The following is a 60507-nucleotide window of genomic DNA, read 5'->3' as shown; positions in this document are numbered from 1 at the left end:
TATAAGAGAGCCCCAGCCCAAGGGCCTGAGCCCAGCAGAGGGTGAGATTAATTTACTTCTCCCAAGAGCCTGGGGGGAGGAGAGCAAGTCAGAGGGTCATCTTTGGAATTAAATCTAGACTTGGAAAGTCTTAGAGGAGACATAGGAGGTCATTCAGTCCACCTTGGCTCCTACCAGGATTTTCTATCCAAGTACACGGTGATTTTAAAATTAAAACAAAAAGTGGAGGTCTGAAGAAAACTGTGAAAGAAGAGGCTGTGGAAAGGGGACAGGAGAAGAGGAATTCAGCTTTGAGGTGCTGAGTGCTGGCGGAAGGATCAGTTCCAAATGGAGAGTTGAAGGCTGGGAAATGGATGAGATCAGGAAGGGAGAGTGTGTCTGGAGAGAGGAGGGAAGAAAACAGAAACCGGGGGAACACCCACGTTCCAGGAGGTGGGAGGAGAAAGAGGAGTCAGAAAAGGAGTGGCCAGAGAGAGGTGAGGGGGGAAAAACAAAGCAGAATACCTTGTCACAAAGTTTCTAGAAGAGGAGTGGCAGGGTGGGAGGCCCCAAGGGAACAGAAGAGGGGAAACTGCAGCAATAGGGATTGAGGTTAGACGTGAGGTTGCCAAGGACAATGAATGAAAGAAAGCTTTTCCAGAGACTCTACAAGTAAGCTGGATTCCCTGTGTCTGGTACATTTTAAGATGGAGCTCTCCCGGAGGCCAGAGGAACAGGGCTGTGAGCTGTGATCTCCAAAGATCTGGCGTTCACTTCTATAACCATCTCTACTAACCCGAACCAGTCCCTCCAGAAACTGAAAAGCTGAAGAACTGTACTTGAGAGAGATTTCACATCTGCCTCTCCCGCCCAGCCCGATGAAGTCCCGTTTCATCACGTAGCTCTAATGACTCTGCGGGTTGTCACTCTCGTCTGGTATTGCCAACTATCTGACTAAACCCTTTTGCAAAAGTTTGCAGCATTCGTCCAGGGCTGACTACAGCTCCCAGAGTTCCCGGGCGTTTCCCTGTGCCGATTGGCTGAGGCATTGGCTCCTGAGGGAGGTGTCACCCCCGCCTCTCCGAGAAACAGGCATCTGATTGGCTGCGGCCCAGGGCTTTTGTGTCTCCGCCCTCCCCCGGGGACCGCAGCGGGCTGAGCGGTGCAGCTGGTGTCAGAGCCGGGCGAGCACTGACAGTTCCGCGGCGGGGATGCTGAGGAGCGCTGGGTTCGCGAGTAGCCCTGACCACTGCGGACTTCCGAGGCGCTTCAAGCTGTGAAAACCTCTGTGCCGCGCCCAATCCCAGGTTCCTGAGGCTATTCACCCCTCCTGAAGCCGGACAAGGGGAGAGTCCAGCGCAGCGGCTGTTGTTCCCGGATCCTGGGCTTGCGGAGCGTTCTAGAACCCCAGGAGACACCCCGCGACTCTAGAACCTCCCCAGGGGCCTCCAGTCCCGGCTTCCTGCGCGCGTCCGTCCTAAAACCCCTTGGGTTCACCAGCGGTCGGCGAGCCGCGGCTGGGTCCTGGCGCACACCATGATCGTTGCGGACTCCGAGTGCCGCGCCGAGCTTAAGGGCTACCTGCCCGGGGCCGGAGAGGTAAGCAGCGGCCGAGCGACGCTACTCTTCCCTTGAACCCGGAGCCACGTCCGAGCTTCTGGCTGTCCCGAGCCGAGTCTTTGAGCGCTCCCCTCCCCGGGCTCGGGGAAGGAGGAGTGGAGTGCGTAACCCGGGAGTGGGGTTGCATTGGGGTTGCATCAACTGGCAGTCTTGGCCCCCTCCACCTCCTCCCCCTCCCTCCGGGGCTTTAGAGCCCTCCACAAGGCTCGCTCGGACTCGCGGCCAATGAGAGGGGAGCCTTCTCGACGTTATCTGGGTTTGGGCTCTAGTCGAGGGAGTCTTCAAGTCCAGGCAAATCCCGGCCGCTGCTGCCGGACCACTCCTCCTCCCCGCCCCCTTCCACAGATGCCTTCCTCTAGGCTCGGGCTGGCGGGCAGAGGGACTGTTTCTAGGTAGGGTATGTCCCTGCTCCAATGTCCCCAAGCGGGGATTGGAGCACTTGAGGCTGGCCGACGAAGGTCGACCCATCCCCCGCCACCACCTGCACCCCCGATTTGGATTGGGGGCGCCGGCGCAGTGGGACCTTGGCGGCTGCCGGGTTCGCGGCGTCCAAAGCTCGGGGGGAGGGAAGGGAACCCAGCCCGCGGCTCCTGAAGCCCAGCAACGGTTTGGCTGCACCCTATTAAGTGATCTGACGTCCCAGAAGTTTGTTTCGCAGGGACTCTCTTTGTAGTGAGGCCAGGAATCTGGCTGGTCTCAGTCTGACACCCTCTCCCTCATCACATCTTATTTATTACGCACCTATTAGATGCTAAGGAAGGGGAAACGTCGGCTGTGGCCACATTCTAACAAGAGCGACTGTGTTTGATGCAGGACGTTGTACCTGTGCTCCAGACATGGTATGCTGGCCTTTGCTTGTATTCTTAGTTAATTCTCCCAACAATCCCTGGAGATCTGACAAAATCCTCACAGGAGGAAGTCACTGATCAGAGAGGTGGTCACTTTGCCAAGGTCACACAGCAAGTGAGTGAGAGGCCTGGGACAGAAACTTGGAGCATGCTGGCTCTAGCGCCCAGGTGCTCTCAATAAATAAAATTATTTCCATTTTTCACGAAGAAGGAAACAGACTCAGAGTAAGGTGACTAGGTCAAAGTCATACAGCTGAGAAGTGGCAGGAGCAGTGTTCGGTCCTCCTCTTGGGGCTCCTAAACCAAGGTGGGGGAGGTTTACAAGCGAACAGAAAACCTGGTCAGCCAGAAACCATGCTGCTTAAAGTAGGGCAGCATCTCCCAGGGTCACAGTGTCTCCCAGGGTCACAGTTTAGGACTAGCACTGGTCTGATTCCCAACCCCAGTAAGACACTTGCACCACACTCCAGGCCTGGAAACTGAAGAAACAAGCAAAACTCCCTGCTGTGCCAAGCACTCTTAGAAATCCTAGACATTCAGGCCAAAGAATGAGCTACTCTGTAGGGTTAGTGAAGGAAGCCAATTCATAGCCCCTCCTGGGCCTCAGTTTTCTCACCCTGTAAATTGGGTCTAATAGTATAGCTTATATCTTGGTTTGGTCCTGTCTCACACAGCAGACATTTCCCCTTTCCAGTGTCTCACAAGGCAGATGCCTGATCCTGTCCATCCTGCCTGAGCTGAGAGTTGGTCCAGCCCTCTAGGGAACAGTGTTTGAGAAGTGGACTGGGGAGAGGAGAGTGCCCCAGGTTGTCTAGGCAGGCTCAGAGGGCGTGGCCTTGAAATGGAAGCCAGCTGTCAACTGCAGGAGGTGGCAGGGGGAAGCTGGTGATGTCTGAACCCTTTTTCCATATTCTCTCTCAAGAAAAGAGGGCCTTGGAAAGATGTCTGCCTTAAACAGAATCATTGAAAGACAGCAGGGTGCTGAACTTACACAGCAGAGTGCCCAAGGGAAGTCAGACAAGCATGTGCAAGGAATGCACAGTCCACTCAGCTCCCATCACTTCACCATACGCCCTAAACCTTTCATGGGGTCAAGGCCTTCAGACGCCTCTCTCTAGTACTGGTGGTATGTTCTCAGAGCCCTCTTGGGCTCTAGAATCACTTCCTCAAACATCACTTCCTCAGGGAAGGCTTTTCTCCGCCGTCAGATAAGTCCTTTCTGCATACCTGCTTCCTGTCCCCCTTCTCCGTTGCAGGAGCTGTTATCCCAATTATAGTGTCACAGGTGTGTAATCAGGTGTTTCTTGTCTGTCTCCCTTGCTAGACCAGAAACACTCTGTAGGTCCCATCCCCAGCACTGTTCTTAACACCTAATAAATGCTCATAACTATTTGCCCCTTGTTGGCTTAGCTGATCCTTGTGAACTGTGCAGGCTTTGAAGTCAGATCTGAGCTCTTCCTGTCTGGAACAGGACTCAGAAAAGCCTCAATGAGCTGTCTCTGAAAAAGGGATAATAAGACCTGTTTCCTTCCCTCCAGGTGGTTGTGAGAAATCAGCCAGATCAAGTGTAAAGCTCCCAGCCTAGTGCCCAGCCCCTGGTAGGCACATGAGTTTATGGCACCACTCACACCCCTCCCCGCAAGGCTGGAGGTCAGACGCTGCTTGAGCTTCGTCTCCCTCTCAGGTGTAAACTCAGCAAACTATCTGAGTCCAGCAGCCCACAGGGAAGGGTCTCTGCCCCTTCCCAGCTGGCAGAGTGACTTCAAAGGTGTCTGCAGCTGAGTCCTGGGGGCTGCAGGCTCTGGATAGGATACCAGGAATAAAGGCTGGGGCTGCTCCAAGAGGCTGATCTGGGTGGTGGACAGAACCCTTGCAAGGCAGACTGAGCTGAATTCAAATCTCAGATTGGCCACTTTTCAGTTGATGCTTAACCTTTGGAACCTTAATCTTTCCTTGTGTGCAGAATAGACACCCTCCCAACCCCCACCCCCAAACTGATGAAGATTAGATGGAACCAGTGTGCAAGCGCCTTCGCTAATAGGAAAAGTGACTTTCAGTGAGCGCTCCAGTCTAGAGCCAGGCACTGAGCTCTGAGGTGATTATCCTCTTTTTACCAGTTCCCTGAAGCCCTCTCTGTTAAGTGGCCACCCAGATGGCTGTCTGACCTCAGTGTTCCTGCTGCCCTGTGTGGTCCCCTCAGTCAGAGCTCATTGGTTTTCCCTCTGCCCCATAGTAGCTGTGTTACCTTAGGTAGGTCACCTGCCCTCTCTGGGTTCCCTTTCTTCATCCATATAGTGAAGATGGGAATCTTGCCTTTATCAAGTGTCCTGAACCTGCACTGTCCAGGGTGGTAGCCCTTAGCCACATGTGGCTATTTAAATTTAGATACATTAGATTTTTTAAATTAAAAATTCAGTTTTTTAATTTGATTGCTTGAAATATCGTCAGTTTACAATGTTGTGTTAATTTCTGGTGTACAGCATAGTGATTCAGTTGTACATATATATTCCTTTTCATATTCTTTTTCATTATAGGCCATTATAAGGTATTAAATATAGTTCCCTGTGTTGTACAGTAGGACCTTGTTGTTTACCTATTTTATATACAGTAGTTAGTATCTGCAAATCCTGAACTCCCAATTTATCCCTCCCCACCCCCATTCTCCCCTGGTAATCATAAGTTTGTTTTCTATGTCTCTGAGTCTGTTTCTATTTTGGAATATGTTCATTTGTGTCATTTTTTTTAGATTCCACATATAAGTGATATAGTATGGTATTTTTCTTTCTCTTTCTGACTTACTTCATTTAGTATGTCAGTCTCCAGGTCCATCCATGTTGCTGCAGATGGAAATATTTCATTCTTTTTTATGGCTGAGTAGTATTTCATTGTTTAGATACACGCCACAACTTCTTTAGTCAATTATCTGTCAATGGACATTTAGTTTGCTTCCATGTCTTGGCTATTGTAGATAATGCTGCTATGAACATTGGCATGCATGTATCTTAAAAATTCAGATTTTTAGTTGCACTAGTCACACATCAAATGCTTAGCCACTGTGGCTAGAGGATACCATCTTCACTGGACAGTGCAGATGTAGAATATTTTATCATTGTAGAAAGTTCTATTGGACTTGCTGTGCTAGACACTGGGGTAACAACAGGGAATCAGATTCAGTGTGTGCTCTCAAGGCAAGAAACAACACAGTATGACAAGGGCTATGACTGGGGCAGTGGATCCCCTGGGGCTGTGGACAGGGAGAAGGAAGTTTCCCACTCCTGGTGAACATCACATGCAGAACCTTGGGGCTATTGAGACCTTGAGAAGTTTAGAGAATGGAAATCATTTCTGCAGTTGTGGAAACCTGATTCGTATCCTAACTCTGCCACCTCCTTCCTGACTGAGTGACCCAGAAGTGACTTGACCTCTCTGGGCCCTATTTTCCATAGAAGCTCTGGTAATAGACATTCCTCCCTTATAGTGTGTAAATGCTTAGCCAGTGGTAATCAGTGTTGTTGCCTACCACTATTATTATTGACTTCTTACCCCAGGGAAGAGGGAGGGCTGATTTGGAGGTGTCATCTCTTGGTGGTGGGACCCTGCCCTGTCTGCCTCCTCTCAAGTTTTGGGTGTTCCTCTCAAGTTTTAGGTTGCGGAAGCATTCAGGGTATTGGAGCTCTGGATTAGAATCTACTTGGTCTTGCCTTCAGGGCTTTGCACTTTTTGTTACCTCTGACTGGAATGCTGGTTCTCTAGATCTTTATAGGCCCACCAACTAATTTAGATATTTAATATTTAGATATCATCTCAAAGCTTCTGTCCTCAGTCAGAGAGAGGTTTTTCCTGTCTACTCTGACTAAAATATTGCACTCCCCTCCACCCCATCATATACTCTCTTATTGCCCTCTATCGCATTTACTGTATATAATCTCTGATTTGAAATCCTATTGGTTACTTGTCTTTCTCCTATAGATGTTAAATTCTGTGAAGGCCAAGACTTTGTCTTTTCACTCCTGAACTATTTCTGCCTGCAGTGTAGTCATCAGAAATATTTGTCGAATGAACAGATTAATTCTGGTTCCACCTGGAAAGCACTTAGCAGTGCCTTATTCTTAAGAAAGGGGTCAAGGTGGGGGTATAGCTCAAGCAGCAGAGTATATGCTTAGCATGCACAAGGTCCTGGGTTCAATCCTCAGTACCTCCTCTAAAAATAGATAAACCAACCTAATTACCTCCCTGCCAAAAATTAAAATAAAAAAGAAAATATTAAAAAAAGAAAGAAAGAAAGGGGTCAATAAGTGGTGTGAAACAATGGCCATCCAGTCCCCAACCCCGCCATAAATTATGCTGGGCCCCACCCAATTAAGTTAGAATTGCTGGAGGTGGGGCCTTGGCATTGGGTATTTTTCAAAAAGCTTCTCAAAAGAATGGAGAAGCCCTTGTTTGAAATAACGATGAGGTTAATTATTGCTGACTTATTTAGAGGTAGGGGCCTTGCAGGCATTAGTCCTTGTGACTACAGAGTGAAAGTAGGTACTATTACCCCATTATTTGGTGAGGAAACTGAGGCTCATGTAGCTAGCAGATAATAGGTGGTGGAGGTGTCATTTGAGCCCAGGCAATTTGTGTCAAGAGTCCCTGTCTTTTAACTGTACTCTGCTTAATCAGAACCATCACCATCATCATCATCATTACCAGAGCTGATAATGTTGGTAGGTCCAGACCTGTCACTTGAAGACCCACAGGCATCTGGTTCTTCCGTTGACAGCTCCTGGGGCAGCTTCTCGAGTGAGGAGGGATTTCCAAGGCTGTTCCCCGTCCCTGCCGAGAACCCTGGAGGGCCCTCCCTGTCCCATTCCCCCCACCCCCTATTCCTCCCCACCCTTCCCTACCCCACCTGGCTGTGGTTTTCTCTCTGTCCTCAGGTCCCCTGAGGGGGAGGCCCAGTTTGTGGAGTCAGCAATCCTTATCTCCCAGACAGAGCTGTTAAGCTTTTTCTCTTTGGTGAGGGAGGAGGGAAGCTGAAATGGGAGTGCTTGGAGTTTGTGCTGGTTTCTGTGCTGGACTTGGACCAGCTTGGCCTGGTGGATCCCAGAAGTGCAAGCTGAAAGGGGCTGAACAGTCAGCCAAACTACCTTTGTCCAAGACTAAGGCCCAGAGAGTCTAGGTCACTTTCTCAAAGTCACACAGCAAGTTAGTGACAAGAGAATGGGTACTCATACCTGGGACTTCTACATACCACTGTTCTTTCCTCTGTGGTCTTTCACAGCCCCAGACCTCTGCCTCCCTCAGGGGGCTTTTGGCTATCTGAAAAGGAAGTTTCAATTATAATCTTAATCCCTGGACACTTAGGGTTTAGGACTAAGTCTGGATTTGAATGAGGAGGGGAGAGTTAGGGGGATACTGTCTCTGTCCAGTGAGGGTATGACTCTGATTTGGATGAACTATTTCTGAAGCCAGTGCTGAGAGCCCCTTCTCAGTTATCAAGACAAATGAATAAATAAAACTAGTGGTTTCCACTGAGGCGCTAATATGCTCATACTTCAGAATAGCTGCTGAGATCAGCGATCAGCATTGTATGCCCTGCCCTCCACGCCTCTCTGTTTTCTCTCCACAAAATGTGATCTGGCCGTAGGGAGACCTAAATCAGACAATTAGAAGGCAATGTTTTCAGAAGCAAAAGCACTGGGAATTGTGGGGTCACAGGTGAGGTTCAGAAGAAGGTTCCCAGAGCCTGGAAAGCTGTGACTTAACTCTCCAAAAGGTGTGACCGAGCAGGAGGGCAGTGAGCCTGAGCCACTAATTCATCCGGAAGCCTATGGGAGGCGGAGGCAGAGTTTAAAGCTACTGGATCAGATTTGCACTTGAGAAAGTTTACCCTGGCTGCAGCAAATTTGCCCTCTTTAGAAACCACCAGGGTCATGTACTCCCTAAATCTGCTCCTAGTCCTAGAGGAAGGTTCAGGGAAGATGTTTTATTTATTCATCTGTTTAGTTAACTTGGTAGAGAATGTGTAGGAGAGGGCAGGGCTGTGGAGGCAGGGAGACCATGGGTGAGGCTGGCAGTGGTGGGCCAGACAAGAGATGGCCACACTCCGTAAGGTGGTGACGGCGCAAGGGATGAAATGACAGTTTGAGAGAGACTGAAGCTGCATCATAGGAATGTAGGGGACCTGGTAACGTGGCTTCAGGAAACAAACCAGGGGAGCTCTTCTACAGGTTCTCCAGGGCTGCCAGGAAGGTAGCCTCCTGGAGACGTGCAGCATGGTGGCTGTATATTTCCCTTGCCCAGACCCCTCCAACCCAATAGTGCAATAGTGGGGCTCCTGAGTCCCTTCCCAGTTCCTGAAGGACTCACCCTATGGGGCAAGCCCTCTTGCTTATTTCTCCTTTCTCCTTTCTCCACCCCTGGAACGGGTGTGAATCTCTACCTGACTCCTCTATGCAGGGTGCACCAGAAAGGTGATTTTAAAAGCTCAGTGTGCCTCCTCAGATAGGAGAAAACAGGAGAGAGCACTGTCTTCTTAGTCCTCCCTTTTACATCCTATCATCATGATGTTTCCTTCTAGGAGCCAAGGGAGAGCCGGACTCGGCGAGGCCCTCGAGGGCCCAGCGCCTTCATCCCAGTGGAGGAGGTAAGCTTGGAAGGGGTTAGGAATGGTTGGTCCCTGGGAAGAAAGGACATGGGGCATTGGGTGGGTGGGGGGCTTTTCCTGTCTCTTGAATTTGCAACTTTGAAACTGCCCCTTCAGGTTCCTGACTCATTTAATCCATAAAACAGCTCTGTGAAGCAGGCATATCAACCCCATTTTGCAGAGAAGAAACCGGTTCAGAGATAAAGTGATTAAAAACACAGCTAGGTAATAAATAAACTTTTGATTCTCAGAACAAGATTTGTTTTCCCTTAAGAGGCTAGAACTATCTATGTTTATCTTCTCATCCTTGACTGTGCATGTATTGAAGCTTTTTTGGACCTCAAAACTAATACATGTTCACTATTTTAAAATTTCCAGCGTTTCAGAAAGATTTAGTCTCTCTTTTTTTTTTTTTAGTAAAGGTAGATTTATTTAGAGAGATACATACTTCATAGACTGTAGGCTGTTTCAGAAGGCAAGAGAAAGGCCACGAGGTGTGGGAGTCGGGTGCTTAGTTTAAAGTAAAGATACACACTCCATAGACAGAGTGCGGTCCAGAAGGGAGAATGGCCACTTTAATCTGTTATAATTACACTGCCGAAGAGATCATCATTAACAATTTGCCACTGTTTTCTACACTTTTTTTATACAGAGCCAAGGTCATAGTTTATAACATGATTTTGTTGTTGTTGTTTGGTTGTGGGGGGAGTTGGTGGTTGTTAGGTTTTGTTTTTTCACTTAATACAACAGTTATCTTTCACCTACTGGGTCAGATCATCCATTCATTTATTTAACAGATATCTATTGAATGATTAACCTGTGCCGGGAACTGTTCTAGGTGCCGGGGATACAGTGGAGATGACAGACAAAAATCCTTGCCATCGTGGGACTAACATTGCAGCGTGGGGTTGGAGGGGGGGCCTTCAAAACACATGTACAGAAAAATTATAAAATAATAGTTTCTTTCTTTTGCTTTGGCCTTCAATGAGCAAAGACAAATGTTTCCTTGTCCTCTACGCTCTCCTGAATGTGTGGGCCATGTAGTTAATGAGCTGTTAACAAATGTCTAAACCCTCCAGTTCCCTCCCCCCTTTGTAAAACGAAAGCAAACAACCACTTGCTGATTATTTATGTCTGCAGCCAGAATTTTAAGCTCACATAGTGTTCTTATATTTTATTTATTCACTTAAAAATACCTACTCCTCTTTTGTAATAAAGGGGAAAAAAATAGGCTTTGAGGTTAATCTGGATTTGAGTCCTGGTTCTGTCATTTAGTACATCTGTAACCTTGAGCAAGGAATGAAACCTCTCCAGGCCTTATTTCCTCAGGTGTCAGTTGGGGAAAATAGTGTTTACCTCACAGGATAATTGGAAAGATTCAAGGAGATAATGCAGAGAAAGCTCCAAACTCAGACCTGGCGTGGAGAAAGCACTCGGGAAATGTGAACTATTTTGCATCCCCCTCCAGGGACTTGGTGAATTTGCGCTGTTAGAATAGAAGCTCCATGAAAGCAGGAGAAGCTGTGCTTTGATCTCTGTGCCTGAGTTTTCCTACCTAAAATTGGAGAACACAGATCTCTAATTCCATCGTTGTGAGGATCAAATGAGTTAATATATATAAAGTGTTTGCACAGTGCCTGGTACATAGTAAGCATTATATAAATATTGGCTATTATTTTTTAAAGTGTCTAATAAGTATTTGTTTAATCACTTAATGAAGTATCTTTCCCTCCCCTATTCTCCTTTTTTTGGACATAGCAGTTGTCTTCAGTTCCTTGCTAGTAAAATCCCACTGCAGTGAATACGTCAGTCTCTCTGGTGGGGATGGCAGGCGGGGAACCCATCCTTTCCTCACCTTTGCTTGACAGGTCCTTCGGGAGGGAGCTGAGAGCCTGGAGCAGCACCTGGGGCTGGAGGCGCTGATGTCCTCGGGGCGGGTGGACAACCTGGCGGTGGTGATGGGCCTGCATCCCGACTACTTTACCAGCTTTTGGCGCCTGCACTACCTGCTGCTGCACACAGATGGGCCCTTGGCCAATTCCTGGCGCCACTACATCGCCATCATGGTGAGCCTCTCTGAGCCTCTCATCAGGGTGGCCACAAGGGAGGGTTCCATCCTCAGATCTCTGCTGGGGGCTTGATTCCACAAACAAGGAGAGGCAGCACAGAGCTTTATCTGACCATCCACTGAATTTTAGATTTTGAAGAGAGCATGTTTAGTGCCCACTTTACAGATTGGGACACTGAGGCACAAAGGAGTCAGGTGACCTGCCCAAGGTAGGACAGCAAACCAGTGGCAGAGCTGGGCTTAGAACCTTAATCTCCTGCCTCTCAGGCAGCAGCGAGGTGCGTGATGTCTCCCTCCATGGGGAGCCCACCCCCAGCAGGGCACAGAAGGAAGAGGGTGAACTGGGCTCTGTCCACCACCTCCACAGGCTGCCGCCCGCCACCAGTGTTCCTATCTGGTGGGCTCCCACATGGCTGAGTTTCTGCAGACTGGCGGTGACCCTGAGTGGCTGCTCGGCCTCCACCGTGCCCCTGAGAAGCTGCGCAAACTCAGTGAGGTTAACAAGCTGCTGGCACATCGGCCATGGCTCATCACCAAAGAGCACATCCAGGTACGGTGGGCAGAGGCGGATCCCCCAGGGAGCACGGGGCCCCGGAGGGTCATGGCAGGTGGCCCAGGGCAGGCACTGAGCATGTCTGACCTTTCCCTTCTTCTCCAGACCTTGCTGAAGACAGGCGAGCACAGCTGGTCCCTGGCCGAGCTCATCCAGGCCCTGGTCCTGCTCACCCACTGCCACTCGCTGGCCTCCTTTGTGTTCGGCTGCGGCATCCTCCCCGAGGGGGACCCAGAGGGCAGCCCTGCCCCCCAGGCCCCTTCACCGCCCAGTGAGCAGAGCACTCCCCCAAGCGGGGACCCACTGAACCACTCTGGGGTAAGTCAGGGCCTGGGTCTTGGTGGGAGAGGAGGCTGGCATGGCCCCTGGTCCAAGACAGTGCCTCCCTATCTGAAGCTGCCTCCCTGTCGCACACTGAGAGGCCTTAGAAAAGTTATTTGGCTTTGAAGCTCAGTTTCCTCATCTGTGAAATGAGGATACAAACTCTTACTTCATAAAGGGTTGTGAGATTACATGAAATGACCATGTGACTGACTGGCCTCTGAGCATGGAGCCCCGCAGGCTTAAAATCTCCTGGTTTTTAGCACTTTAAAAATACAAAGTTTGCCTGTTATTCTGTAAGGTGGCCTTGTTTGATTTAATACAAAAATATAGATACTTTATAAAGCCCTTTCCTGTGAGGGAAGCTGACCTTCAGAGAAGATAGATCTATCCTATAGCTCCTTAAACCTCACTTCGGGAAGCACAGACCACGTGAGCTGTCCAGCGCAGTGGCTGGTGCAGAGGAGGCACCATGATCGCCAGGAAGGCCTGGCATGTGGGAAAGACGCGTGGACTGCCCTGGGGCTGAGGGAGGAGGAGTGGATGGTCATCACCGGGTCCCTCCTGCAGGGCTTTGAGGCCGCCCGCGACGTGGAAGCTCTGATGGAGCGCATGAGGCAGCTGCAGGAGAGCCTGCTGCGGGACGAGGGAGCATCCCAGGAGGAGATGGAGAGCCGCTTTGAGCTGGAGAAGTCAGAGAGCCTGCTGGTGACCCCCTCAGGTACAGGGTCATGGGCATCCAGGTTCAGAGGCTGCCCCTTCCTTACACCTTCTCCACTGGGAAGCAGGTACCTCCATGCACTGCACCCACATTTTGCATGTTGGAGGCTACGGCTCAGCCACCCTTCTAAGAGGTTCTAAGCATGGGCTTTGGGGTCAGACCTGGGCTGTTAGCCTTTTTGGCAGTGAGACCACTGATAAGTCACTTACTGTCTCAGGGTCCCTGTCTCCTCCCATGTGCAAGGTTGGTGGGTAGGGTAAGTGAGATAACAGAAGCAAAGCTCTTAGCACAGCCTGGCCCAGGGTAAGCAGCTCCGTAAATAACTACTACTGTTATGATTGCTATTATTATTACTGGAGGCCTTAACCCCTGGACCATGGACCTGATATACCACTTCCCCCAGGCCTGGCTCCAGCCGAAGTCCTGGTTCCACTCACTGTATTGAGGGCCTTTCTCTGCCCCGCTACTCTATGGTCCCCACCCCCCATTGATAATTAATCAGGAGTGGAGGCCTCTGTGCTTCATGCCTTGGCCTCACTGTAACCTCTTTCTGATGTCCTCAGCTGACATCCTGGAGCCTTCTCCAAACCCAGACATGCTGTGCTTTGTGGAAGACCCCACTTTTGGATATGAGGACTTCACCCGGCGAGGGACTCAGGCGCCCCCCACCTTCCGTGCCCAGGTAGGCTCTCCCCACTGGTCTTGGCATTGCTCCGGATTTACAAACAAGCAGGGGTGGATGGTTTGTGTGGTTAGAGAGTTGGGCCCCTTCTCTCCCTGAAGATTCCATGAGGGAAGTGGGAGACGCAGGATACAAAGGAACCCATCTGTACCCTCAGCTCAGGGATCCCAATCACAGGGAGAAAGTTACCACCAAACTGCATCCTCCCTCGTTTCTCAGGTCCAGAAGCTGTGGGGTGGAGGGGGGCTTTATGGAGATCCAAGCTGTGCTCCAGAAGATGGCGTCTCTCTGGCCAGCCCTGGGTCCCAAAGATTCTACTCACTGACCCCTCCCCACGTTTCTCAGGATTATACTTGGGAAGACCACGGCTATTCGCTGATCCAGCGGCTCTACCCCGAGGGAGGGCAGCTGCTGGATGAGAAGTTCCAGGCAGCCTATAGCCTCACCTACAACACCATCGCCATGCACAGTGGCGTAGACACCTCCATGCTCCGCAGGGCCATCTGGAATTACATCCACTGCGTCTTTGGCATCAGGTGAGCGCAAGTGCCCTCATCCAGGGCGTGGGTATACTACAAGCCCACAATCTGAGCTCACAGTTGTTTCCTTTTCCTCTTCGTTTTATCTTTTCTTTTCTTCCTGCCTATACTGTTTTCAAAGCAAGTATATTTCTTTCACGGTTATAAAAAATAACAGCCATGCTCGCTGTTAGAAACGCTTTAATCCCACCCCCAGAGATAATTATGGAGAGATGTGTGTGTGTGTGTGTGTGTGTGTGTGTGTGTGTAGAGAGAGAGACAGAGACAGAGAGAGAGTTAGGTTTATATTTCCACTCCAAGTAGTAGTTCTCTCATAATAAAAACAGCATATATGCCCATCAGTAGGGGACTTTAAATAATGACATATCCATTCAGTGAAATATTATGCAACTATTAAAAATTATAAAAACGGTTTATTCCTATTGCCATGAGAAAATGTTCAAAATGTGCTGAGAGAAAAAAATGCCAGTTACCAACCAGAATCTTCTTTTTGTTCCTTTTTGTAACTAAAAGTGTGTGCACACGTGGAAAACGCGTGGAAGGCTGTACACTAAAATGTTGTTTAACAATGGCTGTCTCTGTAGAGGCTGTGATGAATTACATTTTCATCCTGTTACTGAAGTATTTTCTGATTTTTTAAGTAAGTTTTTTTTTCAGTTGGTGGGATCATACTCTGTATTCTGCAACTTGCTTTTTTGTTTTTGTGGTTTTCTAGGGGGAGGGCAGGTAACTAGGTTTCTTTCCTTCTTTCTTTCCTTCCTTCTTTCTTTGGAGGCACTGGGGATTGAACCCAGGACCTCATGCGTGCTGATCACACTCTCTACCACTGAGCTATATGCTCCCCCTGCAACTCACTTTTTTCACCTTGTAATGTATTGTGAACCACCCCCCATCACTGTGATTAGATATTTCATGCTTTTTAGCCACCGCATGGTGTTCTGTTGTGGATGAGGCGTGATTATCCAACCATCTCCCTATTGTTGGATAATATTCAGGTGGTTTGCAGTTTTCCACTGTTACAAGCACCATGTGCACTAATTTTATACCTCAGTCCTTGTAGATAAACTCTAGTGTGAAGTTATTTGTGAAGAATATACACAGAACAATTTTTTTTTAATTTTAAAAAAATCTCACTCTGGTAATAGTGTAAGAAAGAATTAAGGAAAAAAATTTTCCCCAAATGCTACTACTCTACAGCCACAGCAACAGCCACAGCCACATCCTGTGATATTTTCCTCCATGCTTTTGTTCTTTCTTATGTGGTTGCTTTTGTAGAGTTGAAATTATAATGGTTATTTCATTTAAAAAAATACATGCTTGATGTTTGTAAAGAGAACAGCCAGATTTTTAGTAAATTCAGAAAACAGAGGTAACAAAAAGAAGAAAATAAAAATCACCCACGACCCCACCTGCTCTTGCTATTGTCAAATATTTCCCTCCTGTCTTTTTTCCATGCACAAATAACCAAAATATATTTTTACAAAAACAAAACTTTCTTGTCTACTCATTTATTTTACTCAATCACATAAGCGCATATTATAGAGAACACATCATTTTTTCCCTTGCTTTTCTCATTTAACAATTTATTCCAAGCATCCAAAACAAAAGTATCCAAAGTTTTTAAAAGGTACATGCTCCTTGTAGAAAATGTGTGTTTCTGTGTATAATTAGCTGTAAATCACATTTCCCCCGAGTGGGTTGAGCTGTGCTTAATTGGCCAGCCTTATTGCTTGGTAACCTCATTGGCAGGTTTCCAATCCAGGGGAGGCTAAGAATGGACGGGCATCTTAGAATGTGGAACAGGCCAGTTCCTGCTCAGCTCCCAGGTCCAGGCTCCTCTACACTCCAACATGGTCCTTGCTCCTAAACCTTTGTCTACCAAATCTGTCCTCCAGTCTTCAACCAGTCTTCCCCATCCACACTGACCTGAGGTGACTCACTGGCTCACTGGACTGGGCAGTGACAAAGTGGCTTCTAGACTTGTACCAACTTGCTTTTGGACTTTGAACAAGCTAATTGCCTTCACTAGGCCTTGGTTTGCCCATCTGTAAAATGACTTCCAGCTCCTTTTTCCCTTCCTTTCTTCCTTCCCCCGGGTAAATATTTACACTGATCTCCTGCCCCATCTTCCCCGGCCTTTGCTGTAAAGCAGTGAATATGACCTTGGAGTCAGGCACAGCTGGGGTTTTGAATCCCATTCCCAGCTGTGGGGCCTAGGGCAGGTGACTTCACTTCTCTGAACCTCAGTTGCAGTTATAAAATGAGGCTGATGAATATAGTCTGTTGTAGACATCAGTTTTGTAGACAGTGGTGTACAGTAGTTTTGAGGATGCCATAAGTACATGTTTGCATGGCACGTATTTGGTACTCAGTACGACGTGCTCATTCTCCGTGCATCCCTCTGTGAGTCCAGTGGCTTGTGATATATGACATCAGCTATTTTTCTAAGAGGAACCAAGCTTCTAGTTGCTTCCTACCTTCTGCCTTTTCTGGCCACTCTCTGTTCCTCCTTTTGCAGGGTGGGGCGGGGGGAGAGGAGCTACTTGTGGGAGCAGAGGGTGAGTGATGCTGTCGGGGCCTGTCCATCCAGATATGATGACTACGACTATGGGGAGGTGAACCAGCTCCTGGAGCGGAACCTCAAGGTCTATATCAAGACAGTGGCCTGCTATCCAGAGAAGACCACCCGAAGAATGTACAACCATTTCTGGAGGCACTTCCGCCACTCAGAGAAGGTACGGCTCACGGGGGAGAAGGATGCAAGTGGCCAGGGGAAGAGGCAGGGGGCCAGGACTCAGTGAAGTGCCCCAGCCTGTGTCTGTTCTGCCAGGTGGGACACTGGGGTATATTGTCCTGGGTTCAAGTTCTACTTCACTGTGTAGTTTCAGACTCTATTTACTCACCTGTAAAATGGGAATGTGCTTCCCAGGGTCCTCAGTGGCAGCCAGATCACATGGATTCAAATCCTATCACTTGGTAGCTGTGTGACCTTGGGCAAGTCACTTTGCCTCTCTAAGCTTGTTATCTTTATAATAGGAGTAAAAACTACCTACCTTTCAAGGTTGCTGGGAGGATGAAATGAGAAAATGAATTTAAACCTCTGATCCCAAATAGATGCTCAGGTGTAGTTATTGTTTTCAGCTTTGGGGAAGAAAGAGATTAGCGATGAGAAGGATAAATGCACTGTCCTTGCACCAAACTGCTCCAGGCCTCAGAAAGGTCAGGGCATCTCAGTAGGAAAGGGAAGGATGAGTGAGCGAGCAGGGACAGTGGCAGTCTGGAGGGAAGGGAATGGCGGGGAGTGGCATCCGTTGCCAATAAGCCCTGGTCTGTGCCTCAGGTCCATGTGAACTTGCTGCTCCTGGAGGCCCGCATGCAAGCCGCCCTGCTCTACGCCCTCCGGGCCATCACCCGCTACATGACCTGACTCGCGCGCAGCACCTGGGCCCGGCGCAGCTGACCCAGGGGGCATCCTTCTCCCTGCAAGGACTTCTCTATCTGGAGACAGACCCTCATCCCTTCCTGTCCATGCCCACCCACTCTACTCCGGGGGTGGGCCCGTGTGTGATGTGCAGCCCCCGAGCCACACCCTCCTTTTTGTCACTGGAATGGACAGGATCATCGCACTGACTCTGGGATCTCAGCTCTGCCCCTGGGAGCTGGAAGAGGACTAGCAGATTCCCAGGGGCCAGGCCCTCCTTCCTGATCTGGCCCCACCGAGGCAGAGGGCACAGGAAGGAGAATGGGCTGAGCTCAGATTTGTGTGCCAGCAGGCAGGGCCCTGGGCACCACGTGTACTGTAGCCTTCCTGGATGGGGCAGTCCCCGGCTGGCCCCCGAGGGACAGGGACACACACCTCCAGGGGCTGACACTCCAAGCGACTTTGCCTTTCCTCCCCCTCCCCTATCCTCAGACTTCATTACCTCTCACCCGCCATTCACCCATCAATGTGAAAGTCAGGGTCACAGCTGGTCTGTTCATCCTTCTCTCCCAAAGTGTGTTCTACCTGGCCGCAGGCCCCTAGTTTCCCCAATCTAGTTCAGTACCTCTGACCTCCTTCGCCCTCTTACGCTTTCCTCCCACTCCTGGTGGTGTGAGTCCCCAGGAGAGAGACCAAGCACATCAAACAAGTTTATCTCTAGAGAGTTTGGAGTCTGTCGGTCACTTAGCCTTCTGAAGAGGAGGGAGTATTATATTCTAAATGTTCTGTATTTTAGTTCTTTATGAGTGAGGTTCTTCAGAGCCTCGCCCTAGAGCCACAATCAATGCCCAAGCAGAGGTCAGGGAGAAATCTGTTCTCCCCAGAGCTACACCTGCCCTGCAGAGACTGGCACCCCTCTCTCCTGTCTCCCATGGCTCTGCCACAGACATTTGCCAAAAAGATGAGACCTTCTAGCTGGGTTAGGTGACACGGGGCTCAGGGGGAGAGGCAGGAGACCCCAGCATTCTTGCATGGGCCCTGCCATTGGCCAGGTGACCATGGTTATGTGGCCAAACCTCTCTGGCCTCCCTTTCCACAGCTGCAGACTGAGCGGTAGGACTCAGTTTCTGTGATGTCTGAGTCCCCTCAGGTCAAACTGCCAGCAGCAAACTGCAAACCTTGCAGGATCTTGAGGGCCTCTGGGAACCCCACCTCTTGCAGTCAGTGTCTCCGGGCTGCCTGCCAAGGACCTCCCCACCCCCCATCCCAGTTTCTGTCCCTTCTTGATTTTTATGTGGATTGCTTGGAGGCAGAAGCAGCCAAGGACTGATCCCAGGCATATTCTGTAGCAAACAAGCTGTGAATTATGACTTGCCTTCCTTTCTTCTGGCAGTATGTGCTTCCTCTCTGACCAGCTGGGAGGTGACGGAAGAAAGGCAAGGGCCAAGATGCTGTTGCTTCTGACCCTCCACCTCTCTGGGGTGGGGCAGGAGAGGAGCCTGGTCACTGTGCCACATTTCATACCCATGCAGGCATGGGTGAGCGACTGACACCCTCTTCAGGCCTCAAAGCCCTCCCTGCAAGGAAGCTGGGCAGGAGGAAGAAGGCCCCAGCATTAAAGTTTGAATTCTAGAGGGGACATGATGACTGTAAATGTCCCCGGGTGGATGGGGAGGGGTATCCAGTGTTCAAGTGCAGAAATCTTTGCCTTTGCTACCGGTTCTGTGTGATGAGAAATAAAAGTTCACCAAGGTGTTGTTTTGTACTTCTTGTTAATGGACTGTTTTTCCATTTCCTAAGGGTCATGGTTCATCTCTTAGCGTCAGCAGGGAGCTGTGATTGCATCAGGGACCTGACCTACTAGCCCTTACCCAGCTGGGCACTTGCGTCCAGTGACTTCAGGGTTGGGAGTGGTTGGCATTGAAAGTCGACTTCAGTCCCTTGGGTGCCCCGCCCTGCCACCCATCTGTGGTTGGCCTGGCACTATGGAAAAATAATGGCCATGTGGTTTTTCTCGTTAAGCCTGGAGCCTGGCCCTGGGCTGGGTACTGAGAGGCCATTTCTCTGAATCTGCAGCAAAATCTTGCAAGGGAATTGAGACTCAGAGGTAAAGTGATGTTGCTGAGGCCACATCAGTTGTCAGTGGTGGAGCCAGGATTCCAACATGGGTCAACTTGGCCCTAAGGCCTCAGCATTTCACCTGGCTGGTTTCCCCACTACTGGGCTCCCCCTGTGGCAGAGGCAGTCTGTTTGAGAATCTCTAGGGGGATCTCTTGTGTCCCCTGCCCCATCACATTATGCTTACTTGCTTCTCATCCTTCCCTCCCCAGCACCAAGGAGACAGATCCAGGCCTAAGGAGTTAGGTGTGACTTCCAGGTTGTGCCAGTACCATTTAGTAGCTGTGTGACCTTGGTCAAGCTTCTTAGTTTCTTTGGGCACCAGGAACTCTGGCAAGCTTATCAGGAAACCACATCATGACTAAGAGCTAAGACTCCTACTGGCTTCCCACTTCCTCTAAATACTGCCATCATAAAATGAAAACCGTGTCTCCTCCAGGAAGCCTCCCCTGATTGATTCCCCTTTGCCCTCCTCATTTTTTCTGTATTCCTATACACGTGTTCTTCCTTCTAGGGTCCTTTGAGAGGGTGTGAGAGGAAGTCAGGTTTAGAGTATAAAACTTGGATTCTGGTTTTGACTTAGTCACTTCTTATCCCTGGGAGGGGGAGGGTTGATTCATCTCCCAGTGCCTCAAGTTTTCTCTGCCAAAAAAAAAAAAAAAAAAAAAACAAGGGCAAAACGTTTTCTTTTCCAAGTAGTATTATTGAGTGACTGTTGAGTGTTATTGAGTATTATTGGTTTCAAACATAATCTCTCAATCTTCACAGCAACCCTGTGAGAAAGGAGTGGTGGTCCCACTTTATACAGATGTGAAAAAGGAACCTCAAGTAAGAATCTAGGAAACACCAACTTAGCAGACAGACCCTGGTTCAAATACTAGCTTTGACACTTAATGTCTGTCTGACCATAAGCAAGTTACTTCAATTCTCCCTCCTCTGTTTCCTTATTTATGCATGGAATTAATACCTAGGGTCACAACAGGGTAGGGTGGATTAAATAATGCATGAAAAGCACCTAGAATAGTTCAGATACCTGGCACCTCCAACTAGTGAGCAATTCAGTATTCAGATACCTGCCTGATATCATGAAACTGAGATTGGATTTGAACCCTGGTCAGTCTGATTACAGAGCGTTGCTTTTGTCCTCAAACTCCCCATGCCCTCAGTCTGCATTTTTTAAAATCATGCTCAAGTTGACTTGCATGTGGAATTGAGAATTCTTGGCTCCAGTTTGGATCAAATGAATCTGAGACTTCTGCAACCTGCAATTCAGGACCTGGGCACATCCACCCAGACTGGGGTTTGTGGAAGTTTCTGGAAGTGGCTTGCTTGACTCTTGGTTTGTTTGACTTTTGAAGCCATGCTTGGATTGAGGACTGCTGAGAGTGGGTAGAAACAGGAGCTAGGTGAGTCTCTTCCAGCAGGTTTCAAGCATTCACCAGAACCCTAGGACCAGGGGAATGGAGAAGTGGATCACAAATTTTTGTGCCTTAGAATCTCCTAGAGGACCAGTGTTTAGAGGTAGAGCTCAGACATTTGCAGCTTTAACAGCTTCCCTGGTGTTCTGATGCCAAGGTCATTCATTCAACAGATGTTTTGCACCTGTAACATGTAAATACCCTGAACACAGAGCAGTGAACAAGATGGGCTTAGTTTCTGCCTTCTTGGGGTTTATTAATCTAGTGGAAGAGACAGACATCAGATCATTACACAACTAATAAATTACAATTGTGATCAGTACCTCCAAGAAGAGATAAAAAGTACTGTAAGAGTATTTACAATCTAACGTCAGAGACTTTTCTTCCCAGAAAATATGTTGGCCTTCTGCAGTAACTAAAACACATCTAAGGAGAGTGATTTCCCACCCACTGAAGCACCTTCTTGGAAACTGAAGGATCCATGGAAGTTAGAAAACTGCAAATCTATGTTCTTCTGTAATGGATGCTATCGTGTGTAACCCATTCCTTCCCATCCCCCACCACTCCACTGGGAGTATTGATTGCCAAAGGATCTCACCTGAGTGTCTCTCTGGGAACTGTCCTGAGTTGAAGGGAGTAACCTGGCTAGGGTTAGGCCCCACCAGGCAGTCCAGTCTGCCTCCAATGACTTGTTGATGGGAGAGGAATATACAAAGGCTTGGCCCCTTTGCCTCCATTTGAAACAACTGACGTGCTCCCTTCATGATGAGCTAAGGCCAATGTTACAGCTAAGTTCTGCCCAGTCCTGCTTCTCACTGTCCTGTGATACTGATCCCCCATAAACCTCCTGTATGCATATTTCTATCTCAGAATCTGTTTACCAAGGTACCTAACCGAAGACACTCTACAGATGGCGAAGGGATGGGGAGGATAATACCTCAAGTGGTAGACTGCATGCTTAGTATGCACGAGATCCTGGGTTCAATCCCCAATGCCTCCTCTAAAACTAAATAAACAAATAAACCCAATCACCTCCCTCTGCCCCCCTCCCAAAAACAAACAAACAGTTATTACAGATGGTGAAAATAAAGACCAGAGAGGAGAAATTTCTCGCTTGAGGTCTCACAAGCCTGAAATTTGTAGTTTCTTGGTAGATCCTCTTTGTAGTCTGTCACCACTCTGGGTCAGAGTTCTACAACTTCCTGTCTCGACTTTCTCTTCCTGAGGTTGGAGGCAGCCGCTGCAATGCTGAAAGTGCCAGAAAAGTTTCTCACCCCCATCCCCACTTCCATGACTGGAGACTTTGGGCATGTCACTTTCCCTCTCTGGGAAGACAATCAAGTACCCTCACTGCCCAAGTGTTCTTGAGAGACGCCCCTGGTTCTGAGAAAAACCATGTCTCTGCTGGTTATAGCAGCAGAATTTCCTCTCAAGTCTGAATCACCTCTGACCTCAATGTTGGTTCCTGTTGGGGGAAGCCTTGAGCTTCTGTCCCAATTCTGAGTTTCTAAACTCACATTTCAAGGAGGAACTCCTTTTCTTGGTTCATGTATCAAGTACTTACCTTCTGACATTGCTAGATGCTGGCAGTACAGCAGTGAATGAGATAGACCCCAGCCTGGCCCTCACGGACCTTAAAATCCAGTGGAAAAGGTGAACATCACACAAATATACGTGATGAGTCCTGGGTGGGAAAAAAAAAGTCCCAGGGAATCATCCAGAACCGAACTGGCTGGTACCTTGATCCTGGACTTCCCAGCTTCCAGAACTGTGAGAAATAAATGTCTGTTGTGAACGAGGGTATAGCTCAGTGGTTCCGCATGCTAAGTTCTGTCCCCAGCACTTCCACTAAAAGTAAATTTAGAAAAAAAATATATATATATATATAAACCTAATTACCTCCCTCCCCAAAAAAAACCAAAAAAACAAAAATAAAGACTTTCAATAAAAATGTTAAAAAAAGACTTTCAATTTGTATAATAAATAAGTAAATAAATAAATAAAGCAACAGAAGCAACACTACTCTTAAGGTTATTTTTTTTAAAAATCTGTTGTTTAAGACACTCAGTCTAAAGAATTTTTGTTATAGCAGCCCAAACTAAGACAATAGATAAAATTTCTTAGAAGGAGTAGAGAAGTATTAAGACTTTTTTAGGACTTCCTGAGTGCCAGGTTCTCCACTAAGTAATTCACAAGCATGACCTCATTTAATCCTCACAACAGCCCTGTACGGGAAAGCTTATTATTACCTCCCTTCTACAGATGGGCATAATGGAGCCCAGACTCAAAATTCCCCTCTTCCAATAAGGTTTCTCTGGCTCCCCACCCCTACCCTGAGTATATGTCTTCCATCTTTGACCTAAGCTTACCAAGTGCCTCTGTTTTTCAAAGGCATTTTTTTCCTAATGTTGTAATCATTTTTGTGACTCACTCATCTCCCCACTCAACTGCAAGCCCAGTGAAGACAGATTTTTGTCCAGAGTGTTTACTGCTTTAATCTCCAGAGCCTAGAGCAGGACTTGGCATAAGTAAGGGCTGAATAAATAAAATAAAGTAGATGTGGAATATGAGTTTGTATCCACCAGGATGCCCGGTTTAGTGCTGGGTCTGGGCAGCACTGTTCCAGAAATAACATCCTCCCTACGTGTGAGATTCAGCCTCTGCGCTGTCTCTCCCTGGCTGGTTTCTGTTACATTGCCAGCTCTCACTCTCTCAGCATCAGTCTGGTGTCAGGGAGAGAACTTGGACTTTGGAACCAGACAGATGAGGCTCAAATCAGAGTGCAAATCCATCTGGAATGAGGCAGAGTATAAGTAAACAGAACCAAGTACCCATACGAACTTTGATAACTTTAATTTCCTCATCTATAAAATGGGAACATATCATCACAAATGATTGTTAGGATCAAATGAGAAAATGTTTATAGAGTGCTGTTTAGTTCATTTTGTTCCTTCTTTCAGTGGAAGATAGGGACTGGGTCAATGTCATTCTGTTAGATGAATGGCCTCAGTTTCCTCATCTGTGAAATGGGACTTTTGAAATGCAAGGCAATATAGAATTCCCACTACCTAGAATGCTCTTCTCCCAGAACTGTGTGTGGCTGGCTCCTTCTAAACCTTCAGTCCTCACCTGTAATATCATCTCCTCAGAGTTCTGACCTGATCCCTATTTCTCAACCTAATCCTAACCCTCTCATTTCTCTTCTCTTTAGTATCTTTCATAATCTTTATTGTTTCTTGCCTGCTTCCTTGTTTTCTGTTGTGTCCCCAGTGTTGGCCACAGTGCTAGAGTAAATGCTCAATAAATGTTTGTTGATTGCATTAAGTACTTACTGATCACTTTTTCATCAGCCAGGAACTGCTCTGGCCAATCCTAATCACAACCCAGGGACCTGGACAGGGCAAGGATTTCACCCATTTTACAGCTGTGGAAGCTGAGGTCTAGCAATATTAATATTGCCCAGGAATTTCCCAAGCAAATTAGTAGGAGTTCTAGACTCTTTGCTCTGAATACTTTCCACCCACCTCTCCAATGGGGAAGAAGCATTGGAGGTCCAGGAATTGGAGGCTGTAAGATTTAGGGAAGTTACTGCCCTTCCCAGGCCTTAGTTTTCCCATCTCTAAAATGGGTAGAATAATCCTTGCCCTGACGGGTGATTAAGGTGAGAACCAGCTGAGAAAATGGCCCGAAAGCATTTAATAAACTGAAAGCACTATACTCATTTGTGGAAGTTTTTTTATATTAATATGCAGAATCACTATAGACTTCAAAGATAAATCACTGTGGACTGGGGAAGCCAGGGATGTTTCCTAGAAGCGATGGCATTTCAGCTAGGCCTTAAAGATAGGTAAGATTTTGGGGAAACAAGCTCAGAGCCAAAGACACAGACCAACCAAAGCAGGACCCTCCAGCCTCTGAGTGTTTCTTCCTTCTCCCAAAGGTTGATATTCTCTCATGTGCATTTCCCTACCTTGATTTATTTTTCCTCTCAAGTAAAACTTGCTGAAGTATAATTTGCATGCAATGAAATGCACATGTTTTAAATGCACAGAGTTCTGTGAGTTTTGACAAAAGTACACAGCTATGTAACCAGCACCCAAATCAGATTCTCTTGTGGCCCTTTGCAGTCAGTCCCCCTTTTTTGTGTCCCCCAGACAACCACTGTCTGTTTTCTGTCACTACAGGCTAGTTTATTGTTATTGGTGTTCTTAAGCACTCATTTCTTTATTAGCAAATCACAAACTTTTGCATTCAAAACACAGGATAAGGAGGAGGTTATAGCTTAAATGGTAGAGTGCATGCCTAGCATGCACGAGGTCCTAGGTTCAAGCCTCGGTATTTCCGTGAAAAAAATAAATAAGCAAGCCTAATTAACTCTCCTTGCAAAAAAAAAAAAAAAGTAGGGATAAGAGAAAAACAAAAAACATAGAACAAATCATAAATGCAACAATTATTAAATTAATAAAAATTACTTCACTAGATTTAGGGCAATGCTTTCATTCTAAGCATTTGTCAATGAATTTAATAGTCATTAGATAAGTCGACAATAAATAACTGGAGAAAAGGGTTAATAGTAATCTTAATATGTCCATTTAGTGAAGAGAGATTGAGCATTGATTAAAAACTACACCTACAAAATTGAAAGATGTATGTGGATAAACTGAGTGATTCTTGAGGGATGATAACTTACATCAAAGACAATATTTTAAATTTAATTTAAATATTTCTAAAGAAAAGGCATTTTAAAAGAAAGAATTAGGGATCAACAGTCATTTTCCAATTTTTCTGATTTCTTCCTTTAATTTCATGATGCACAAATAAAGAATGACTCTGAAATTTCAAAGAGATGTCAATTTAAGGAAGAAAGGGGAGAAAATGATAAAGTTCTATTTTGGGGTCTCTTCTTGTTGAATAAGAAGACAATCATTATATCAAACAAAGAAAGAGTAAATAATCAGGAGACATGTTTACATTTAAGATAGTTTATGATGAAAGCTAATACCTGGACCATGTTATTGGGCTGAATTACAGCAACTCTTTTTGAAAAACACTTTTTAAAATGTGAAAATTCAGCACTGGCCATAGCTCAGTGGTAGAGTCCATGATTAGTATGTGTAAGGTCCTGGGTTCAATCCCCAGTATCTCTATTTTTTTAAAAAGTGTGAAAGAGCAACAAATTATATAAGAAAGGAAACCAAATTGTCTTCTCATTATTCTAATCAAATCAAACAAGTCTTGAGTCATCTCCTCAAAAATAGCCTCGTATATGTAATTCTTCTGCTTAAATATCTTTTATGGATTCATTTTGCTATTCCTTTTCGTTTTGCATTCAAGTGCAGATTAGTTTTGCCTGTCCTATAATTTCAGAAAAGTGGAATTGTACAGTATGTACTTGTTGTGTATGGTTTTTTTGGCTCATACCTGAGTGCTGTTTCATTGTATGACTATACCACAGGTAGTTCTTCTGTTTACTAGTTAGTGAACATCTGGCTTGTTTCCACTTCGGAGCTGTTTATATTAAGCTGCTACGAATATTCAGTTATAAGACTTTTTTTGGACATATATTTGCCTATCTCTTGGGTAAATACCTAGAAGTAGAGTTGCTGGGCTGTCTGGCAAATGTATGTTTAACTGTACAAAAAACTGCTAAACTGTTTTCTAAACTGGTTGTACTGACTTACACTCTCACTGACAACGTTCAAGAGTAGGAGTTGCTCCGCATCCTCTTTAGCACTTAGTATAATCCATCTTTTTCATTTTAGCCATTTTAATAGGTTCGTCATGGCATCAAAACTTTTAAAGTGAGCCGAATTGAGGTAGCATTTGCATACAATAAAATTTACCAATTTTAAGTGACTCATTGAGTTTTTTTAGTTAACTATTTTATTTTTCATTTTTATTTTTCTGAATGGAGGTACTGGAGATTGGACCCAGGTCCTCACACGTGGTAAGCACATACTCTACCACTGAGCTATACCTTCTCCCCCTTCACTGAGTTTTGACCAAGGTGTACAGTCATCACCACAATCATGATATGGAATATTTTAATCTCCTCTCAAAATTTCCCTGAGCTCCTTTGACATCAATCCCTTCCCCAACGCCCATCCCCTGGGAACCATGGGTCTGCTTTGTCACTATAGTTTTGATTTTTCTAGAATTTCATATAAATGGAAGTATGCATGGTGTAATCTTTTGTTGCTGGCTTCTCTCAGTTAGCATAATGCTTTTGAGATTCATCATGTTGTTGTGTGTATCAGTAGTTCATTCCTTTTTATTGGCAAATAGAATTCTATTGTATGAATATATTGTAATTTGTTTCTCCATTCACCAGTTAATGGATATTTGAGTTGTTTGCAATTTTGGCTCTTATGAATAAAGCTGCTATTTGTATGGCCATAGATTTTTATTTCTCTTAGGTGAAAACAAAGGAGTGAAATTGTTGGGACATGTGGTAAATGTATACTTAATTTTATAAAAAAAATTTCAAATCATTTTCCGAAGTGGCTGTAGAGGAGGAGGAGGTCCCATCAGCAACATATATGAGTTCCAATTGGCCTGTCTCCTTGTCAACTCTTGGTATTATCAGCCTTTTTAACTTGAGCCATTCTCATAGGTATCTGTGGTATCTCATAGGTAGTGGTATCTCAGGATTTTTTAATTTGTATTTCTGTGATGACTAATGACGTTGAGCATCTTTTGATATACTTATTGGCCTTTGTTTATTTATGTTTTAGAGGTGGTAGTGGGAATTGAACCCAGGACCTTGTGCAGAGGAGGCACTGGGAATTGAACCCAGGACCTTGTGCATACTGAACATGTGCTTTACCACTTGAGCTATACCCTCCCCCCCTTATTGGCCTTTTATATATCTTGTGTGTCTGTTGAATTGTCTTTTTAAATATTTTGCTGATTTTCTTTATTGTGTTGTTTGTTAGCTTATTATTAAGTAGTAAGGGTTCTTTATATATTCTAGATATTCTGGATTTATCCTTTGTCAGATACATGCATTGGACATATTTTCTCCCAGTCTGTGGCTTGCCTTTTCATACTTTATAAGAGCAGGCAATTTTAATTTTGATGGAATTCAAAATATCAATTTTTTTCTTTTATATTTTGGGCTTTTTGTGTTCTATCTAAGGAATCTTTGCTTAACTCAAGGTCACAGATATGTTCTCCTGTGTTTTTCTCCAGAAATTTTATCCTTAACATTTAAATCTATTATTCATTCCATGTTCATTTTTGTGTATAATGTAAGGTAATGGTAGAGGTTCATTTTTTTTTCCTTCAAATATTCATTTGTTCCAGCACCATCTGTTGAAAAGACTATCCTTTCTTCATTTAATTATTTTGTTACTTTTGATGAAAATCAATGACTAAATGTGTGTGAGTCTATGTCTGATTTCTTTCATCTTTTCCATTGATTTATATGTCTAACTTGGCCCCAATATTTAATTTTTTAATTTATTGTTCACTATTTGATTACATGTATTTCCTGTAAGTAAACTCCATTGCTTCATAGAGCCAGACAGGAAAAAAACAAAGAGATGTTTTCTGTTCATTATAGAAAAATCAGAAAATACAGGTAAGCAGAAATAAGAGAATAAAAGTTACTAATAACCCACCCCTAGAGAGTACTACTATTATTTTTTGTAGAATGTATATTCTAGATCTTCCTTTTATGCTTAAATATGCTGACAAAATGGCAACATAATAAAGAGTCTGTTTTACAATCTGTTTTCCCCTCCACAGTATATTGTGGAGTATATTCAACTAAATCAGTGGTTCTCACCCTGCGATGATTTTGCCCCACGGGACATTTGGGAAAGTCTGGCGACATTTTTTGGTGGTCACCAATGAGCAAGTGCTACTGGCGTCTAGTGTGTAGAGGTCCAGGGATGCTGCTAAACATCCTACAACATACACGACAGTCCCTTAGAACAAAGATTTACCCAGTCCAAAAAAATCAATAGTCCCCAAATGGAGAAATTCTGGATTAAATAATGTACATAACGTGTTCAGTGCAACATTTGGCACATAGCAACTGCTTGGCAAATGGAAAACAAATAACTTGGGGGGAAAATGTCTCCAGGAGTAGGAATATGAGTGTGGCAGATCTAGATGGTCCTTTTCCCAAATATCTAGCCGTAAGGCTGTTGCAATGTGAGGAAGCTCACAATGGAGAAGTGGTTTTACCACCACAGATTCCTCTGAAAATATAAAGTGAGAATTCATTCAAGACAGGAGACCTGCAGCCTTGGACACTGGACTTCTTTCCCAGGTAGGGGGAGCCGCGATGAGATGGCTCAGACATTTCCCTTCCCCTACCAGGGAGTTCTAGATGTTGTCTGGGTTGGTACAAAGACCTCTGGGCTGTCCCAGATCCAGGATTTATGGCCCTTGGGCTTCTCCCAGTTTACGGGAGTGCTGGGGCGACACATTCCAGGTCAGCGGGAATTAAGTGGGCCACGCCCCCCACGGAGGGGGTGTCACGTGATCTGATGACACAGGCAGGATAAACTAGAGAGGGGCAAACCACAGTCCAGGGGAAAGTGCAGCCAAAGCAGACTTTGGTTCAATTCAACAGAGCCAAGCATTTAGCAACATTTATTGTGCTCCTACTGTGTGCCAGCACTGTCTTTCTCCTGTGTGGGAGGCTGCCTGGAATAGTGACTAGGAGCATAGCCTATTTAGAAAAGCACATTTGAGTCCCAGGTCTGCCAAAAGTAGCTATTTGCCCTTAATAAGGCATATCATGTCTCTGATACACATAGTATATGCTCAATAAATTATGTATGTATATGTCTCACTCCTCACCCAAAGCTATGAGATAAGGGCTACCATCATCCTTATTTTACAAAAGGCTCAATCCAAGGCTCAGAGAAAGGAAGGGCTTTGCCTAACGCCCCAGGACTAATTAAGTGACAGAGGATTGCTGTGACAGACTTTTGGGACATAGGAAAATGAATAAAATGCAGTCCTTGTCTTCAACAAGCTTAGAGTTGCAAAGCGAGTTAAGGAAAGGTAAATGTCTAATTCTAAGCAAAGAGACCATGAAGGAGGTGCTAATAAAGAGCATTCAGGGGGTGTAGGGCAGGGCGAAGGTCAGTTCCAGGTGGGAGCAATCAGGAAGGCTTCATGGGGGAAATGGTTGTTGAGTTGGTGGTCTTTGAAGATGAGTAGGCTTAAAAGTTGACAGCCAGACTCTTCCTTCAGAGTGAGGTCCTGCGAAGTATAACCACTGGTTCGGGCCATAGGATGTGTGCCAATGAGAAAGTTAATAAATTGGGGCAAGAACTATTTGGTGGAAATGGACAAAGGTGATATTCAAAATAGTTAAAAACTGGAAAGGCACAGGTATCAACTGATCAGAACAGATACTGAGTTGTAAACAACCCCCATGGCCACACTGGTGTGGGGACAAACTGAATACCATGTTGAATATCCTGGAAAGGAGGTTGGCATTTACCCATCCGGGCCTCCATCACACCTTCTGGAAACAGCACAGTTAGAACACAATGGTGACTGGTACAAACACGCACATGTAACCCAAGCTGGGCTGAAGAGAATCATCCCAAGCACACTTGTTGGAAGTCTTGGAAGAAAAGGAACCGTATCTCACCAGGGAAGCTAAGAAAGAGAAGGTCAAGTTTAAGAGATTAAGGGGAGACAGACACAGACATAGCATTAGAAGGAGAGAGACCAATTTTTTTTTATTTATTTTCATTGGGTGGGGAGCCTTATGTATTTATTTATAGAGGAGGTACTGGGGATTGAACCCAGGACCTTGTGCATGTTAAGCATGTGCCCTTCCACTTGAGCTATATTCTCCCCCACTGAAAGACCACTTCTTTATGAGCTATTTTTTGAGTCTCTAGATGCAGACATGACTGACGTCTTTACCCATCCTCTTCAGTTACATGAGGCTAGCCTTTTTGTCACTTGCAACTAGAAAAATTCTGACTAATACAATTATAAGAGGTCGCAAGTGTCATTCTGAGGAGTTCTGCATAGGCTCTAGAGAGACATGAAAGGGAGGAAACAGCCAGCAAGAAAGTAAAGGAAGGATACAGGACAATGACTGCAGGACGCTCCCTAGGGGGTAAAGCGTAGATGAGAGGGAGCACCTTCCAGATCCCTTTTCTTAGGGAAAGAGGGCACCTGAGTTTTTGCCTTGCGTTAAAGAGACAGAGAATCCAAGAAATTAGTCTGCCATCATCCATTGTTTTCTCCCTGAGCCAGGACTTAAATCCTTCTATGAATCCAATTTTCAGTGTGCCAAGACAAACTAGAGAGACTTCTGTATGTTGCAGAACTTAAAACACTCACAAATGTCATTCAGCCTTTAAAATCATGTGATAAATGAATGTGTAGGGTCATAGAAGATATATCCAGTGTATCAGTAGGCGATAAATCATTACAAAACAGTATGTCTCTTATTCTTGGTTTTGTCTAAAAATAGACTCAGTTCAAGAATACATAAGTTTATAAGAAATAGACCTGAAACACATTGTAACAGAATATTGTTACCTACCCAACATCTCCTTCCTCTTTCTTCTTTCTTCATTGAACTCCAAGTTTGCTCAGGTATTCCCCTTTTAGAGAAGATGTCCCTATCCCAAGCTCAGCTGAAGACTTAACTCTAAGCCACTCGTGATAATGCTAGTGATTGTTTTAAAGGCAACCATAAACATGATCTTGTTTTGGACAAGAAGACAGGAAAAGGAGTCTGCTGGAGGGCTTCTGGGAAAGGTTTCTTACTGTTAAAAAAAAAAAAAAGAAAAGAAAAAGACTTACAGAGGAGAATGTGGAAATATTGGAACCCTCATATATTGCTGGTAGGAATGTAAAATGATGCAGCCACTTTGGAAAAGAGTCAGACAGTTTCTCAAAAGAGAAAACACAGAGTTACCATACGACCCAGCAATTCTATCTTTAGTACATACACAAGAGACATGAAAACATCTGTCTACACAAAAACTTACACACCAATGGTCACAGCAGCATTCTATATGACAGCCCCAAAGTGGAAATAACCCATATGTCCATCAAATGATGAAAGGATAAAGAAAATCTGTAGAATGGAAGATTACTCAGCAATACAGGGAGATGAAGTACTGATACATTTTACAACATGAATGAACCTGGAAAACATTCCACTGAGTGAAAGAAGTCAGTCACAAAAGACCACATATGGTATGATTCCATTTGAATGAGACATCCAGAACATGCAAATCTATAGCGGCAGAAAGTAGATCCCTTGTTTGTTGCTTAGAGTCGGGGCTGGAGAGGATGCTGGGAGAAAACAGAGAGTGATGACTAATAGCTGCTAAGTTTCTTCTTGGGGTTATAAAAGATTCTAAAATTGATTGTGGTGACGGTTACAGATATCTGTGAATATACTAAAAATTATTGAATTGTGTATTTTAAATGGGTGAATTTAAAATAAAGCTCTTAATAAAGCTGCTACTTAAAAAAAGAGAGATACTTACAGTAATACTTACAGTAATACAGTAATACTTTCTTTGTTCCACTACAGTCTTCTGGAACTAGATTTTATGTCTGGATGCAGTACTTGGAACTGTGGCAACCACCTGTCAACCATGAAAGAGAAGAGAATGCCAATACTCTGAGAACTGAAACACTGAGAGATAGAAAGAACTTGGGTCTTTGAGGAAATCTTTGAATAACTGCAATAAACAATTCTAGAGCTTCTCTACCTCAGGGCTTCATAATATAAGAGATAATAAATTTTTCTTATATGATCCAGCAATCCCACTTCTGGGTATATATCTGGAGGAAACTCTAATTCGAAAAGCTACATGCAATATTTATAGCAGCACTATTTACAATCGCCAAAACATGGAAACAGCCTAAATATCCACTGACAGATGACTGGAGAAAGAAGTTGTGGTATAGTTGTACAATGGACTACTACTCAGCTGTGAAAAAAGAATAAAGTAATGCCATTTGCTGCAACATGGATTGACCTGGAGATTGTCATCCTATGTAAGCTAGAAAGAGAAAGAAAAACATCAAATGATATCACTTATACATGGACTCTAAAGAAAAATACAAATGAACCTATTTACAAAACAGAAACAGACTCATAGATGTAGAAAACAAACTTATGGTTACTAGGGAGGGAAAGAGGTGGGAAGGGATAAATTGGGAGTTTGATATTTGCAGATACTAACTACTATATATAAAATAGATAAATAACCAGTTTATATTGTATAGCACAGGGAACTATATTTAATATATTTTAATAACCTACAATAAAAAAGAATATGAAAAGAAATATATGTATGTATATATATGATCGAAACATTATGCTGTACACCAGATATTGATACAACATTGTAAACTGACTGTACTTAAAAAAAAAAAGATAAATGAAACTTAAAAAGAAAAATAGTTTGCCTAAAGGGGTTGATAATAATAAGAAGAATGTATTAACATCAGTGTGGAATGAACAGTTATAGTTTGAGCAAATCCTAAGTGATCGGGATGCAGTACAAGTCATCACACTGAAAAGAAAGGCCATAGACAATATAAGTCCCAAGCAGAAGGTAACATCAGGGTCTTTGGGCTGTCCGTCCGCAAGCCCAAGCTATTAAGTTAAAAAATACAGCTAGGCGAAAAAGAACTTCAAGGGATGTTTGGATTTTATAGTTTATTTTTGTCTAGACCATAAAGGTGGGATTTTTCTGTAACCTCCATTAATCAATTTCAAAAAACAAATTTCTCACAAGGATGTGTTTTCTTCCACATATCATACCAAAATGATCTTCAGGCCAAAAAGTCACATAAAATGATGAAATTTCTCAAATAAAAATAATCACATCTATAAAAGAATTAAATTTTCTTAAACAATTCTAAGAGCTTTTGGTTTCTTAAAGTAATTTATTGAGAAGAAATTCACAGCAGGTGAAATTAACCACTTTAAATGCCAGTTTAGTGGCATTTAGTACGTTTACAATGTTGTGCAAACTCCACCTCTAATTTCAAAATATTTCCATGACTCCAGAGTAAAACTCCTTACGCATTAAGCAATTTCTCGCATCCCCTCCACCCCCAGCCCCTGGGAACCACCAATCTGTGTTCTGTTTCAATGGATTTATCTATTCTGAGTGTTGCATATAAATAGAATCATACAATATATGATCTTTGCTGTCTGGCTTCTGTCACTTAGCATAATGCTTTTTTGAGGTTCATGCATGTTGCAGCATGTATGGATGCTTCATTCCTTTTTAAAGCTGAATAATATTTTATTGTACATATATACCATAATTTGCTTATCCAGTTATCCTCTGATGGACACTTGGGCTGTTTCCACTTTTTGTCTATTGTGAATGATGTTGCTATGAACATGTGTCTATATGTACTTGTTTGAGTACCTGTTTTCAATTATTTGGGGTATATATCTAGGACTGGAATTTCAAGGTCACATGGTAATTCTATGTTGAACTTATTGAGGAACTGCCAAATTGTTTCCCAAAGAGGTTCAACCAAATTGCAGTGCCACCAGCATTGTATGAGGGTTTTCTCTTTCTCCATATCCTCACCAAAACCTGTTATTTTCGGGGTATTTTGTTTTTGTTTTGTTTTTATTTTTGGTTTTTTGGATTATAGTCATTCTGGTGAACTTGAAGTGGTTGTTTTTTATTTCACTTGCAGCTAAAAACAGAAATTGATTCAAGTGTTGAGAGTGGTGGAATGATGGTTGTTTAAAACATTTTTTTATTTTGATTATCTATATTTTCTAATTTTTCTACAATTATACTAATAGTTATTAAGTTCTTACAATGTACCAGGTACTATATTTAACATTTTATTTGCATAATATCATTTGTTTCTCACAAAAAATCTGTAAGATAAGTAACAACTGAGGGCAGAGAGGTAAAGTAACCTGCTCTAAGACACAGCACTGGTAAATGGTGGAGGCATACTTTGAACACAGGGCCCAGAATTTTTTTAATTAAACTTTTTTATTGTCAGATAATTATAGATTCACATGCAGTTTTAAGATATAATACAAAGAGATTCCATGTACCCTTTATCCAGTTTCTCCCAATGGTAATATCTTGCAAAACTATAGTACACTATCACAACATTGATAGTCAAGATACAGAATATTTCCATCACCATAAGGATTCCTCATGTTGCCCTTTTATAACCACATCCAGGTCCCTCCTGCTTCCACCCACTCCTAAACCCCCAGCACTAGTAATCTGATCTCCATTTCTGTAATTTTATCATTTCAAGAATGTTATACAAATGAATTGTACCAAGTGTAACCTCTTGAAATTGACTTTTTCCATTTAGTGTAATTCTCCAGAATCATCCAGGTCATTGTGTATCTTTTTCACTGCTGAGCAGTATTCCATGCTGAGTAGTATTCCATAGATATACTATGGTTTAACTACTCACCTATTTAAGCACATCTTGGTTATTTCCAGTTTTTAGCTACTGTCAATAAAGGTGTTCTAAACATTCATGTACCGGTTTTTGTCCTATAGATTTTCATTTCTCTGGGAGAAATGCATTTGCTAGGTTGTGTGGTAGTTGTGTGTTAAGTTTTTAAGAAACTGCCAAACTGTTTTCCAGAGTACAGAAGCCAGGATTTTAATTACAATATTCTGTTGCCTATAAATGAACTTTAGGAATAGTACATTTTTTAAAACCCTCCAATACAAGTTATTTTTAATTAAAAAATATTCGCAGGGCCTTTACACACTGGAAAGCATACAGCAGAGACTGCTGAGATTCTGGCCTTGGTGAGGCCAAAGCACTCGGTTTTCTCTCCAGCATGTGGTCTCTGGGGGCCCACAGGTGCCAGGGTCAGAAGAACACACTCAGGGCTCAGCAACTCCTCAGGGAACCCCTGCTCTGCCATGGTGTGGGTAGAATTTTCCATTTTCTGAATCAGGGCCCTTTTGAGTATAAGTAACAGAAATCTGCTACTAAGCTTTAGACTAGAAAGGGACTCTGTTATGAAGATACAGGAAGTGCAGCTGGAGCAGTGCAAAGGACTGGAGCTAGGAAATGGAAAGTTCCTTAGATCCAATCAGCCAGCCCAGGGGCCAGTCCCATGGTGCAAGCCTGACTGCAGGCAAACAAAATCTTAACTTGGGATGAAATCCTTGTTCTACCACTTACAAGCTACATGACCTTGGGCAAGTTATTTAACCTCTCAATACCTGTCTTCTTATCTTAAAATAGGGTAATAATATTATCTAGATTTTGGGGTCGATATGACTATTAAAGGAGTTAATCTATGTAAAATACTTTAAAATAGTGCCTGGCCTATAGCCAGTGCTAAGGTTAGTTATTTGATGATGATGATGATGATGGAATTAAATGAGAAGGCATTTAAACTATAGCACATTGTCTGGCAAGAGTTCAGTAAATGTTAGTTCTTGGTATTATTTTTAATAACTTTATTGAGATACATTCACATACCATATGTGTGTACAATTCAATGGTTTTTAGTATATTTTCAGAGATGTGCCATCATCACCACAATAGATTTAAGAACACTTTCATTACCCTCTCAAAACCCTGCATCATCTTTCAAACATCAGCCCCCAATCCTCACTTCCTCCTACCCCTAAGCAACCACTGATACACATTTGCCTATTCTGATTATTTCATATAAATGAAACCATACAACACGTGGCCCTTTGTAACCAGCTTCTTTCACTTAGTATAATATTTTCAAGGTTCATTCACATTGTAGCAGGTGTCAATACTTTATTCCTGTTTATTATGGAATAATATTCTACTGTGTAGATATACACGGCAAGTGTTAATTTTTATAACTAATGAGGCAGCCCTGAATTAGATCCCTATTGAGACTGCAACCAATTACCACAAGTTTAGTAGCTTAAAACAAGAGAAATATATTCTCTTACAGTTCTGGAGACCAGAAGTCAGAAATGAGTGTTACGGAGCTAAAATTAAGGTTTGGCTGAGCTTGTTCCTTCTGAGAGGCTCCAGGGGAGAATTCATTCCTTGCCCCTTCCAGCCTCTGGTGGCAGCTTACATTCTTTGACTTGCTGTCACATCATTCCCGTCTCTACTTTTGTCATCACACCACCTACTTGTCTTTGGCAGTCAAATATTTGTCTCTCTCCCTCTTATAAGGATACTTGTGATTACATTTAGGTCATACCTGGATAATCTCTCCATCTCAATATTCCTAACTTAATCACATCTACAAAGTCTCTTTTGCCATATTAGGAAACATTCACAGGTTCCAGAGATTAGGATCTGAATGTCTTTGGGGACCAATTTTCAGCCTACCACACCCCTTGGTTAAAAAGGTCTCTTTCTCTCCTGATATTAGGGAATAAATCCAGTAATCAATAGAATAGTAATGATGCAACTGCCCTTGGGCATGTGTCCGGGACAGCGATACTGATGGTTTCTTCCCCACGTCTCGCTGAGTGGAAAAGTGCCACCATAATGTAAGCCCTTAACTCGGGAGGGGCAGTTTCAGTTTGAAGTGGAGGAAGAGGCAGATTTAGGCACCGGATCCCAACAATTTATGGAAAGTTTTCTACATTCCAGGAAATGCATATCTTTTATCTCGAAAAGACAATTTTGTGAGGTGGGTGTTTTATGGAATAAGGAAATTGAAACCTAGCGAGGGTAAGCCACCCACCCAAGGTCACAAGGACAACACGCAGCAGAGTCAGCATCTGAACTCAGGTCTGCATAATGTGGACACCAAAAGCTCAAGCCCTTGCCACCACACCGAGCTGCCTCTTGAGAAATAGGGGCTCCCCAGCCTTTAACACAGTCCCCTCTTCGTGACATTGGCCCTGGGCAGTTGTTAGACAAGAATTACAGCCAGGAGATGTCGTCTACAACTCAGGTACCCCCAGTCATCTGTGACGCCACAGGGACCAGAGTTCACAGCGTGTGCTTGGCACTCCCGTCAGGGCTTTGACAAGCAACATGTTTGTTAGACACGATGTCCTTTCAAGGCTCAACCAAACAGCCCCAGCCAGCCTGCACTGACCAGCAGAACAGGCCCCCGGGCTGAGTCACTGCCCAGGTTCTTTCATAACCTGTTTATGCACTGAGGCGCAGAGGCAGGGAAGGTCACTGTGGGTGGCTAGTGTCTTCTGGAGCTCCAGGACAGGAAGGTAGCGCCCACTGACAGGTGCAAGGAGAGCTTGGCTCACCCTGTGCCCACCTGATTCTCACCCAGTGGTTTCCTCAATTTGTCTCATTCTTTGACCTTAGGCACAGTCCTGAACTAAGGGAAGTTTCAACAAGCCTCAATTCCTCGTCTGTAAAATGGGAAATGTATACATGTTTAAATCATTGTGCACACTACATGCACCCTGCAGATCAGTGAGGTCGATGCTTTTACTTCATTTTACAAACGCAGGTAGTGAGCATCAGTTATATCCCACAGCTAGTTAGTGCAGGGTCAAGAATCGACCCCAAGTCTGTGTGACTAAACAGCTTGGGTCCAGAAGGAAATAGCAAGAGAAAATTCTGGCCACTGTTCAGGGCTTACCATTCTATGCTGAGTCATTTAGGCAAGTCCCTTCTGTTTGCCGGGCCTTGGTTTCCCCATCTGCTCTGCGGGGTGAGGGAGAGGGAACTGGACTAGAGTCTGAAAGCTCACTTTCAAGTCTATGATCCTATGCTTTCACGTCAACAAGTCTTTCCCTAAATCACCTCCACCCCCACCCCAACCCTCTGGCATGGTCTCTATTTCCTGAAAAGCCCATTCTGGATGAAGAGTGATGAAGGATTCTTCCAACTTGGAAATTTCTCTGAAGGTTTCAGCTCTTGCTTGAAACTTTTTCATGACTTCCATTGAGCTATGTCTACACCCATAAAATTGAGATGATCATAGTACCAGCAACCCAGTCACCATACATACCACTGTGCTAGGTGTGTCATATACATTTCCTTTTATCTTCATAATGGCAGTAGAAGAAGATGTCACTGCTTGAGGTCATCCGGTGGAGTTGGTATCTCAGCCTAAGTGAGGTGTGTCTACCTCTTTGTCCCTTGCCACACTGCCCCTTGTCTTACCTCTTACTCCTTGATGGTGCAAGACAGGACTGAAATGAATGAAAGGCACTTGGTGAACTGTACGTTGCTGTGCACATGTGAACTATTTTTTAAAAATTCTTACTCTTTATTGAAGTGTAGTCGATTTGCAATGTTAGTTGCAGGTGTACAGGAAAGCAATTCAGTTATATATATATACAGATATATACACAAATATATATATGTATATATATAAATATACACATATTTTCAGTTTCTTTTCTATTATGGCTCATTACAAGAAATTGAATATATTTCCCTGTGCTATACAGTAGGTCCTTGTTGTTTATCTATTTTATTTTTTTTTTAATCTTTAAAAAAATTTTTTTTGAAGTGTAATTGATTTACAATGTTAGTTTCAGGTGTATAGCAAAGTGATTCAGTTATACATTTTTTTTCTTTTCAGATTCTTTTCCATTATATGTTATTACAAAAAATTGAATATAGTTCCCTGTGCTATGCAGTAGGTCCTTGTTGTTTACCTATTTTTTATATAGTAACATGTGTCTGTTAATCCCCAACCCTTAATTTATCCCTCTCTGCCCTTTCCCCTTTGGTAAACATAGTTTGTTTTCTATGTCTGTGAGTCTGTTTTAGGTTTGTAAGCAGAATTTGTATCATTTTTTTTAGATACCACATGTAAGTGATATCATATGAATTTGTCTTTCTCTGTCTGACTCACTTCACTCAATATGATACTCTCTAGGCTCAACCCTGCTGTTGCAAATGCATTATTTCATTCTTTTTATGGCTGAGTAATATTCCATTGTATGTATGTACCACATCTTCTATAGCCAGTCATCTGTTGATGGACATTTAGGTTGTTTCCATATCTTGGCTATTGTAAATAGTGCTGCTGTGAACATTGGGGTGCATGTGTCTTTTCAAATCATAATCTTCTCTGGATATATACCCCAGAGTGGGATTGCTGGATTACAGGGTAAGTCTATTTTCAGTTTTTTAAGGAACCTCCATACTGTCCTCCATAGTGGCTACACCAGTTTACATTCCCACCAACAGTGTAGGAGGGTTCCTTTTTCTCCACAAACTCTCCAGCATTTATTATTTGTAGACTTCTTAATGATGGCCATTCTGATTGGTGTGAGGTGATATCTCATTGTGATTTTGATTTGCATTTCTCTAATAATTAGCGATATTGAGCATGTTTTCATATGTCTGTTGGCCATCAGGATGGCTTCATTGGAGAAATGTCTATTTAGGTCTTCTGCTCATTTTTTGATTGGATTGTTTGTTTTGTGTTGCTATTAAGCTGTATAAGCTGTTTGTATATTTTGGAGATTTGTCCCTTGCTAGTTGCGTCATTTGTAAATATTTTTCTCCTGTTCTGTAGGTTGTCTTTTCATTTTGTTTATGGTTTCCTTTGCTGTCCAAAAGCTTTTAAATTTAATTAGGTCCCATTTGTTTATTTTTGCTTTTATTTCCATTACTCTAGGAGCTGATTTGAAAAAAGTATTGCTGAAATTTATGTCAAAAAGTGTTCTGCCTATGTGTTTATCTATTTTATATTTAGTGATGTGTATCTGACATGTGAACTATTAAGTCATTAGTAGTCCTCTTTTTCCCACTGTAGTGGGAGCTGGGACCTGAGTCTTCTACCATTTTTTCATCCACAAATAACGCCAATGTGAGACTTTCTATATGTTCTTGGTGCATAATTGTTGACTAATATAATTCTATTCATGAAGGACACATAGGTGGGGTCAGTCAACAATCCTGGCTAAGCAGGAAGGACAACAGTGCTGGGATTAGCTCCCTGGTTGACTTGGTCATTACCACAGCCCTTGTGCCCACTTTCTCCTTCATTTATTCTCAGATTTTCTCTGCCATTATGATTTTTGTCATTGCCACAGTCTCACTCTTTCCCCAAGGGAATGGGAAGACAGAATCCTAAGAGCACGCGAAAAAGCCAGTGAAACATAATTTCTTATCGGTTCACCTCTTCTGACTCCATTCTCACTTCTTTCCTACCTGTGCGGGTCACGCAGAGGTCACCCCCCCACCCCCCACCCCCCACCCCACCCCCACCCCCCATCCTGTCGTCCCTGACAGCCTCATCCTCCAGCATGGCTTCTCTTGGATTTCTGTAGTTCTTACTGGGTGTTCCATTCTATTCACTCTTCTCTGCTTCCTCCTGGGGTCACTTCTCTCTCTTACTCTGTTTTCTTGATTTACCAATATTTGCTGGGTACCAAACCCTGTGCTTAGAGTTGCAGTGACTTTCCAATTTCTCAAAATGGAGGGAGAAAACTTTTCTTAAATATTAGAACTTTTTTTCTAAAAATACTAGAATTTCTTACAATAAGCATGACATGCTCTTGTAACCAGAAAAGAACTGGAAAGTTTTTCCATTATTTTAATCAATTGTGTGGCCATACACATATATACTATTAAAATGCACCCATTCAAATGTAGAGCTTGATGAGTTTTGACAAGTATACACACCTCAGTAACCACCACTGCAATCAAGATGTGGAATAGTTCCATTTTCTCAAAAAGTTCCCTTGTGTCTCTTTGCAATCAATCCTTCCTGTTCCTCACTCCAGGCAAGCAGAGATCTCATTTCTTTCACTATAGTTCTGTCTGTTTTAGAATATCATATAAATGGAATCACAAATTACATATCCTTTTGTGTCTGGCTTCTTTCACTTAGAATGTTTCTAGATTCATCTATCTTATTGCATGTATCAGTACTTTGTTCTTTTTTAAGTTGCTGAATACTATTCCATTGTACGAATACATCCCAATTTGTTTATCCATTTACCTTTTGTTGGACATTTGGTTTGCTTAAAGTTTTTTTTTTCCTTTTTAAGTAACATGTGCTCATCAAAAAATAGGAAAACAGAGACAAATGGAGGAAAAATAATCTCTGGTCTCATTAACCAAAGACAATTATAGTTAGCATTAGAGTGTTTGGATTTTTCTTCCTCTGTGCACAGATGTTTTGGAGATTCTAGATAGTCAAAATCATATTACACTTGGGATTTTATAACTGGCTTTTTTTAGTTGGAATACATTACAAGCATTTTCCCCATTATTTCTTTTGTACTCATTTTTAATGGTATGTTGTATTTGATCACTAAAATGTAGGCTCTGTCAGGGCAGAGATTTAGGTTGTCTTGCTTACTCTTATATTCTAAGAGCCAGGCACACAATCAGCATTGACTAAACTGTATGCCACAGCTTGCCTTGCTATGTCCATGTAGAGACATGTCAATGCTCCTTAAAATTTGCCTTTCATTCGCTCTCTTTTTAATGTTTATGCCCTGCCTCCTCAACCAAGCTACTTGGACGCAGTGTCTGAAAACCCCTATTATATGCTAAACACGTTATATACCATCTCTACTCTTCACAGCATCCTGTCCAGTGGGTCATCTTCCTGTTTTACAGATTAAGAAACAAACTCAGAAAGTTTAAGTGACTGGCTGAAGGCCACACACCAGGATGAAGCTGAGTCCAGATATAATCTGTGTGTGTTTGTTTTTCACCCATGTTTAATTGAGTCCATATCTCACAATCATATTGGGAATAGTTAAGATTATTATTGATATGTGCTATGTGCCAAGTGTATCAGTCAATCCTCATAACAACCTTAGAGGGAAGTCCTAGTATCTCTTCACTGGAGAGAGGAGGACATGAGGTTCTCAGAGGTATGGTAACCTGCCCAAGCTTACATGGCTAGACAGTGATAGGATTTTAACCCAAGTAGCCTGACTCCAGGGCCCATCTTAAACCCTAAGCACTAGTGTGTTAACCCAGGCCCTTCTGCTTCTCCCTGAAGCCCCCTTGGGCTTCTGTAGCTCCTCTGGGCTGTACACTGAGCGTCCCCCAAGAAAAGTTTGAGTTGATAGTATATATGATGACATATGACCCTCTGCACAAAGAAGGGGTTAATGATGATGAAATCTTAGGGGACCGGAAACAAATCCTTTTGCTTCCAAAGATACCACATGGCAGGCTCACAAGTCTCACAGCTGTGAGACTGGAAGAGCACCACCTGCTTGAGAAGGCTGCCATGAGCAGTAAAAGACTGATCCAGATTCACAGAAAATGCTTATCCCAGAGCCCGGGACAGTACCCAGTAAGCACACACTAAGGGGGAGCTGTTCAAGGGCCTCATCTAGGAAATCTGAGACACAGTGGGTTAATTATCCTCAGACAGAAAACCACACTGACTTCTCCAGACAAACCTGAGAGGAGAGAAACCCAAACAGACAGTTACAGTTCAGCTAAAACAGGGCTAATCTTTCATCTTTTATGGATATGTGTAATACATTAACTATTATAGGCCATCGCCTCGAGGCACTTCAACACCTGGTCAACTACAGGCTGGGGTTGGGGTGGCTGGGCTAAGTGGAAAGGAGCAAGTAAATAGACCAATTACCCTTCTGCAGCAGACTTTCTTAGATCCCCGCCTTGAGATTAAGAGGATGAAACGGCTGATGATGCCTGTCATACAAGGGTGGGGTAGGAAGGTGAATTCTTGAGTCAGCAGCCACTGAAGAAGACTAGGCACAAAATAACCTGGGATGCATTACCTGTCTCTCTGCAAACCAAGCTCCTTAAGAGCAAGAACTGTATTATTTAATATTTGTCATCAGGTGTTTGCTCATGGTAGTTACTATTAATAATGATGTTGTTGTTTTCATAATAGGAAAAAAATCCAAAGGTGAAGAATTACTAAGGCTAGGTGTCTCTATGAATTATGAAATCATAAGTTTCAACCACCCTATTTTTTCAACTCTAAGATATCTTCTGTGTCCATGTTTATCAGGCCTTGTCTTATAACACACGTACACGTGTATATGGAGGTGTTTCTCAATGGTCTGAAACTCTTATTGAGTAAATGCTGTGACTTAAGAGTGGATAGTGTCTAAGAATTGAAGCAGCATCTATAAAATAACATATTGAGTATAATAGTTCAATCTCCCATTCCAGGTAAGAATTCTTTCTACCATAATTTCTGCTTGACTATTTCCACTGGAAAGGAGTATACTTCTCATCCAGGCAGTCTTTTTCATTACTAGACACCATCACTGTGACCAGTTGTTCCTTATATGGAGCCAAAATCTGTCTCCCTATAATTTCCACCCAACATTTCTAGTCCGGTCCTCTGGAACTACACAAAACAAACCAAATTTTTCTTAGGAGGCAGAGTAGCTTAGAACAGTAAGCAAAGTCTCCAGAGGCAGACAGACCTGGGTTTTAATCCTGACTCTACCAGTGATTAGCAAGTAACTTAATTTCTGTTTCCTCATCTGTTAAGTGGGTTAAAGTACCCACTGCTGTAAGATGTAAATGAGATAAATATGTATAAAATATCTGGCAACTGATGCTCAATAAACAGAAGCTATACCTCTCCCATTCCTCTATACCCTTTCCTTGCTGGCTTTGTCGTAATCTTATATGCTTGAAAAGAGATGCTATGTTCCACCCTTCTCAAGTTTTTTCCAAATTGAACATTCCCAAGTTCCTAAACTTCTTCTAATAATAACTCTGATTCATTGCATACCTACAACATACAGTATGTGCCAGGCACTGCCAAAGGTCTAAGAATTTAAATAAGTTGCCCAGGGCCACATAAGCAGTGGCCAGGATTCAAACCTAGATCTGTCTGGCTCTAAAGCCATACTTTTAAATCTAGATCCTACAGCAGTGCTGTCCATTAGAAATATAATGTGAGCCACAGATGTAATTTTAAATAGTCTAGCCACATTTTAAAAAGTAACGAGAAACAGGTGAAATTAAATTTAATAATATAACTTATGAAACTCCAAATATCCAAAATATCATTTCAACATCTAGTCAATATATAAACTTATTGAAACATTTCACATTCCTTTTTCTGTAGTAAGTCTTCAGACTCCAGTGTGCATCGCACACTCATAGTATATCTCAATTTGAACTTAGCCATATTTCAAGTGGTTTATAACCATAGGTGTCTCCTGGTTGCCATATTGGAAAGCACATACCTAGAGGAAAGATGTAGTGTTCCCAGCCTGGAATTTAAGGACTTAGGTTCCCCCGCTGAATCCAGCGCTGACTAAATGTAGGAGATCAAGAAAATAATTTAACAATCCGTCTGCTAACCTCTGTTTTCTACCAATCATTTTCTCAACAAAAACAGTATTTATCAAGTACCTGCACTGCGTCAAGCATCATTCCAGGAACTGGCATATTGCAACAAATAAAACAAAGCCCCTGCTTTCATGGAACTTATGATTTTAATGGTGGGAGTCGAGATAAATAGATTGGTAAGTAGGCACTGTGTCACCTAATCAAATGTGCTGTAAGAAAAATACAGCAGGGTATGGGAGAAGGCAGGGCAGACAGTGGGTTGCAATTTGAAATAGGTGGTCAGGGAAGGACTCCCTAATAAAGATTTGAGAACAGACCAAAAGGGCACAAGGGAGTGAATCCAGCAGTTCAGTGGAAAAGGAGAGTTCCAGGCAGACTGTACAACAATTAAGGTGGGAGCATCCTTGACATGCTCAAGAAAGAGCTATGAGAACAGTGTAGCTGGAGCAGAGTGGATGGGGTGGGAGGTGGGGGCACCGGCACAGATGGAGATGATCAGAGAGGTAACAGGTGATGAGGGAAGATCGTGTAGGCATAATGAGGGCTTTGGATTTTACCCTAAGTGGAGGAATGGCATGAACTGTTCAGGATGTTGGAGATAATTAGGTTGAAAAGCAACAGTTATACCTTTTCCAAAGCACTATGCATATAGGAAGCAACCATTCCCAGGGAAATACTAGTTTGTAGCACTCAAGTTGAGATCCTAGCACAGCATATAACAGAGGGGTAGATCTATCTTTATTTCTATCAGGCCATTGTAGAAAGCTGATAAAGGAATTGTGTATGGGTATGTGTGCCCTGCAATCCACAGTCACGGTCTCGTGTCCTGATGAAGAATGGCCAAGAACTAGTCTTACTCCTTTGCGCCCAGTCTAGTGATGGGCTGGCAAGCATTAATGTATGAACTTTCCTCCTCTTTTGCTACCACTAATTGTAACAACTGGGGAAACTTATTGTGGAGAAAGAACCCATGAATTCAGAAGGAAACATGATAAAAGGTTTATAAATTAAAGAACTGAATTTGAATCTGAGTTCTGCCATATGCTTGGCCATTTGGCTTTGGGCAAGTCACTTTACCTCTCCGAACCTCTTTTTCCTCCTCTATAAAGTGGAGATGTTAATATCTACCTTTTAGCAATATTTGACATATTTACACAAATATAGTGTAAATGTGTTGACATGTAGCAACTGTTCAATGATTGGTAGGTATCGTGATGTATTCAACAAAACTATGAACATTCATTACACATAAAGTACATTGCTATAGATTGAATGTGTCCCCCCAACCCAAATTCTTATGTTGAAACCCTGCTCCACAATGTGACAGTATCAGGAGGTAGGGCCTTTGAGGGGTGATTAGGATTAGATGAGGTCAAGGGGGAAGTGCCCTCATGAATGGGATTAGTGCCCTTATAAGAGTCCTGAGGAAGTCTGCTTTGCTCTGATTTTCAATATATAAGGATACAAGGAGAAGTCTGCAATCTGCAACCCAGAAGAGGGCTCTCGACAGAAACCAACCATGTTGGCAACCCAATCTCAGACTTTCAGCACCCAGAATTGTGAAAAATAAATTTCTGTTGTTTATAAGTCACCCTGTTTATAGTGTTTTATTATAGCAGCCTGAGCTAAGACATGGCTATATATAAAGAAAACACATGATTCCTCCCTTGAAGTTTTCGTTGTGTCTTTTTTTTAATGGAGATACTGAGGATTGAACACAGGACCCCATGCATACTAAGCATGCATTCTACCATTGAGCTATTACCCTCCCCACAACCCTTCGAGATGTCTGCAATCTATCCAGGGGATGAGACATGTACAAGGCATATTCAGTAATATATTACAATGAGCATACAATGAAGTTCAAGGTCTACTGGAAGTTAAATCTCCCACCATCTTGGGCCTCAAGGTCTACTGGGAGTTGAATTCTTTACCATCTTGGTGTTAATTTCTGTCATTCTTTTAATAGTTGTGCCTTGCCCCCCTTCCCTCCTGTCTCAGAGTGTGCTTGTTCAAATGATATATAAAGTACAATAATAATAGCTACCATTCATTGACTGCTTACAATAAGCCAGGCATTATACTAAGCGTTTCATATATATCTTTTTTTTTTTTTGCACTCTTCCTCTTAGAAAGCACTATTTTTAACTCTGTTTGAAAAAAAGGAAGCTAAGGCTCAGAGAGGGGAAGTGAATTGCCCAAGGTTGCACAGCTGGGTAGTGGCAGAGGACAGAAAGTAGTCCCTTCTATGCTCCAGGCCTCACATCCTTATCAGAGAAACTGATCCTTGCAACTTCTAGGCCTTGTCCAAGTTCTATATATTGTTTACCAATTTCTTACCCATTCTTTTTATTTTTATCTTACTTTGAAGTGTCAGCTCAAATCTGGGTAAATGTTCAAAGGAACTTTTTTTTTAAATTAATGAGTGAGAGGTAGTGTAGGTTACAGCAGGGTAACTGGAGTAGAAGCGGCTGGATAGTGTAAATAAGAGGGTGGGTTCTGAAGTTAGCGGCTTAAATTTGTATCCCAGCCTTTCAGCTCCCTCACGTGTTATTTAATATCTTGTTGCCCAAGTTTTCTCATCAGTAAAATTACAGTAATAAATTATACTTGGGTCATAGGGCTGCTGTGAAGATTAAATTTAAAGTTTTGACATTTTGTTCATCAGGACTTTTCTTTTCTTTTGCATTAAATTTGTAAGATATTGCATTAATTTGTTGTTGTTGTTGTTGTTGTTGTTGTTGTTGTTAATGAGTTTTTTGGTGTTCCCTTAAACTTTTCGCTCCAGGAAGTGCCTCAGTCACCTCTCTCTGGTACCCTCTTTGTCTGCATTTTATATGCTGGACACATAAGCAGCGTTCAATAAATGTTCGTTGAATTTACTTATCTCTCAATATTTTTAAATTGATATAAAATAAACACAGAAGAATGAACAAATACTAATTCCATTGTTGAGCTCCTAATTGTTCAGAACAGTTTGCTAAGCAGTAAACGGTGGCTTTTCTTTTTAACCTTGGGTACCGAACCAAAGGAAGTTTTTGTCTTGTAACAATCTCTCCTCTTTCTTCTGCGGTTCTCTTCCCTAGGCTCTCTTTTTTCCCTGTTAAATCCGTGAGATTTTCTGGACAAAAACGTCTCCAGGTCGTCACATTTGAAAAAAAAAATACTTTCCCAGAGGACGGCCTATGACGTCAAGACCCCGACAACTCCTAGAGAAACGCTCTAAAGGAGGCCGCCGTCTTCCAAGCAGCGTCGCGTTTTGCGCATGCGCTTCTGCTTGCAGGGCAGGAAAGGCTTTTGTGCCCTCTCGGCACCCTTACGTCTCAGGTTGGCTGTGTCTAGGTTTGTGCGACCGCGGTTTCTCGCCGGAGGTGGGAAAAGGAGGAGGAAGTGTTGCGCTATTCTGGGGTCTTTAAGTTTAAGGCTGGGCACTAATTGTCGCTCAAAAGCTCCGAGGTGTTCGGGTGGATATAATTCCCCGCTTTGCGAGAAGAGTCTAGAACGCACGAGGAGGTGTGTTTTTGGTGTAAGTGGGCATACGTTCTTGATACTGGCTTAGGAGGCCCAAAACATCATCTTAAAAGAACTTCGAGCTTTCGCCTGGTGCGCTTTAATGAGCGTTTTCAGAGAGGTGGAACCTTAGACTTTAATCTGGTCTAGGTTCTGCCACCGATTTGCTGTGTGTCCTTTGGCCCTTCCCGAGTCTCAGTATCCTCGTCTATAAATTGAAGGATAGACAAGGTTCTTTAAGTCACCTTTAAGTTTTTATAAATGTTATTGCATGTCCATCATGTCGTCTGAGCCACAAAGCCTTGCGGGTTCAATATCGTTGGCCCCATTTTATAAGGAAGACTTTGAGCCCCAGGGTGAGAGGTTTGATAACTTCCTTATTGCACAGAAAACTTTTAGAGGTTTCAGACCTTGAGACTAAAAGATTATGCTATAATTCCATGATCAGGTCTCCTTTGTATATTTCTGTGTCATCCCCGGCCCCTGAAACTGGCCTATAGCAGTTACTCAAAAAGTTTTGAATGGATAAATGAATCTTTTGATGTCAAGGCTAATGACCCAAGCAGATCTGGTGTCTCTCCACATGTCTGAAGTATTAACAAGTAGAACTCTTCTCCAGGTGTATCCTGTGCTTTACTTTACTGGTGGCTACGAATCCAGTTCTGTTGTTTTCATCTTAAACAGATAACATGGAGGCTCCTCCAGTCACCATGATGCCTGTTACTGGGGGCACCATTAACATGATGGAGTACCTGCTGCAGGGTAAGTGAACTAGGGAGCTTGGATTACCTGTCTTCCTCTTTTCTGTTCAGCTTTCATGGAGATGAGAGGCTGTTATGCAAAGGCAACCTGCATAATTCCTGGCACCCAATAGGAATTTTCTTTTTTTTTTCAGTTTACTTTTAATTATGGTCACAAATACATAACATTAAATTTACCATCGTAAACATTTTTAAGCGTACAGTTCAGTAGTGTTAAGAACATTCACATTGGTGTATAGCTGATCTCTGTAACTTTTTCATCTTGCAAAATTGAAAATTTATATAATTCCTTTTTCCCCTCACCCCAGCCTTTGGCAACAAAGTTTATACTTTCTATTTCTGATTTTGACTACTTTAAGTAACCTCATATGAGTGGAATCATACAGTATTTGTCTTTTTATGACTAGTTTATTTCATTTAGTATGATGTCTGCGACGTTCACTCATATTGTAGTATGTGACAGTATATCTCTTTTTAAAGGCTGAATAATGTTCCATTGTATGTATATACCCCATTTTCGTTATCCATTCATCTGTCATCGGACATTTGAGTTGCTCCCACCTCTTGGTTATTGTGAATAATGCTGCAGTAAACATGGGTGTGGAAATACCTTTTCAAGATCCTGCTTTGAATTCTTTTGCATATATACCCAGAAGTAAGATTAATGCATATGGCAGTTCTGTGATATTGTTACAGCTTCATTTCATAGATTAGGAAACAGAGATCAAGTAACTTGCTCAGATGAGAAAACTCAAGACCTAGAGAGGGTAATGATTTTCAGGAGGTATATAATGTTTAGTGGAAGTTTGGACTTTAATTCAGATCATCCATTGAGTGACTTACTATGAACATAATAAAGTTATTAATTTTACTCCTCAAGCTGCCCTTCCTTCAGTCTTTCCTGTCTCAGTAAGTGCCACTGTCATTCCCCAGTTGCCATGCATACAGGAATGAATACCCATTTCTTACTTTACCTTCACATGTAGTCCATTTCTAGTCCTATTCATTTTACTTCCAAAGTATGTATCAGATATATTTTTTCTCCCCCTGCAGTACCTCACCCTGGTTTATCAGCCTTTGCCCAAATTGTTTTAGTAACCTCGTGCTTATTACCATACTTCCACTTTTGATCATTTACCTCTTCCCACACAACAGCTGATCATCTTTTAAACATTATTTTATTGTTAAAAAAAGTCAAATAAAGAAGATAGAGATTAATATAGTGAACACTCCATAGGATTTCATAGGATGCAACATCTAGAATTCAGCTTCTACCATGGTACCATATTTGCTGTATCTTCCTGGTTTGGCTGTCTTTAAAGACAATTTCAGACCTCATAACATTTTACCTTTAAACACTTTCAGTATACATCTCTAAAAGACAAGATATTTTCCTTCATAACCCCAATGCTGTTGTATTATTATTTTTAAAAATTAATAAAATACTTTTAGTATCATCTAATAGCTAGTCTATATTCAAGTTTTCCCCACTTGTCCCAAAAATGTGTTTTGTATCCAGGATACAATCAAGTTTTCCTCTTAAGTCTCTTTTAACTTGGACCAGTCTCCCCTCCTACCTTTTTATGCTGTGACCATGTCCTGTTGAAGAGTCCGTACCAGTTTTCCTGGAATGATCTTTTAAAAATGTAGATCCAGTCATGTCTTTCCCTGTGGTGTGGAGAACGAAGTGTAGCTCTATTAGCTGCCCCATGGCCTGAGAATAAAATACAACTAGTATTATTATTTTAGATAGATATTGTTGCTTGTTAACATAAGGACTGTACATATAGCCTGCATGCTTTGGCTCATCCCAAACCCCCATTTCATCATCATCTTCCATCTCGCTCACTACACTTCAGCCAGGCTGATATCCTTTCACTTCTTTGCTTACCCCAAGCACTTTCCTGCCTCTGTGTCTTTGCACTTGATAATCCCTCTGTCCACACACTTTGTTCCAGACCATCAAATAACTATCTCACTTATACCCTTCAGGCCTCTGCTCAGTTGTCATTCCCTTAGAGAGACCTTCTCTGACTATGCCCAAGCCTCAGAGAGGTCTCCTCTCTCCACCCCTACCAACTGCTCTCTATCCCATCTCCTTTTTATTTCCTTGTATTTCTGTTTACTTATTTTTTATTTCCCCCACTAAACTAACCTTCATGAGGGCAGGACCCCCTACTTCCTAGCATAGTATCTGGCGCAGCATTCAGTAAGTATGTATTGAATGAGCCAGCACTTGCAAAGCTCCTCAAATGTTTGAAAAATGAAAAAACAGGTCTGGCACTGTTGTGAATGTAGGACTCATTCCCTGCTCCCATGATCTTCTGTCCTTTGATTGCTAGGACCTGATCTGTTACTCTTCCTCCAACACTACCCATTTCCAAAAATTTAGTCATTTGAGTCCTACTGTCAATATTTACCATAGTTACAGTAATATATTGTTATTTACTTTAACAGATTTATTCAATAAATGAATGTATTCCCAGCATTGGAATATCAGCAGTGGGGAAAGAAAGATAATTTAAAAATCAATACATAATTGATATAGTGAAAGATGACTAAAAATTGAGGTGATAATGCTGAAGAAAAATAAAGCAGAGAAGTGGAAAGAGATTGGAGAGAGATACGCTATTTTACTTAGGGAAATCAGAGTAGAGATCTCTGATAAAGTGACATTTGAGCAAAGACCTGAACAAAGTGGTGGTGTAAGACATGCGGATATCTGGGAGAAAAACATTCAAAGTATAATGACTAAGGGAAAGGACTCTGCAGAGAAATACTTTGTCAAATACTTGGCATTTTCAGGAAATAGCAGGAAGAGCATTGTGTTTGGAGAGAGTGATCTAGGGGGATAGTGGAAGGAAATGCTGTTGGACAGGTAGCAGAGAGCACAATATACAGCATCTTGTAGACGATGCTAAAGACTTTGGGATATATTGTGAATGACATTGGAAGCCATTGGAGGGTTCTGAGCAGAGGATCATCATTATCTGCCTTACAGCCTAAAAAGACCAGTTGGCTGTCGAGTGGAAAAGAAAAGAAGAAGGCAAGGGTAGAAGCAGGGTGTTGCAAAGACCAGGCAAGAAATGAAGGAGACGTGGACTAGGTGGGAATGACTGAGGGAGTGAGAAGTGGTTGGATTCTGCATTTATTTTAAAATATGGATTGGGTGTAGGATGTGGGAGAGAGAAAGGGGTCAAAGATGATTGTGGTTTTTTGGTTGAGCAACTGGAAGCAAAGAGTTGCCGTGTAGTATGATAGGGAAGACTGCAGGAAGAGTAAGATTGTGGAGGAAAACTCAACAGGTTGGTATTGAACGTGTTTAGATGAAGATGTCTTAGGCATCCAAGTGGAGAAGTTGAGTAGACAGTTGGAGGAATGTCTGTAGTTCATGAAATATAAATGTGGTAGTCCTCAGGGCATAAGTGATACTTACAACCATAGGACTGAATTAGGTCATGAAGGGAGGAGGAGATTGTTGATGGAGACGAGGACAAGGATTGAGTCCTGGGATCCTCCATTATTTAAGGAGGAGGAGGAAGACCCAGCAAAGATGACTTAAAAGAAATGGTCAGTGAGCTAGGTGAAGTACCAAGAGTTATATCCCAGAGGCCAAGGGAAGAATAGATTTCAAAATTGATATAATCTCTAACAACCATGTGAAATGCTCCCAGGAGGATGAATAAGATAAGAACAAAGACTAGTTTATTTCTGTGAGGCAGTTCATCCTCTTTTAGTTAACTATATTACATAAAAATAACATGTTGTATTTTTTCTATAGATGGAAAACTTTTGTTTGCTGGAAATAGAAAACCATTTTTTAAATAAATGACAATGAAACAGTATTATTATTTTAAATAGATACTGTTGCCTGTTAAATGCTCTGAGCCCAAAGCCCGCTGGAGATTAACGTTGTTAGAGAAGGCCTGAAGACTTTCTAGTACCAAAGACAATGCAAAAACAAACAAACAAACAAACAAACAAAACAAAAACTGAAAGAGAATTAACCTGTTACATAATACCTTTGCAGTATAGCCCCTTAAAGTCTCATGTATTGACCCTATGCTTTACAAAACACTGCACTAAACTGTTCTGGTTTTTCGTTTTGGTCTTTTCAATCTTTTGCTAATTCCATTACCCAGAATGAAAGATGGGACTCAGTAGTGCTTTTTCCTTCTTCAGGAAGTGTTTTAGACCATAGCTTGGAAAGCCTCATCCACCGCCTTCGTGGTTTGTGTGACAACATGGAACCTGAGACTTTCCTTGACCACGAGATGGTATTCCTCCTTAAGGGCCAGCAGGCCAGTCCATTCGTTCTAAGGGCCCGGCGCTCTATGGATAGGGCAGGGGCCCCCTGGCATCTGCGCTACCTGGGACAGCCAGAAATGGGAGATAAGAACCGCCATGCCCTGGTGCGTAACTGTGTGGACATCGCGACATCTGAGAACCTCACTGACTTCCTGATGGAAATGGGCTTCCGCATGGACCATGAGTTTGTTGCCAAGGGACACCTGTTCCGTAAGGGTATCATGAAGATCATGGTGTACAAGATCTTCCGCATCCTGGTGCCAGGGAACACGGACAGCACAGAGGCCTTGTCACTCTCCTATCTTGTGGAACTAAGTGTCGTTGCACCAGCTGGGCAGGACATGGTCTCTGATGACATGAGGAACTTTGCAGAGCAGCTGAAACCTCTGGTTCACCTAGAGAAAATAGACCCCAAAAGGCTCATGTGACTAAGGCCTGTCCACCATGGGGGCTTGTCCTTACCTGTGACAAAAAAGAAGACATTATAATTGCCCCATTTCACCACTGCCAGCCAGGCATTCTTCCCTCAGGAAGGAAGACAGTGAGAACTTAGATGAGTCTTTGCACTGTTTTCCTCATATGGCAAGTTCACTTTCATGACAGCCTTTCTAAATTCAAGGCTTAAGGATAACATGGAGAATCTGTATAATCCTTCTGCATAAAGAGGGGAGACTGGAATAATGTAGCTTTGGAGGAGGAGAAATATCTTGTTTTGCCATATGTGTATAAGGTTTGTTAATAGAGACTGTGAGCTTGAATTGTGTGGTAATAAAGGCTATAAAGAGAAATGGCTATAATTCTGATTCTTTACCCCATTACCCTGCTAATTTGGGGTGGTCTCATTACCAGCTGGAGCAAAAACACGACAGTTTTTAGTTTTAATTTTTGAAAGAGATAGTTTTTACCTTTCATAAAAGTAACACATTTTTAAATACGAACAAAAATAAGAAAAATAACCTGTAATCCTATTATTCAAAGAGATGTACTGTTTCTGTTTTGTTTTATATCCTTCTAGTCTTTGTTTTGGGAAATTTATATATATGAGATATATTTATTTTAGAAAAATATTCTGTATATACTGATTTTTAATCTCCCTTTTGTTTAATTTATCATTAACATCTTTCTGGGACATTCAGCGACAGTGTTCTTTTAAAAAAAACTTAGTTTATTGAGTTCTTATTATGTGTCAGTGATTTCCAAAGTGCTTCAGGTATGTTAATTAATTTAATCCTCACAAAAGGCCCATTTTATAAACAAGGAAACTGAGGTGTGGAGAGATTAATTAGCTTTCCCTGCGCTATGCAGCTACTAATTAGCAGAGTTTATATTTAAATATTGATCATTATAATTGCTATTTGTATCCTATCATTTGGGTTTTCCGTAACTTAATTCCCCTACTTTGGGATTTTTAGTTTGACCCCAAGTTTTTGTTTTTATAAGCTATCCTGTAATGCTAGTGCTTTTAATTAAATTTCTGTTTCATCTATGATTATTCTTCAGGATAAACTCTAGGGAACTGGTGAGTCAGAGGATATACACCATTTTAATTCTTCTGCTATGCATTGCCAAATGCCTTCCGGAAATGTCCTAGTTTTCACTCCTACCAGTTGTAAATGAGGTTTCCAACAGAGTTGCCAACACTGGGTGTGACCATGAAAATTTGTTTTTCCCATTTGATGATAAATGGTGACTTGTTTTAATTTTCTTCTAAAAATATTCATAAGTGAGGTTTAAATTTTTATATGTTTACTGGACTTTTTTTTTTACGTGAATTCCCTTTTGTTCATTGATTGTTCATTTTATTAATTTGTAAACAGCTTTTATATAATTTCCCATTTGAGTTTTAATTTAATGGATTTTTTTTAAGTAACAGTTCTTAGTGTGATAAATGTTGATCATTTTAACACTTACAGAGTTTTTCATACACTGGAGAGAGTTTGGCTTTTTAAAAATTGTAGGTTACTCAAAATTATCCTCTTCTGGAACCTCTGCTTAGATAATACCCCAGTTGAGGTGCATTGGACAAATCATAATTCTTTTTGGACCTCAGTTTGCCACTCAAAAGATTATATGAATACTCTGTTAGGATGCTTTGGGCAAGTAACAGAAAACATATCCCAAGCTGCCTTAAGTGATAAAGATGGTATTATCTCATCTAAGGATAAGTTCTGGGGTGGGGGGCGGGGTAGAGGGTGGGAAGGGATAGACTGGGATTTCAAAATTGTAGAACAGATAAACAAGATTACACTGTATAGCACAGGGAAATATACACAAAATGTTATGATAAATCACAGAGAAAAAAATGTGACAATGAGTGTGTAAATGTCCATGTATGACTGAAAAATTGTACTGAACACTGGAATTTGACACAACACTGTAAAATGATTATGAATCAATAAAAATGTTAAAAAAAAAAAAAGGATAAGTTCTAAGATAGGACAGCTTCCAAGTTGATTAGCTGGTTATTTCTCTGGCTCTGGGATCCTTCTGTTGGCTTTCCCTTGTGTATTTTTAAGCTAGCTTCTCCCCTCTTCAGTTGCAGATTGCATGAGTAAATCTTGTTCCTCCTTCCATAGCATATTAGTAAAATGACTGAAGCAAGGCCTTGTTCTTCTTTTGTAGCCTGCCCCTTCATTCCTAAACTCTACTCTCATTCTGTCCAGTAGGCACTGATTCTGATATATTTGATATATGTCTGTGATGCTTGTCTTGTAAAACAGAGTTATGTAAATATGTTCAATTCACATAAGTGTGCTGTAAAGCTTCCTTTTCTTACTTTTAAAAATTGTCATTGCTTTTGTGATATTCTCTTGTCTCTGTATGTAAACCTCACGACTTTGAATTTTCATATGCTTTTGTATTAACAGTAAAGTTAATACTTAAATAATGCTTAACTCTGTTTTAACTCATACACTTCTAACAACAATCCTATGAGATATTATTCCCATTTTATAGGTGACAGTGAGGCACACTGATTACTCAAGTTTTCTTCCATTGTAAGTGGTGAAACTTGAATTTCAACTCAAGCAGTCTAGTTCCAGAATCCAGGAATGTAACCACTGCATCCACCATGTTTTACTCATTCACTTTTTTGATAATAGAAACCTAGATTGCCTTCAACTCTTTTACCATTAAAAATGCTAAAATAAGCGAGTTTGTAAATTGATGTGAATATTCCTCTGAACTATGTAACTGAGCATGCTCAATTTTGCCAAAAATTTTGAATTTACTTTTCAGAATGGCTGTACTATTTATATTTCTATCACCAGTAAGCAAGAATTCTTATAACCACATTTTCACCAGTCTTTGGTGTTTTCTTTCCATCTTTCTAATTTTTGCCTATTTGGTAGAAGTAAAGTGGCAGCTCTTGGCTGTTTTGATTTGCATTTCCTTGATTATAATTAAATTTGAACCTTGTTTTTTTTTTTTGTATGTTTAGTATATGAAACTAAGTTGTCTATACCCTTTGCCTATTTTTCTGTTGATTTCCTGTCTTGTTGATTTGTAGGAATTCTTTGTATATTCTAGAAATTTATCTTTCATTTGTTTTAAATATGGCAAATACTTTCTCCCAGAGCCTTTTTATATCCTTGGCCTATTTTTTTTCCATTTGATTTCCTGTCTTCTTAGTTTGTAGGAACTGTATGTATATTCTAGACATGATTCCTTGTTTGTTTTAAACATTGTGAATACCTTCCCCCAGATTGTCACCTTCCATTAACTTTATGATGTTATTAATTAAGCAGTGTCCTAAATTTTGACTTTATAATTTGCAGTCTTGTTTAGGAAGTCTTTATTTACACCTGAGGAACACAGATTTTTCCTGTATTTTCTAATACTGGCTTTGTAGTTTTGTTGTTGTTTTGCCTTTTGTGGGGGAGGAGTAATTAGGTTTATTTATTTATTTAATGGAGATACTGGGGATTTTACCCAGGACCTTGTACATGTAAGCATGTGCTCTACCGCTGAACTATACCTTCCCCTGCTAGCTTTATAGTTTTAACTTTCACATTTAGGTCTTTAATCCATTGGGAGTCCACTTTAACTTAGTTTCAAATAAAAATCCAGGGTTTTTTTCTCTATACAGTAATTTAGTTTTTCTATTACCATCAGAAAAGCAATCTTTTGAGAGCTTTGTAATGGCACCTTTATCACATATCAGATTCCCATATATATACTTTATTTCTAAGCTCTCCATTTTATTCTACTGGTTCTTTTATTAGTGTGGTTTCATGGTAGAGCCTGTTCTACCAGTAGGGCAGGTATCCCTACTTTCATTTCCCCCTGAAAACAGACAGCTTTTGTAGACATTTATTCTTTCATATTCACTTTAAAGTGAGTTTTAGTTTCTCAACATTACTACCAGAATTCTGGGGGGATCTTTATCAAGTGTGTATAGATTCAGCACCCGCGGGGAGAACTGACAACTTTGTGTGGAACACTTCTTTGCCAGAATTCAGTGTGCAGGCTTCCTTCACCTCTGGTGTCTGCTAAAATGTCAGATAAGCCTTTCCTGACCACCCTAAGTTAAGTAGCACACTCACTCCCCATCACTCTCTTTTTATGTTATTTAATCTTTTTCATAGCATTTATTACTATATAACTTAAGATTACATAATCACTATTTCTCTACTAAAATATAAGATTCACGAAAATAGATGCTTTCTTTTGTTCTCTGATGTACATACCCCTAGGACCCAAAACCATGCCTGACCCACTCTGAATATTTGTTAAACAAATGAATTAAATATTTATATTACTGAGGTTATTCCAATTAAGACATTTATTCAGATCTATGTCCCTGAACAGAGTTTAGGCTTTTTCTTGATAAATTTCTGAGGCATTACCTTATAATGGGAATGTTGCCTGTCATTCCAGTAAACAATGTTGTCTGCCATTCGAGTGGTGACAAATATTGCCCACCATCAAGGCATCAGCTACTACAGCTGCCTGCGCCACCCACCCACAACCAGAGTGTGCCCGGAGGAGAATTCAGGATGGAGAAAAATAGGAAACATTCTGTGCTCCAGATTCATATCTGGCTGTATATCTAAGGAATAATTTTAATGAGTCCAGACTCTTAAATCCTCCCATATATAGAAAAGCACTAAAATCATTAACTTGAGATGTCTGTTTTTTGTGATTAGCAGTAATCTTTTTTTTAATTGAAATATAGTAGATTTACAATGTGGTGTTAATTTCTAGTATACAGCATAGTGATTCTGTTGTACGTACATATATTCCTTTTCATATTCTTTTTCATTATAAGTTATAAAGTATTGACTACAGTTCTCTGTGCAATACAGTAGGACCTTGTTGTTTATCAATTTTATATATAGTAGTTAGTATCTGCAAATCTGTAACTCTCAACTTATCCCTCCATCCCCATTTTACCCCCTGGTAACCATAAGTTTGTTTTTTGTGTGAGTCTTTCTGTTTTGTAAATGAGTTCATTTGTGTCATTTTTTTAGGTTTCACATAGAAGTGATATCATATGGTATTTTTCTTTCTCTTTCTGGCTTACTTACTTAGTATGACAATCTCCAAATCCACCCATGTTGCTATGAATGACATTATTTTATCCTTTTTATGGCTAAATAGTATTCCTTTGTACATATATAACACATCTTCTTTATCTAGTCATCCGTTGTTGGACATTTAGTTTGCTTCCATGTCTTGGCTATTGTAAATAGTGCTGCTGTGAACATTAGGGTGCATGTATATTTTCAAATTAGAGTTTTCCTCTTTTCTGGATATATACCCAGGAATGGGATTGCTAGATCATATAGTAACTCTATTTTTAGATTTTTAAGGAATCTATACTGTTTTCCATAGGGCTGCACTAAATTACATTCCCACCAACAGTGTAGGAGGATTCCCTTTTCTCCTCACCCTTTCCAGCATTTATCATTTGTGGGTTTTTTAATGATGGCCATTCTGACTGGTGTGAGGTTTGAGAGACAAATAGGTTCTAGTTCTAGCCATGCCATTTACTTGCTATATGACCTTGGACACATTGCATCACCTTCCAGAGAATTCATTTCCTCATCTGTCAAATTGATAATAATACCGTCACCATGTAGAGGATATGATGAACTTACCTGTGTGAAGTCTTTCAACACAGAGCCTGACAAGCTGCCAGGATTTTCCCTTTCTGTCCTGTGATCACTCCTCGAGCACAAGAAGGTCACGAATTCTCTATCCTGTCACTTCTGACATTGGATGGCAGCTAAGTATCATCACTTGTTTTACATTTCACTGTGTTCCCTACACAGTAATTTGTATAGCTTGGCTTCTACTGCTACCATTTAATACCTGTTTGTGTCTTGGGCAAGTTATTTATACTCTCAGAATGTCTATTTTCTCATCTATAAAACAAGCATAACTACAATAGTACCTACTTCATAGAGTTGTCATATGAATTAAATGATCAGTATGCATAATGGCCTACCAGGGGGCTTGGCGCATATAAGTGCTTAACATTTGTTAGCTATTTTTCAATTGTAGTATTATTTATAAGACTGCATACTTCCTAAGGGGAGGAATTATGTTTTGTAGTACAGCATAATGTTTAAGAGCACAGACTCTGGAGTCTTGAGTTCAAATCTGAACTCCAACCCAGGTATGTTGCTCAAGTTGGGCAAACCTCTCTAGGTCTTACTTTTGTTATCTGCAAAATGGGTATGATAAAAGAACCGAGCTCCTAGAGGTTGTTGTAGGGATTAAAGGAGATCATACACTCATTTGGTACTTAACACAGAGCCTGGTGTATTGATTTTTTTTATGTCTTTTTTAATTGAAGTATATAGTCAGTTATAATGTGTCAATTTCTGGT

General features: G+C 42.2%; 2 protein-coding genes and 1 long non-coding RNA gene across 7 annotated transcripts; 2 read left to right on the top strand and 1 right to left on the bottom strand.

Annotated features, from left to right (window-relative positions):
• The first annotated feature begins 1123 nt into the window (after nt 1-1123).
• On the top strand, nt 1124-18085 carry SESN2 (sestrin 2). Of its 2 annotated transcripts, none has more exons than XM_006196869.3 (10): nt 1124-1578; nt 9013-9078; nt 10947-11144; nt 11514-11696; nt 11805-12017; nt 12591-12741; nt 13305-13423; nt 13769-13959; nt 16553-16697; nt 17303-18085. In XM_006196869.3, the coding sequence occupies exons 1-10, from the start codon at nt 1516-1518 to the stop codon at nt 17387-17389; spliced, it is 1416 nt and encodes a 471-aa protein (XP_006196931.1). In that variant the 5' UTR covers nt 1124-1515; the 3' UTR covers nt 17390-18085. The 2 variants fall into 2 exon arrangements, with proteins under 2 accessions (XP_006196931.1, XP_072831075.1); XM_072974974.1 differs by lacking the exon at nt 1124-1578 and adding an exon at nt 2150-2438.
• A 13336-nt stretch (nt 18086-31421) lies between these two features.
• On the bottom strand, nt 31422-59889 carry LOC140700741 (uncharacterized). Its single transcript, XR_012079360.1, has 4 exons — nt 59774-59889; nt 50942-51078; nt 32421-32510; nt 31422-31676 (listed from the first exon to the last, which is right to left on the bottom strand). It is a non-coding gene; the product is annotated as an uncharacterized lncRNA (long non-coding RNA).
• On the top strand, nt 48397-54460 carry MED18 (mediator complex subunit 18). Of its 4 annotated transcripts, none has more exons than XM_015240454.3 (3): nt 48397-48606; nt 49288-49365; nt 53547-54460. In XM_015240454.3, exons 2-3 carry the CDS (start codon nt 49293-49295, stop codon nt 54098-54100), a joined length of 627 nt encoding a protein of 208 aa, XP_015095940.1. In that variant the 5' UTR covers nt 48397-48606; nt 49288-49292; the 3' UTR covers nt 54101-54460. The 4 variants fall into 4 exon arrangements, with proteins under 4 accessions (XP_015095940.1, XP_072831073.1, XP_015095932.1 ...); XM_072974972.1 differs by having other exon boundaries at nt 49223-49365; XM_015240446.3 differs by having other exon boundaries at nt 48397-48619.
• Nucleotides 59890-60507: the final 618 nt, after the last annotated feature.

Source organism: Vicugna pacos, chromosome 13, assembly GCF_048564905.1.
Source record: "Vicugna pacos chromosome 13, VicPac4, whole genome shotgun sequence".
NCBI lineage: Eukaryota > Metazoa > Chordata > Mammalia > Artiodactyla > Camelidae > Vicugna > Vicugna pacos.
This window is presented reverse-complemented; position numbering and strand designations above follow the sequence as displayed.

Excerpts from the sequence above, each read along its gene's own strand:
- SESN2 (XM_006196869.3), top strand. The coding sequence starts at position 1,516 with ATGATCGTTGCGGACTCCGAGTGCCGCGCCGAGCTTAAGGGCTACCTG. Across the intron at positions 1,579-9,012 it reads ACCTGCCCGGGGCCGGAGAG|GAGCCAAGGGAGAGCCGGAC; the intron begins GTAAGCAGCGGC and ends GTTTCCTTCTAG. Across the intron at positions 11,697-11,804 it reads TCACCAAAGAGCACATCCAG|ACCTTGCTGAAGACAGGCGA; the intron begins GTACGGTGGGCA and ends CTTCTTCTCCAG.
- MED18 (XM_015240454.3), top strand. The coding sequence starts at position 49,293 with ATGGAGGCTCCTCCAGTCACCATGATGCCTGTTACTGGGGGCACCATT. Across the intron at positions 49,366-53,546 it reads GATGGAGTACCTGCTGCAGG|GAAGTGTTTTAGACCATAGC; the intron begins GTAAGTGAACTA and ends TTCCTTCTTCAG.